Here is a 72089-nt window from a genome sequence, read left to right on the forward strand (position 1 = left end):
TAAAAAAAAAAAAAGTATTGTTGCCTCACAGTGGCAACGGTGCCTTAGTCTTGTTACCCTCAAATGCATAAAATATGAGACTGCAGAAAATGGTCAAAGAGTCACTGCGAAAGACAACAGCAGTCGAGTTGCTCTAAGAAAGATATAACACAACAAAGGTTGATAATCTAGCTATTTTTTTGACATCATGTTGGAAGTTGCATCTTTTGTCAATTGACAGTTATCATAATAAAAGAAAATAAAATAAAAAATTTCTCCCACTTAAAGTTGGACTTTGCTATTAAGTTTGAGAGCAGGTCTATTACATGTCACCATGAGCTGAGCTTGTTCTTAGGCCTAAAGAGTTTTTTCTTTAAAATTTCAACTATCCACTAATTTATATCAACTCCATTAATATGGGAGGAATGAGAAAATGAGTTTAAATTAATGAAAAATGGAATGGACAAAACTTTGGTATCACAAATTTTCTGCAACCATCCATTTTTTAATTGGGAGCAAGAATGGATAGATTATAAGTAATAGCATTAATAATTGAGTGGCATCCAAAATTGAGTGGAATAATCATTCAATTCCAACTTGAGACTAAGCATTCCCTATTTTCCCTTTTATTTCTCCTTTTTCTTTACTGGCACTACTATATGAAAATTATAATAAAATTTTACAAAAAATTTGATAAAAAAATATACAGATTAATACTAGTAAAAAAAATTAGTTGCTCAAAAGTAAAAGTTTTTTAATTATTAATATTAAAAATAATTTTTTGACTTTGTCTTATTGGTCCTAAACTCATAATTATTAGAACTATTATGAAAAATATCAACCATTTTATTATGAATATTATTTATTTTGGTTCTCGACTAAAAATTAATGGTTAAAAAATTATTTAGTTAAAATATTTTTTTTTTCTTGATTAATGTAATTTGTCAAAAAGAAAAAGACATCTAGTTAAAATATATTTATAAATTAAGTTAACTAATGAATTTGTTTGATTAAAAATAGTATTATATATGACATAGATAGTTTAAACATTTAATTTAAGATTAACAGTATATTTATCCAAATAAAAAAGAAGAAAAAAAACAAAAACAATTTGTTCCCTTCCATTCCAATCCACTCCACGGCAAATCAAATACAAAGGGCATGTTTGGCATTTTTTTGTATAAGGAAATCGTATTGTATTAAATAAGTAGAATATTTGGATTTGATTTTGTATTGTATTAATTATTACAATCACAAATTTAATACAATAGTAATTGTATTATTCAATACATCATAAATAGTATGTGTTAGCGTGTATTGTAATATTTTTTTAAAAATTAGGTTGTATTGTGGTAAGGTCTGGGTTAGGATCAGGACAAAGATCAGGGTCGGGGCCAGGGTCGGAGGAGGGGGCTAGGGTTGGGTTTGGGGTCGAGGTAGGCGAGCGGACTCGGGTCAGGGGTTGGTGTTGGGGCCAAGGTCGGGTCAGAGGTCAAGGTAGGTGTCGAGGTCGATGCTGGGATCCAATGACGGGGTTGGGGGTCGGGATCGGGGTCAGGGTCAAGGGCAAGGTTGGGGCCGGAGTAGTATCGCATATGATATCGTTTGAAATACAACACAATTGTGTAGCAAACATAATATAATTTAATATAATATTTTAATACAAGTAAATACCAAATATATTATATAAAAATAATACTATATAGTACAATAAAGCATACCGAACGTGCCCAAAAAGAGTTTTTCAACCATTCATTTAATAAAACAAACAACATTGTCAATTTATTATTATCTTTCTATTTCATTACTATTATTATTCCTAGGGCTGTACGCGGTGCGGGTGGTGCGGTTTTTGACCATTTTTTCAAACCAACCCGCGCATGCGGTTTTTCTAATTTTCCAAACCGCACCCGCACCGCGAAACTAAAAAATCGCAGAAATCGCACCGCAAAAATATGGTGCGGTGTGGTGCGGTTTGGGTGGTTTGGACTACTGCCAAATAATTAAACTATCATAAATAATCATATTAATATTTCAGCAACACCTAAAGCTTGAAAATAAAAAATAAGAAAACTTTCAACAATACAATAATCTTAATAATGGCTCAACAAAACACCTAAGAAAATACAACAAACTTGAGACTAATAAAGTTACAACAACAACAACTATAAGTCAATAATCTTAATAAAGTTTCAGCAACAAACCTAAAACAACATAGAACAAACTTGAGACTAATTAAATTCCAACATCAATATGAAAGATACAACTAAAATACTTTCAGCAATAGAATTAGTGGGCTTTGGGTTGGGCTTTAACATATTAGACTTAAATAAATATAAAAAATAGTATTTTTATAATATGCGGTGCGGTGCGGTTTGAACCGCATTTTAATAATTCAAAACCGCAAACCGCACCGCACCGCGCGGTTTAGTGAAAATTCAAACTGCGACTGCACCGCGAAGAATTTCAAACCACATTTTTTTTGCGGTGTGGTGCGGTGCGGGCGGTTTGATGAACAGCCCTAATTATTCCTATTCTCACTTCTCTATTCCCCTTACCTAGGCCTCTAACCAAAATGCTACCTAAAATATTTACCACCACCGCAAATGAAGATATATATATATAAATTCAATTAGTCCTAAAACAATTATATACATGTATCTAATGAACTTATTAAAAAAAATGATGATTTTAAACATAACCAAGATGCCAATGATTAAAAATAATGTGTGAAACATATCATTTTATAATACTAAATCCATTTGAAATGACTTTTCAAATGTTAAACAAAATGAAGGATTTTTCTAATTTTTTTTCAACTTTCTAATGGAGTATTACTAAGAGCGAATGAATATTAATAATATAATCTCATTAGCTGGCAATAATATTAATCAACACTTTTGTCACTTTCTGTGCATCAAATTTTGTTGTAATGTATTCTTTTCCGAGGCAATTTAATACAAAAAGTCTAAGACTTGATGTTACTAAAGTTTCTCAATCAAGTGATAACATAAATAATCCCCATATAAGTCCTACTTTTCAAGTATATACATTTGTCATGTGAATTTTGTACCTGTATTATTTATGTAATTTTTGGAGCAAGGGAACATATAATAATTGAGCAAAGAATCTGGCATTTTCAAGCCAAACACTTACATACGAAACAAATAAGCCAATAATAATCGTAAAATAGAACATGGGTTTGTTTACAAAGGAAGAAGCAAGTATTTCTCTCGAGTAAAAAGTCTTTTCTAAGATTCTTCATTTCCATAATCACATGTCCCTTTTTTTATAGACAAAAAAAATAAATAAATCCCATGAGGTAGAGCTCACTCATCCACTTTTTTTGTGTTGAAAAAGATTGGTACATTAATGTTCTAGACAGTTGTTCAGTTTTAGTCGGTGGTACACTTCTATATGGATGATGATCTAAGTTTAAAACCCTACTAAGTTTGTGATTAAAATGCTATAATGAACAATTATCATAAGTACATATATGATATAATTGGAGTTAAGTGAGTGTAAATAATAATAATAAAGTTAATGAACTAAATTTTCCATGTATTATTTATTAGATGTGGGTTATCAATTATCTCTTCCAAAACTTCAATATGTATAATATATTTATTGCTATTCAATATAAATCTATCTCTTCTATATAAAAAGTGTTTAGATAAAGGAAATTTTTTGTTTAAATGTTTTTTATTTTTTTCCGTTAACAGAATATTTTTAAGAATATTCTTATATTTCACTGTAGGTTATAAACATGATTTAAAGTTAAATAAAATTAAATAAATGAATAATTAAACAAATTAAAATATGATATTCCTAATCTTACCAAATAAAATAGCACACACAATTTAAATTATATATAATAGAGTAATCAAAATAAATAAATATAAGTAGATGAATATTTTATTACTAGATACAAAAAACGTGCATATTTGCACGCTTGTTTAGTTTTATTTATAGAATTTATTAAATTTATATTAATATTATATAAATTTTGAAATAAATATCGTATTTTAATTAAATAATTTATTTATTTTATTTAAGTTTATGTTTGTTCTAGTTTATGAATTTGGGAGTAACAACAACAGATTATATATTATATGTATAATATAATATTAAATATTATACGCGAGTTTTAAATTTAAGTTTCTTTCAAGTTTTTTTTTTTTAAATAATTTGGTGCTAATTTATAGTAATTATATTATATGTTTAATATGATATTATTCTAATAAGTGAGTTTAATTTTAATTAAATATTTATTTAAGTTATAAAACATATAATTATATTATTTTTAAATAATTATCATTGTAAAACATCTCAAAAATACTATATTTTAATTTATTTAATTATTTATTATTTAAAAATAATTATTATTGTAAAATATCTGAAAAATATCATATTTTTTATTTGTTTAATTATTAATTATTTTTAAACAATTATCATTGTAAAATATCTAAAAATATATTTTTTTTTAATTATTTATTTAATTTTATTTAAGTTTAAGTATTTAAAAACTACTGTTAAATATAATAATATTCTGTTAAATATAAGAATATTCCGTTAAAGTTAACTTTAAAAAAATAAAAAAAAATTTAAAACCAAAAAAGTTTGTTATCTACACACTTATTATATAAATAGATATATTTATGTATAAAGAAAAAACAAATATGTGCCAAATTATGATATTATCATTCGACCATGTACACATCGTATCATATACTTCTGTAGATCATCATTTACGTATAATTATTTTATTTTGTTTGATGAAAAAATTTTCCTGGATTGAACAAGCAAATGTTATTGATATATATCGATAATATTAATTGTTTGTATACGTATCATCACATATATTTCTGATAAGATTATATGTGTATTTATAGTCTCTATAAACTAACTAGCATAAAACTATGAAAGAGTAAAATTGAGAGAGTGACAAATAATTACTCATATTCATAAACCTTTTTTATATTTATATGGAACAAAGTGAATAGTTCCAATAATCATCGATCTCAACTACCATAATTTAGAGTAGAAGGACATTGGTGTATTAATGTGAGTGTCAGCTTTAATAAATTATCATCGAAAACCAATATCGAAGACTCTTTAGAGAGGAAATAAAAGCCAAGTACCCCACATTTTTTGGTCATTTGGTTTGGTTTCCTTACCATATTGACATTAATTTTCAAGGTTTGGACAGGCCAAGTAGAAAGTCCATAGAATAATGCAAAAGTTGAATAAAGAGGAGTCTCATTAATTTATATACATGCATCCATCTTATAAATTTTGTTTTGTAAAAAAATTAATATATATGATTCAAAGCTAGACAAGAAAGGAGTTACTGATCAAGTACTCTGCCTTGGTGACCACAACTCTAACAGTCAAAGCCCTAAAACGACCATATTTAAAGTCGATATATCGTTGAACATGAGCCATGAAATTGTTTGAGAGTATTTTCAAAGCCCTCTCTCTCTCTCTCTCTCTATTGATCTTTAAAAATAAAAAAGAAATCGATTGGCAAAGTATTCAATCTTCCAAGTTGTTATTTGCTATCTTTAATGGTTTTTATGAAATAATAAAAAAAATGAGTTCGTGAGCTTAAAGATTGATATTCTATATTTATTTATTATTTTTATCAAAATATTTGATAACAAGTTGCATATGAAATTAGGTAATTAGTTTTGACGCTGGTCATATTAAGAATATAAAAAAAAAAATCAAGATTATGATCTTGATGATGGCTGACAAGGCATGATCAATAATTGATCAGGTCTGACTTGTTATCACCACTTCGGTTGAATTTATGATAATAATTGACAAAGTCAAGTGTAATCATGTTACTTTTTAAGATACTTCTCCTTTAGATTTTATACCACATGACACATTTGTGATAGTCAGAATCACGTGATCCGTAGGGGAAAGATCGGGTAAAAGATGTGCAATCTCACATTATCTGGAGAATGTCAAGTGTGATGATTCTAAGACTGTGTAGGTATGAGAATACACCGTTGAAGATGACTTAAATAGATTGATGGGTACTACGTATGTCAACAAGATGCATTTTCTTTTCAGTAGCCTATCACTTGAGAACTCCAAAGTTAACCGTGCTTGACCTGAAGTAGTCTCATGATGGGTGGCCTCCTGGAAAGTTTTCCCAGGAAGCATGCGAGTGAGGACAAAGCACGCTGGAAAGACTCGTATTGGTTTGTAGGACTAGTTGTCATTTTAGAAAGCAGTCATAATGACGTGGAACGTTACACCATTTACATGAGAAACTACAAGTATATACATTTATAGATTTATACAATTTTGAACCTCATTCTTTTTAATAATAGTTTGACACTCAATTTCAAACAATTACAAAAAGAATCCTTTGTTTTGTAATGTGAAAAGAAAATGGTACTGTTAGCTTAATAGTTTGAACTTTTCTCTCCACATCCACAAACTTAGTGTTTCACAGAAGATCAACAATGAAAATCCAAACTACTTTTTACTTTACTTTTTACTAAATTTGAGTTGAGATTGTGGTAATCAATTTCTTTTCTTAATTATAAAATAAAAATTCTCATTTGTAATTATTATCCTCATAATTTTAGTTTGATGACGTGGCAATCAGAAATGATAAGTGACAATGCATGGTTAGTAAAATAGCACAATAATAGTCAATAAATGTGTTGGCTCTTCGGAGTTGTGATAAAGTGATCTGACCGATCTGATAGAATTTCTGTCCGACCGGTGAAGATTTTTGACTGACCAATCAAGTGTTTTGCTAGACCAGAGATGTGTCATGCTAGACTAGAGATGTGTCATGTTAGACCAGAGATGTGTCATGCTAGACCAGAGATGTGTCATGTTAGACCAGAGATGTGCCATGCTAGACCAGAGATGTGCCATGTTAGACCGGTGGAGTGCATGGCCGACCGGTGAGGTGTTTAGCCGACCAGTGGAGTGCATGGTCGACCGGTGAAGTATTTGGCCGACCGGTGGAGTGCATGACCGACTGGTGAGGTGTTTGGCTGACCGGTGGAGTGCATGGCCGACCAGTGAGGTGTTTGGCCGACCGATGGAGTGCATGGCCGACCGGTGGAGTGCATGGCTGACCAGTTAGGTGTTTGCCCGACCGGTGGAGTGCATGGTCGACCAGTAAGGTGTTTGCCCGACCGGTGGAGTGCAGGCCGATCAGTGAGGTGTTTGGCCGACCGGTGGAGTGCATGGCCGACCAGTGAAGTATTTGGCCGACCGGTGGAGTGCATGGCCGACTAGTAAAGTATTTGGTCGACCGGTGGAGTGCATGGCCGACCAGTCAGCTGTTTTGGCCGACCAGTCGAGTGTTTTGGCCGACCAGTCTTTCTTCAAGGAGTGAAGTTGGCCGACTAGACAGATCGTCGTTATGCAAGCGAAGTTCCAGTAACAGCTTCGGCTAGAATTAGTCATACCTACGCAGGAATCTCTCAGTTTATCCCAAAGAAGTCTCATATTGTTGTATTTTAAATGTTATTATTAATTAAATATTGTGAGAGTAACAGAAATGACCCGGTCAAAGAAAATAACTGATGTACGATTCATGAGCCTATAAATAAATGGCTCATGGCATCATTTTGGGGGATATGATCTTTTTAGACTGAGAAAAACTCTCTAGTTTGGCGACTTTGGGACTGTTACTTGGGGTATTCTTGGGGCATTATCTGAGAGAGTTTAGAGAGAGAAACTATGTATTTTTCTACTTACACTTAAGAAACTCAGTTGGCTCAAGTTTATCTGATCTTAAGTGTATGATATATATTACAACTACAAGTGGATTAGGCTATTACTAATAAATTGGGACTGAACCACTATAAAATTATGAGTGTCGTATTTTTCTCTTGAAGGTTTATTGTAGTTTTGACGTCTACTCGTTGTTGGCCAAAATCGTGGTCAACAGTAATTATTTGTTGAGTTGATATTAATAAAAATTAGAGAAAATCGAAAATTCAAAATAGTATAAACTCTAAAGTTATAGATTTTTCTTGCCAATAAGATCACTCGTATCAATATCTCTACTCTTTTCTTCAAAATATATCCCTAAAATTCTACTAATTCTACATTACATTATACTATACACCATATTCTTTATTTATTTTTTCTTAAAATTATTTAAATATTATATTTTTTAAAATTTTTTACTCATAAAAAAAAAAAAGGTTAAAAGTGTATAATGAAAGAGAGGAGAGATAGTGAGAAATTAATTAAAAGAGATAATGACAAATTTGAAGAAGCTACATGTAAATGTAGAGATGCACTGTTGTTGTTAAAAATATATATTTTTTACCTCATATGGAATGGTTATTTTGGACCCTTCTCTATATTACATATAACTATTTTACATCATCTGATGGGATGCTCTATGGGGTTCTTTTGTCTGGTCAAAAATTGGGACTTGAGTAGACTGTTAGTCTTGTGGGTCAAACTTCTTTATTAGATTTAGACTATTAGCTTAGTTGGAAAAAAGTAAACAAGTTATGGAGACCATTTCTTCTATGACATAAGGATTTTTAAGGGGAAATTCTTAGAAGTTAAAAGATCAAAAGTAGTTTTTTATTCCATAGAAAGTAATCATAAGGAACTATTGGTAGTTTTAATTCTTCTAAGCAAAGAGAGTTGAAAGTTCATCATTAGATCCTATAAGAAGATTAACAAGAATATGCTTTTGACTTTTTGACTCAATAATGTCACCCAAATCTCCATCTTTGAATTAGAGAAAAAAAAAACAAGTTTTATTGTCAATTGATATGAGTTTTTGCATGGACTAAATCATACCAAAATCATCTAAAAAACATGCTAATCAACAATCTTATTGATTGATTTGAGTAGAAGGGTGTATTGTAATCTTATCAGTACTCATAGGAAACAAACATATTTTGTGTCATTAGGAAGAAGTGACTTAAATTGATTTGAGCAAAGAGACACAGAGATAGGCTGGCATAATGGGGGCCTCACAACTGATTAAGAAACTCAAATAAATAAATAAAAAAAAACAGGACAAAATCATAAAGAAACCAAACAGGGAAAAGGAAAACTCAGAAACCAAATGTCACCTCTAATTGTCCATAATGGTATTAATAAGGATGAGGTTCCATGTGAGTTTATCTTCTTCCTTTTTTCTCTTTGCAAAGACTCGATTGGGCCTACCATAACTTGCTTTCCTGGAAAGAAAAAGGTGAAAAAGAAAAGAAAAGAAAGAAGAAAAGTTATACAGAAAGAAAATAACAGGTCATATACAAAGAAAGAAAGAAAGAAGGAAATGGAGGAAGAGAAGAAGATGATGATGATGGTGCCTACTACCAGTACTAGCCCAGAAAGCCCCAAAGACGAAGCCACTAGCCCAAGCTGGAAACTTTATGAAAACCCATTTTATAATTCTCATTCCCATCATCATAATCATCACCATCATCGTGATCGTGATCAAACGCTGCAAAAACAGCACCAATGCCAGAGCAATAGTAATAGTGCAAACAAGAACCTTCAGTGCCTTCACCTTCCTCTCTCGGCGAGAAAGTTAGCTGCTTCTTTCTGGGATCTGACCTTCTTCAGGCCTGTAATGGAGTCCGAGCTCGACCAGGCCCGAGCCCAGATCGCCGATTTGAAAACTGAGCTCGAGTACGAACGCAAGGCACGTAAGAAGCTGGAGTCGATGAACAAGAGGCTGGTCAAAGAGTTGACCGAGGAGCGTAAGGGAAGAGAGGCCTTGGAGAAAATGTGTGAAGAGATGGCCAAAGAGATTTCCTTCGAGAAATCGGAGATTGTTAGGATGAGGAAGGAGATTGACGAGGAGAGGAAGATGATGAGAATCTCTGAGGTTTTGAGGGAAGAGAGAGTTCAGATGAAGTTGGCCGAGGCCAAGATTTTTCTCGAAGAGAAGCTTTTGGAGTTTGAAAGCTCTAAGCCAATCCCACCTGAGATTCCCACTAAGGCTGCTGTTAGTTTCTCGGGAAAATTTAGACAGTTGGTATTGGGTGAGAGGGAAAAATCAGTTACCAATAGTGATAAACTCAATCGGGTCGATTCAGTGGCCTCTTCAAAATCATTCTTTGGTCATGAAAAGTCATCGGCTTGTACCAACCAAGACATTGATTTTGTATCAGATATATCATCAAGGTCAGTATTGAGTGAGAATATGAATAGTTCTGCTGGTTTTTCATCATCGTCTTTACCAATTTTCCAACGAAAATCAGCCTCACCAGAAGCTGAAAATCCTCATATAAGGAGAGGCATTAAAGGGTTCGTCGAGTTCCCAAGAGTGGTTCGAGCAATTGGATCGAAACATAGGCATTGGGGTACCAAGTTGGAGTGTCAAAAAGCTCAGCTAAGGATTCTGCTTAAGCAAAAGAGTCCTATTGGGTCTAATAGTCTTGTTATGAGTTAAAACATTTTGATCAATTTCTTCTTCTTTCTTCGTACAAGGCTTGATTTTTCTTTTTTGATCAAATCTGTAATCTTTTCTTGATAATCTTTTTTGGATTCTTAATTTCTTTAGCAGGGTGACAAGTGTATGTGTACTAAATCTGCATATTGTTCTTGAGAAACCACTAGAACTATGGAGTACATATGGTTGAAGTTTGTGTTGTATAAAAGTTTTTATGATTTGGTGTAGTCATTATTAATTTATATTTAAAAAGTTGACATTCTAATATATATTCTATTGAGATTAAAATTATTAAAGTTTTGTGTAGTGTAAGTCACTGAACATGTGCATATTCATGATGTTTTTGGAAAGGAAAAACTAAAGAGTGTAGTGGCAAGCATTTAGTGCATTAAATTTTACTGTCCAAAAAAAAAGTTATTAAGTCCCTATTAAATAAAATTTATATCCTATACTAATAGGAATGGCAATAGATAAGATTATGTTTATTCTACAATCCTATTTTATAAAAATAAAAACTCTAAACAATGCAAGAGAACACTATAGTAACAAGTAATATATAGTGAAAAGTATTGTTCCCATAGAAAACTTATCGCTTTGTTTTGTGTTTTGTGTAGTTGAGTTGTCTTGAAAAGTGTAGAGGGACTTAAAATTGATGTTATATTAAACTCTTGTGTACAAAAGAATTTACTTTACCCTTAAAATACATGTTGGACTTACAAAAATTATTAACTTTACTCCTTAAAATTTAAACCAAAAAAAAGATTTAGATTCTTATTCTCATATTTATTTTACCGCATACCAAACACCCCTAAATATTGTTAATTGTCTTCTTGTTCTTATCCAAGTAATCAAAGAAAAATAAGTGAATTAAAATTTAAAGGAACTTAAACTAAACAATTAATAAGATTTAAGAGAAACCAATTTTTATTGAGCATTTTATTTAAACATAATTATTCTCGTTTAATCTCATTTCCCAATGCTCATGCATTGGCAACTTATGTTAGTTTTATAGGAGAGGGTATTTGGGTAGATTCCAGCCCCGTTTCTTATATTATCCCGCAAGAGTTGATTCTTCTCGATAATAAAAGCATTATTCCTAAAAAAAAATCTACATTATCATATTATTTTATCTATAAAATATTAATATAAAAAGTAAAAAAAAAAAGTTATTACGTCGTCGCTACAATATGGCACTATATATGGTGGAACATGCTATCTCCAACCAACGGTATATACCACAGCATTCATCATATTTGCTGTTTTTTACTCCTCCAACCCACAGCAAAGATCACTGCATATATGCTGAATTGTTACAGTATCCCAACATATATGCTGGGTACTGTAGCTACGGCATATATATATATATTTTTAATAATCTTATATATATTATTTAAGTTTAAAATTAATAATCTAATAATAAAAAGTATTTAATTATGTAAAAGAATAATAATATAATAATGAATAATATATTTTTTGGTGTAACTTTTAGTGTTGTGATTAGAATAGGAAAAAATAAGATGCTGAAATTTTATCATATTTGGTGATAGTGCAACGACAAATATAGTGTTATGGTTGGAGATGGCCTAACATTTCAGTAAAATAATAGAATATTTGCAGTCCGGTTGAGTGTGATATAGCGTTAAATCAAGACCGAAATAGTGAAATGGTTATGTGTTGAAGTTGTTCTAAAGTCATTCAAAGATCAAAACACACCCCAAGTGCATATGCCTAGTTGCCTACTTGGTTGAATGTTCTTGACCATGCTGCCATAACCTAAGCTAAGAGAAGATCTTTCTATCTCATCTCAAGTCGATCTTAACAGTTAGCGTGTTATTTTCTATTGAATATGATGGACCACAAAATGGTCCAATAAATTCTGTCTAGTTTAGTAATATGCCTACTTGCCCTATCACTCTATATATATTTAACCTCCTTTGTAGGAAATCTCCCAAAAAAAAAATTCTGAAACTTCTCTATCTTTGAACCCTGAAAAAATCTATGACATAAAACAAAATCTTTGTGAGATTTACCAACAATAAATGTTGGTTTAAAATTTGTCACATGTGTATGAGAAATTGGAGTAAAATTCAGAAGAAAAAGTGCTCTAGTAATAGTAAATCATGCATAGATATTTATTATCTTCAGAAGCATAAGGGTTTTCCTTTTGTAGCTCAGATTACTCATTTGACATTGCAAAAAGGGAAGAAACTACAATTATTTACATAATAAGATATTTTGCAAATTATAAATAGTGTTTTATTGCATTATATTTTCTTTATAAAAATAAAAGCATCTCAAATATTTGATGCATTGCTAAAATATAGCTACTTCAACAAAATATAAGATCAACAATAAATACTTAATTATTATTTTTTTTGTTACTAATGATTATTATATTATTATTTTTAGTATCTAATTTATTATTGGCATTAAATTAAATGTAGAAATTTTTTTATATTTTCAACAAAATATCAAATGATCATTAATTAAAAATTCAATTTTGCATCAATTATATATATATATATATGTATTGGAGCATAATTGTAAAAATTAGGCTAAATATAATATTTATTAAATTTTTGTAGCACAATATTTGCAATATCTTATTTAAAAATATGATTAAAAGAATGAACCAAAAACACAATCATACCTTATGGTAAGAGCTTTCATGGCATAACACCCTGGCATCTATTCTATACACAAAATGATGCTACTTTTTGGTTTTGAATAATTCCTTTTCTGTATATTGGCACCTCAAGTGATATAAAGATACCCCAATTAAAAATTTAATAAATAAAATTTAAATTTAAATAATATTTGGGGTTTTCAACTTTTTCTAATGTGCCGTTTAAGTCTCCAAACTAATAAGTTTTGCATTGTTTTTGTTTGACAAGTAACCTATAATATCCCCCCCCCCCCCCCCCCCCCCCCCCCCAAAAAAAAAAAACATACAAAATCATTAACAACAACAACAACACTCGTCAACATTAAACACATTACAAATATTTATCGTAGAATACATGGAAAATACTATTTTGGCCTCTGTATTTATTCCGAATGTGCGATCGACCCCTATATTTTATTAAATGACAATTTAGATCCCGTATTTTACAAAATAGATCAAAATAGTACCATAAACCCAATTTTTATTAAAATATTTTCAGTTATAAGATCAATTATTGGGTTATTGGAGATGCGATGAGTTCACAAAAGCAGAGAAGGTGGTCGAGGAGCTAAGAATGAAATATTATATTTGAAAATATTTTGATCAAAATCGGGTCAATGGTATTAGTTTGATCCGTTTTGTAAAACAGATGGTCTGAATTGTCATTTAATAAAACATAAGGGTCAATCAAATATTCAAGAAAAACACAGAGGTCGAATTGGTATTTTCTCTAGAATATATATTAAGGTATATCAAATGGAGTTTTAGATTTGGAACCTCCTCTTGGAAGATCATTATGGGAGATGACTTTAGAATATTGGTTATCACTTTTTTGAATTTGATAGTAGTAACTGGTTATTATTTCATCAAAATCTATATATGACATAATAACTGGTTACTCTTGTTTTTTTTACAAGTTTTTATCTTGGTAACTAGTTAGTATTACATATGCCAAAATCTTTAAAAGAAAAAAAATTATACAGTACGGTTATCAGTTTATAGAGTAGTAATGGTTACTAATCTACCAAAAAGTTCGAAAACTCTATGCATTACCTAGTTACTTTTTTTCTTTACTTAGTTTTCATAGAGGTAATCAGTTACTAGTCTGTCTCCAAAAAAAAAAAGACTGGTTCGGTTTTGAAAAAGGTAACCAGATCTACCAAAATTTGAAAGAAAAAAAAATACAGTAACCAGTTAGAATTTATTTATTTTAGACAACGTATAAATTACAAAATCTTAGTTTATTCCATTAGAGTCATTTTCTAATATAAAATACTACACATATAGTAGCAACAATATTTATATATAATGTAAATATAAAATATTTATATCCATTATCTAAATTTATATAATTTTATGTGTAAAATGTTATATTAGAAAATGGCTCGTCCAAAGATTACAACTTTGACCTAATCAATTTCTTCAACAAACCTTCTTGGAACTGTAGAACCTGCACATTATATAAATATTTATACATATATATATATACATATACATATACATATATGTATACAACATAATCAAAGTAACCCCCTTTTGCAATAATAATAATTATTATTATGCACTAGTATTTTTTGTTGTAGAAGTAGTGTAAGGCAACTACAACTTTACTATTACTCTTGTTCAATAACCTTATGACGATGGATTACTTCATATGGAAAAAAAAGTAAGTCACATTAAGACTTTTAACAGCTAATGACAATTCTCAAGGTGGGATTTATATGTTTATAAAAATATAATCTTATAAAATAATGAACTAGTAAAAAGTAATAGGATAATTCTAAAAAACAGAGGAGATTGCGATTTGTGACTTGGAGATTCTTCTCTCCAGCATTAGCTGGCGCCATGGCAGGGAGAGGGAGACCTCGGAAGGGAGTGAAGAACACTAGCAGGAAAGGAAAAGGGCCTCGTTCTTCTGATCCAGTGAAGAAGACGAAGGCAGTGGCGGAAATACTGGGTTATGATAAAATGGAATTTTCGGATGAAGCTAAAGAAGATGAGGAAGGAATAGCTGAGGGACCGTGTGAAGCACCTCTTGCTAGCAGAGGAGAGGAAAACGTGGAGGATCTAGAATTGCAAAAGAAGAGGCAAGAGATTCGCAAAGAATTCTCAGCTTGTATGTCGCTGGTGCAACAGAGGAAAGATGCGATGACTGGTAAGAATTGCTCTCCAATTCCGGTGAAATTTAATGGGCCTGTTATGGGGGAATTAGGAAGTGCTAGTGGGATACAAGTAAGAATTGAAAAGAAGGACATAGAAGATGAAGTTAATTACTGGGCATCCTCATTGGTTTGTTATGTGCTGGGGGCCAATCCTCCATTATCTGTAATGGATGGATTTTGCAGGAGAATTTGGAAGAACGGGGGAATAGATAAGATTGGAATGATACAACATGGTGTGTTTCTTATTAGATTCAATACGGAAGAACAGAGAGATGGCGTATTGCATGGGGGATACTTATTTTTTGATAAGAAACCTGTAATAATGAGACCTTGGTCAGCACAGGAGAACTATCTTCGTGAGGAATTGAAGACTATTCCTATATGGGTGCAAGTCTATGATCTACACCTAAAATATTGGGGTACAAAATCAATGGCTAAGATCTGAAGTACACTTGGGGACTTATTACAGCTAGATTTGGCAACAAGGAATAGAGAAAAGCTTCTCTATGCTAGAGTGTTACTGGAAGTTAAAATGGATCAGGACTTCCCTGATCAAATTGAGTTCCTGAATGAGAATGATGAAGTCATAAAGATCAACCTCTATTATGAGTGGAAACCAAGTCAGTGCATGAAGTGTAAAGGCTTTGGTCATATCCAAGAGGATTGCAAAAAAGAAGATAAACAGAAACAAAAGTGGATGCCTAGAGTTCAAGTTCCTCCAGCTATGAAGAAGCATACAGAGAAGCCAGTTCATAATGAAATAGTTCAAAGCAAGGAGACAACTCAAACCCGACAAGGAGTACCTGGTGCTAAGCAGGCAGATTCGGTAGCTTCTACACCTGTGAAGAATGCTTTTCAAGTGCTAGAGGGGTTAACAGAAGGAGAAATTCAGGTGGGACAAGTGTTGTGTGATTTAGGGGTCAATACGAGTGGAGGGGGAGTTCCTCCAGCCCCTAATGGATAGAGTAATAACATGGAATGTCAGGGGGATCAACAACCGCTTGAAGCAACAAGATGTTAGAAGATTCATTCAAAGTAAAAATGCGGGTTTGGTTGGTCTCCTTGAGACAAAGGTTAAGTCTCCTAGCTTAGGGGACTTATACCTAAATGTATTTTCGGGTTAGTGTATTACAACAAACTTATTCTATCATCCAAATGGTAGAATAATTTTAGCTTGGAAAGCTAATTGTTTTAAAGTGAATATAGTTAAAGTAGCAAGTCAAATGATCCATTGTGGTGTTACTACAGTGGGTGGAGAAAGCTTTTGGGTAACGTTTCTTTATGCTTTTAATGATGCGTTGAGACGAGAGACCCTTGGATTATTTCAGGGGATTTTAATGCTGTTAGTAGTCCAGAAGAGAGAATAAGTTTCAAAGGAGCTACCAAAGATTTCAAAATTTTGAAAAATCTTACTGAAGAGTGTGAGCTTGAAGATGTAAAATACAATGGTAAGTTCCATACGTGGAACAATAAACAAGATGGAGTTGATAGAGTATATGCAAAGTTGGATAGAGTTCTTGCAAACCAAAGCTGGGTGGACAAGTACAGTAGTGCAGAAGTCACCTATTTTCTAGAAGGGGAATATGACCATTGTCCAGGAGTGCTTACTGTTTACCCCATGGCTCAAAGTGGGAAGAAACCTTTTAGGTTCTATAATTTGTGGTGCAATCATGAAGATTTTTTCAGGAGGATTGAGGATTGTTGGAAGGAAAAGGTTGAGGGGACTCCAATGTTCTCAGTGGTACAGAAGCTGAAAAAAGTTAAGAAGATGCTGAAGGAATTTAATAAAGGTGAATTTGGAGACATTTCAGTTGAAAATTTCAAAACGCTCCAGGATCTTCAGAGATGCCAGCAAGAATTGAGTTCGGATCCACTTAATCTAGAGCTGATTGCAAAGGAGACAAAAGTGCGTCAGCGACACAAGATTGCAGCTCAGAATTATGTGTCCTTGCTTTCTCAAAAAGCAAAAGTGGACTAGGCCAAAGATGGGGATGACAATACAAGCTTATTTCACAGAAGCTTGAAGAGGAAAAGAGATCAATGTAGAGTGTATGCCATAAGGAATGCTCAAGGGGAATGGGTAGATGATGTTGAAAAGGTAACGAAAGCTTTTGTGGATTTTTACTTGGAGCTATTAGGAGATGAATTAAAAGGGAGAAGGAAGGTAAATGCCAAGATTGTGAAGGAAGGGCCCATTGTTTCAGAGATTCAAAAGATGTTCCTCTTAAGACCGTACACTGTCAAGGAAGTTAAGCTTGCGATATTTTCCATTCCAGATTCAAAAGCACCAGGGCCTGATGGCTTTAACAGTGTTTTCTTCAAGAAATCATGGCATATTGTAGGAAATGAAGTCGCTGAAGCAGTTATCTCATTCCTCCAATCAGGTGAAATACTGAGAGAAATAAATAGCACCACACTGACTTTAGTTCCAAAAGTTCAGTGCCCAGAATCAGTGGCAGACTTTCGGCCCATTGCCTGCTGCAACGTGCTATACAAAGTGGCAAAAAAAGTGATTTGTGCAAGGTTGAGAACAATTCTTCCTCATCTTATCTCTCAGAACCAGGGAGGGTTTGTCCATGGGAGGCATATTGCTCATAATATAATGGTGTGCCAAGATTTGGTCCGCCATTATGGGAGAAGTAATTGTAAACCTGCTTGCATGATCAAACTGGATTTGAAGAAGGCTTATGATACTGTTAGCTGGAGTTTTTTGGCAGAAATGATGGAGGCACTTCAATTCCCACCTCAGTTTATAAAACTGATTATGGTTTGTATCAGTACCCCTAAATTCTCTATATTCTTTAATGGTACATTACATGGTTACTTCTCCTCAAAAAGAGGCCTGCGCCAAGGAGATCCTATGTCACCGCTGTTGTTTGTGTTGGGAATGGAATATCTATCCCGAGTCCTCAAGAAAGGGGCTGCTATGGATACATTTAAATTCCACCATAGATGTAAGCCATTAAAGCTTACACATTTATGCTTTGCTGATGATCTATTATTGTTTTGCAATGGAGATGTTCAATCTATTATGGTGCTGTTAAGGTGCTTTAAGAGATTCTCTTTAACATTGGGGCTTCAAGCTAATGCAAGCAAATCGGCAATATATTGTACAAGGATGGAGACTCATGATGTTCAGCAGATACTTGATACTTCTGGTTTTGTTCAATCAAAGTTGCCACTTAAATACTTAGGCATCCCAATTTGTGCCAAACGAATCTATAGTGTGGAATGTGAAATCTTAATAGAGAAAATGGTTGCAAGAATTCGGGTTTGGGGCTCTAGGCATATTTCATATGCGGGGAGGGCTACTCTAGTAAACTCGGTTCTCGTAGCTATTCACTCATATTGGGCTCAAATAATGGTGTTGCCGAAGAAGATTTTAAAAGCCATTGATAAGATCTGTAGAGATTTTTTATGGCATGGTTCAGCGGGTTACAAGTCACCTGGTTTAGTAGCTTGGAAGGAAGTTTGTCAACCGAAAAAGTTAGGAGGTTTGGGTTTTCGGTGTTTAGAGGAATGGAACATAGCAGCCATGGGTAAGTATGTTTGGGCCTTGGCTCAAAAGCAGGACAACTTGTGGGTGAAATGGATTCATGAAGTCTATTTCAAAGGTTCGAATTGGAGGGAGTATAAGATCCACCAAGATTCGAGTTGGTATCGGGTGAAAGTGATAAAGGTGAGGGATCAAATGCTGAATTGCTACACACAAAATCAGCTGGAAACAATGAAATACTCAGTTAGAGATGTCTGTAACAAGATGTTTTTGAAGACAGGAAAGCAAGTCTGGTATGCCAATAAAATATGGGGGAGATATAGCATTCCCAAGCATCGAATAGTGGCTTGGATTGCAGCTTGGAATAGACTTAAAACATGGGATAGAGTCTTCGGTTTGGGAGATGTAGTTTGCTATCTCTGTGGAAATGAGCAAGAAACTCATGACCATTTGTTTTTTCGGTGCACTTTCAGTAAACAATGTATGGAGCAGCTGATGCTTTGGATCGGTATAGGGTCAAATCAATATCGATTCAAAGGGATCTTGAACTGGATAAGAAGGTGCAATCACAGCCAGCTGCAGAAGGACATATACATCCTATTTTTTAATGCGTGTGTGTATATGGTGTGGAAGAATAGAAACAATGTTTGTTGGCACAGTAAAGATGAGTGTATAAAGAGTTTTGTGATGAGAGTAAAGCAGGTTGTAAGTATTAGAATTAAAGTTTTGAACATTAAAAAAATTGGTGAGAAAGATAGAGCCTCGTTTCAACATTTAGTTGGAACTGCGAGTTGATTTTGTTTCAGGGAATTTTTTCCTTGTTTAGTCTTCATTGTACAGTGTTGAAGTTGGAATATACAAGCTCTTATTTACCAAAAAAAAAAAAAGTAATAGGATATTGTTGTATATGTAATGCTTTTTGGCTAAACAAGAATAGACTTCCTTACTATTCAGAATGAAATATTCTCACGTTTATAATTTAATATTGTTGTCTAAGCAAAGAGCATGCACAGATAATTTAGAAAATTAGACAATAAAAAATTAAAATTTTAAGGATAAAACATTAAAAGCCCAATTTCATCCCACCAAAAGAGAGTACACCTAAAAAAAATAAAAAATAATTAGTATCAAATATTAAATAATGATAATAGCAATATTAAAGATAAGTAAGACTTATCTGTGAAATTATATTCAAAATATAATAATAATCACAATAAACAATATCTAAAATAAAACCAACAATAAAAAATTTAAAAATCAAAGGAAAAAAATATAATTGAATAATATAAAAACAATTATCAAATTAAAACGATTAAAAACAATAATAAAACATATAAAATGATAACTAAAGTTTCTAGAGATACAGGACATATTTTCATATATTTACGAATACATATATGAGAATTTTTTTATAGGGATTTCATTTTAAGTCTTACCGGTAGGGATCTAAGTGTTTACAACCTGTGAACAATTTTCGGCGCGATTTTTTTATGACCGTGTATATTGTAGCTATTTAGAGCATCCTGCAAATTTTCAGAAAATTCCAAATAGTTTACAGTACCGAAAACTAGGTTCAACAAAAAAAAAAATTAGTCACGCGTGCAACAACATGTTTGACCCAAGTTTTCAGTACTGTAAACTATTCGGAATTTTCTGAAAATCGCATTGATGCTCTAAATAGCTACAATATACACGGTCATAAAAAAAAGTCGCGCCGAAAACTGTTCACTGGTCGAGAAACACTAAAAGCCCTACGATAGAGCTCTTTTTGAAGGAACTACCAAAAATTTCCTAAATATATACATATATATATATATATGGGAAACCAAATATTTAATTAAAAATTTCAATCTTATATAATTTGACACATTTGTGTGAAGAAAAATATTGCCACATTTGGTATAAATTCCACTAATCTTAATCCAAAATCAGGGGCCAAACATACTCAACAGCACTAGATACATTTGGCCAGAATCTAATTAAATTTACAATAAACATACTTTCATATTCTTTATTTGCTAGTTGGGTTCTTCCCATTATAAATAGTAATCTAGTAACTTAAATTAGCCTTATTAATTTCTAAAGAAAAACATTTTCACATTTTAATTAATTATTGAAATGAACTTTGTGAGAAGCAACGAACCAAGACTTACTACTACGAGTTTCAAAAAAAAAACAAAGAAGCTAAAGAGTATATATATAAAAGAGACAATTATCATGTATTCTTTAGTGTTCTCGATTTGTGAATAGTTTTCGGCACAACTTTTTTTTATGACTGTGTATATTGTAGTTATTTAGAGTATCCTGCAAATTTTCAGAAAATTCCGAATAGTTTATAGTACCAAAAACTAAGTTCAAACATGTTGCTTTCCACGCGCATAAAAAAATTAGTCATGCGTGCAAGAACATGTTTGAACTTAGTTTTCGGTACTATAAACTATTCGGAAATTTCTGAAAATTTGCAAGATGCTCTAAATAGCTACAATATACACGATCATAAAAAAATCGCACCGAAAACTGTTCACGGGTTTAAAATACTAAGAGCTCCACCGGTAGGGCTTAAAGTAAAACCCCACTAGGAGAATTGTTATATATATAAATATAGGAAATTTCTTTGGTAGGGCTCTCAGTGTTTCTCGACCAGTGAACAGTTTTCGGCGCGACTTTTTTTTTGTGATCGTGTATATTGTAGCTATTTAGAGCATCAGTGCGATTTTCAGAAAATTCCGAATAGTTTACAGTACCGAAAACTTTGTTCAAACATGTTGTTGCACGCGTGAATAATTTTTTTTATGCGCGTGGAAATCAACATGTTTGAACCTAGTTTTCGGTACTGTAAACTATTCGGAATTTTCTGAAACTTTGCAGGAAACTCTAAAAAGCTACAATATACACGGTCATAAAAAAATCGCACCGAAAACTGTTCACGGGTTTAGAACACTGAGAGCCTAACGGTAGGGCTTAAAGTAAAACCCAACTAGGAGAATTGTTATATATATATAAATATATATATATATATATATGTGTGTATGACAGTCACTATAGCATAGCTGTAAAGGGTCACAAGTAATAATCCCATCTTCTTTCATATTCTACCAGCTATTTGTGCCATTTTTGCTATAGTTGTTCAAAATTGTACCAAAATGAATATCTCTTTTTTTAGTCCTTTAGATATTGAATGAATGAATAAGACATGGAGTGTAAGTGAAACTTATTATAGGACACCTTTATGGTACACCACCACTACCACCACCACCATCTCCACCACCATCTAATCTCAAAAGCATTTCTTTGTAGCATAATACACCTTATAATTGCAACATATATCTGAAAATGTACTTTCAAATATTACTTTTGGTCGAGTTGACACATGGTGATACCCATAATAATCTTGCCTTCTCCAACATCTTCTCAAAGAAGGAATTTAGGGTTAGGGCATTTGTGAAAGCGGCTACGGCTACGGTATTCTCATTTTTTTTTTTGGAGGTATCCGCTTTTTTTCTTTCTATTTTTGGTATATAGGTCAGTTGTAATCTAAATTTTTTATATGGTGGTGTATATTGTAGTTATTTAGGGTTTCCTATAAATTTTAAATAATTTAGGATACTAAAAATAAAGTTTCAAATATCTTATTTTACATGCGTATAAAAAAAATAAACACGTGTGCAAAAGACTATTTAAATTTGAATTTTGACACTTTAAATTATTCATAATTTTTTAAAAAATTTGCAGAATATCCTAAATAGCTACAATATACGTTACCATATAAAAAATTTTGGGTTACAACTGATTCATATATCAGAAATAGAAAAATGATGTACTGATGCGTCCATAAAAAAGAACATACCTTAATTGCTCCCTATATAAGTATATTTATATATTTTTTTAAAAAAAATTGAGTTTCGAATTTCGAATTAAACAGATTGGATCAGTTTTAGCCACCCAAAGTTAATTTTGTTATTTTTTGGATCCAACAAACTCGATCCATCGAACTTGATAGATTTTCATATTTTTCAAGCTTCATATTCACCCCTACTCCTCTCTATCTCCTCTTTATAAATCAATTGAGTTTAAACTCGTAAACATTTCCATTTTCATCTACCAAATAAAATCACCAACTTTTTCTTAAAGAGGTTAAAGTAGTAGGATGTGTGTGGGGCTAAACTACTATTTGTATTTTAACTAACTATATATGTTAGATTCAAATGGATGGGGATTGTGTGGTAAGAAACAAAACCCTTGAAACACTTTTAATTTTTATCAATTAAGTCTTTATTATAAGGTATCTGTATATCTCTCATTACTAACTTAATTGAATTATAATTAATGAATACAACTAAATTAATTAAGAAATTATAGTGTTTCATTAGTTTTTATTTTATTTTTTTTATTGTCTCAATATGATTTCTATTCTATGGTCCCATTCTTTAGTGAGTAGTGTAAGTTTCAATTTACCTCCCATGCTCAGCTGGCAACCACTGATCTATTATGGGAAAATGTATGGCCATGCCTAGATTAACTCCAATACATTTCCACTAGTCAACATCATACACATAAAATTAGTTATATACTCATATATATATATATTTATATACACTCATAAAATAATATACATATTCATGCTAGGGATCCACTTAGAAAACAGATCACGATAATCCAATTATTAGCAACTCATCATTCTTATTACGCTATCAAAACATTCTTTCTAACATAAGAAAAAACCAATATGTATAGTAGTTTTAGGCTCATAGTTTCTTGAATTACATGCTTTTTTATTATTCAACTATAAAATATGGTACAAGGGCAACTCCAACCGTGAACACTAAAATAATGTTGAACCAACATCAAAATGAGGTAATTTTAATACCATATTTTTTTCAATCCAATCATAACACTAAAAATTACACCAAAAAATACATTCAAAATTATTATATTCTTCACAGAGTACACATTATATTATCTTACAAATTAAATAATTTACATATATTTATAGGAAACGACTACAACGCATCTCTTTTTTTTTGCAACACCGGTGCAACCTTTTTCTATTTCGGCACCTGGATATATATAATCCCAAATTTTTTTATATGACGGTGTATATTGTAGGTATTTAGAATATCCTGCAAATTTTCAAGAAATTCTGAATAGTTTACGAAGCCGAAAACAGAGTTCAAACTATCAAATTTTACACGCATGCAATAGATAGTTTAGACCCTATTTCAGTACCATAATTTATTCAAAATTTCTTGAAAATTTGTAGGATGTTCTAGATAGCTATAATGTACCCCATCATATAAAAATTTGGGATTATAACTATTCAGGTGTCGAAACAGAAAAATGATGCACCGGTATTGTAAAAAAAAAAAGATGTGTTGTAGTCGCTCCCTATATTTATATATATAAAATATTAATATAAAACACAAAAACCAAAAAAAAAAATTGTTGTGGTCAATAGTGCCACATCAATAATGTCGTGACACTGTTCATGAACATCATTTTGGAGTCCCATTTAGAGTCTCATTAGAGTGATATATAGTGTAGGATCAACACCAAATTTGTATTTTGCAGTCCCATTGGAGTTGGCCTAAGTTTTTATGTGTAATTTTAAACTAATTGTTAAAAATATTACATAAAAAATTTAATTATTAATGATTAGAAACTTAATTGTTGTATTTCATAATTAGAGATTAGTTTGTTAAACCTAATATAATTCAAGTAACTTTTATACTAAACCATCCCTAAAAAATGAGCACTTAGTATCCAACACCATCTAATATTGGTTGATGCTCTTTAACACTAAATCTCATATATATAATATTTTAAATTAAAATATACGAGACTCAATATTAAATTAAATTAAACGAATAACAGTTTGTTGTGTTGTGTAAGAGCATCTTTAATGGAGTCTTAAAAAATTTATGCAATGCTATATTTACCAAATCTTACCAAAAATATAACTCCAATGGTATTCCAAAAATTGTGTCAAATTTTGCTGATGTTAAAAGTTGTGCCAAATTTGACCCATCAATACATGTTACTTTTTTATTTAATATATTGCAACTAATTAATGACCAACTATATATTATATTTTTTTTATTTTTTTAATGTCAAATTTTTTGGAGTACATAATTTCAATAATAAAAAATTAATTTTTATATGTTCTCAATAAATATTAAATAAATTATTGACTTTTTTATGTTAATTTACATTTTATACATTGGAGTACAATTACACAATTACAAATATTAGGTCAATATAACATTAAATTATATTTTGTATTAAATTTAGGGTTTATGCATTTTTAGACATTACCTGTTTAGACCCTGTGTTTTGACAAATTATTTTTTGGACCCTGCGTTTTCTAAAATAGTTCAAATAGACCCCTAAACCTGATTTTGATCAAAGTTTTTTTTTTAACTAAAATCACAAATAATCCGTCAAACTAATAACTCAAAACAAAAATACAGTAATTCTGTCTAATAACTGTATTGTTATATTCAATTTTTTGTTCATCAAAATTAGGTTTATGGGCCTATTTGAATCATTTTACAAAACACGAAGTCCAAAATGTAATTTGTCAAAACACAAAATCCAAACAAATAATGAGTCAAAAACACAGAATCTAAAAATATATAAGCACTTAAATTTATCACAAAATTTACATATTGCACTAGGAACACGGGAAGGAGGTGGTTATTCAATTACATTCTCCAAAAATGAAAGCAAGCTAAATTCAGCAAAGGGTGGGGTCCAAATCTCATTAAACTTAATAGAAAAACATATCTATTGAGGACCAAAATCCTAATCAACAAAATCTGGTTCATCATCATCATCACAATCTAGAGAGTGTTTGTTTCGTTTCACACTCTCTCTCTCTCTCTCTCTCTCTCTTAATAAGAGAGGAGCTTTGGTAAGAAAACCTGGTCCCCCACATCTTTACACACGAAACCAAAGTGGGGCCCAAATTACGGTTCCCAATGCAACGCACAGCATTTGTTTTCTAAACGGAGAGTGTCGGTCAATTTAGTCAAACGTAGCCGAGGCTACGTAAGACTGTGCCTACTGTCTCAACTCACAACCAATCACACACTCTCTTTGTGTCGAAAACACTAGAAGTCAAACCGGGCATCGGTTAGTTTTGACAAAACCCTTCTAACACTGTTGAGATTTTCTTTGACGTCAAAAAATTCTTTAGGAAAAAGAAAACGTTAAACTTAATGGACGAGAGAGAAAGAAAAGATAAAAGAATAGAGAGAGAGTGGACCTAAGGTTTGAGACTAATACTGGTTTTGTCTGTATTCCTTAGGAGGAACGAATGTTGGAAGCTTAGGAAGCAAAAAGCAAAACGCATGGTTGAAAATGGCGGCACCGCTTCATCTTATACCTCAAAAACCCCACTTGGTTCATCGACCTCAAACGGTAGTATTTAGAGAGAGAGAGAGAAAGAGAGAGCTTAAAGGTTCAAACTTTGGGCAAGTTCTTTAGGAGTGAGAAAGAAGTGAGCTTTGTTAAGAGTGTAGAATAGCTCGCGTGGGTTGTAATCAAGGGTTGTGTTGTTTTTATTTTTCTCTCTTTTTCTTTTTCCTTTTTGCTCTTTTGGAGTTCTTGGGTCGGATTGAATAGTGGGAAAGGTCTCAACTTTAAATTTTAATTTTTGATTTTGATTTTTTTGGTTTGGTGGGTTTGATTTAATGGGGACAAGAATTGGATTTGTGGCTTCGGAGAAGGGAGCAGAAAAAGAGTGTGATGTTGGGTTGGGTTTGAGGATGCAAACAAACGACACCAAATCATTAAGTAGTAGGAAGATGATGATGATGATGATGAGTCATCATCACCATCATGATAGTAATGAAGATGATGATGATGATGATGTTGTTGTTGACGATGAGCCTCCTCTTTACAACAATAGAGCTTTTGGTGAAGAGGGTTGTGCCCTTGGTGGCGCAGCTGGTAGAGGTGGTGGTGGTACCACTGCCGATGGCCGAAACGACGGTGGACCCAGCTTGTTTTGCAACACAAGCAACCATATCAACCACAACAACAATAGCAACCAAGTTGTTTCCATGGCCAATATATTCAACCTGGTTGGTTCAGATTCTGGCTCACTTCTCCCCAAGACTCTGCTCATCCCTAACTCTGAAACCTTCTACAACCCCTCTGGTAAAGTTATCAACTCGTTTGTTCATCTGGGGTGATGCTTTATTGTTTCTATTGAGATTGAAATGTGGGATAATTTTATTTACAGGAGGAATAATGGTGAATGCAAATGTTAGAGTTCCTTTTACAGCTGATCAAAGGCAAGAGCTTGAAAGACAGACCATGATTTACAAGTACATGATGGCTTCTGTTCCTGTTCCACATCAATTACTCACACCCTTTATCAAGAGCCCATCAAATTTTGCTTATTTGCACTCTAATCGTAAATTTTCTTCTGTTATACAGTACTTTTGTTTGTTCATCTTTTCTTTTCTGCTTCAACCGAAAACCCATTTCTGTTCACCACTTGTTTGAAAAAACGACTAGTTATTTGAAACTAACATTGTTAAACGACCTGGGTTTGTTTTTCTTTGTTTTCTTGTGTTTGTTTCGAGGGGTTAAAGGTGCTTTGGAGCTTGGGATGTCAAATAGCTCGGATCAAGAGCCATGGAGATGTAGAAGAACAGATGGGAAAAAATGGAGGTGCTCAAGAAACGTTATCCCTGATCAAAAATACTGTGAACGACACTCTCACAAGAGTCGTCCCCGTTCAAGAAAGCATGTGGAACTTCAATCCCACTTCTTCAACAACAATACCACCACAACCACCACCACCACCGCCACCACCAACAGCAACAACACTAGAAATCCATATTCAAAGCCTGACTTTCTAGACCACCAGAGGAAAAACCACCAGTCTCCATTTTCCAATTCTGTGGTCTCTAGTACTGCTACCACTACCTCATCACATGACCAACCTAGGTGTGTGAAATAACATTTCTTTGTTCTTTTCAGTAACACCCACATTTAATTCCAATATTCCATTTATTTGTGCTTGTTCTATCTACTGTCTCAATGCTGATGTGGGTCTTTTTTGTTTCCCCTATCATTTTCACCGTTGTTATTTGTCTGTAAATTAACGTGGCTTTCTTTTCTTTTTGTTTCTTTTGTCCTTTGACCCGTGAAGGAATATGGAGTGGTTCATGAATTCAAACCAAGAGTGGCAGCATATGATTCACGCCAAACAAAATGTTGATATGCCAAAGCAAACAAACGAGAGAGAAAGAGCCCTTGAGTTGTATAATAGCCAAGGTTTGCAGCAATCTCAGGGGCTAAATGACCAGTTTAGCTTATTGCTTGACCACAAGTTGACCCCTTTGGGAGGAGGAGTTATGGATTCTGATCAGACAAATAAAACGAGGCATTTCATTGACGCTTGGTCAACGGCTGAGAGAGACCATTTGAGTGAGATTTGTCACAGCAACAGATATTCTAACTCTTCAAACGACAAGCTGCCATTTTCTTCATCACTTGCTCTATCAATTCATGGTGGGAATAATCAAAGTAGTGAAGTGAGCCAAAATGCCCAAATGGGTTTTGGTTCTTTTTTGGGTTCAGGGAGAGAAAGCGAAGGAGATGTTTCTAAGTCGTCCCAGTGGATGATGATGAACAACCCAGTTTCATGGAGTGGTTCACTACCACCTGGTGGACCTTTAGCTGAAGCCTTGTGCCTTGGGATGTCTGGCTCTACACGACCACCGCTCTCTAGAGGCTCATCTTGAGCAGAAAAGAATGGAACTTTTGACTTCATTAGGAGGCAAAAGAATCAAAATCCCAATGTTCCTTTTTGATTCGTCTTCTTGCTTTTTTTTTATTTTATTTGTTTTCTGCATATAATCGGATGTTGCAGCCGTTTGCTCTCTTCATTTGCTTTTGTTTTTGTCACCATTTTATGTGGATTTTCAGCCTTTTCTGTTTTTGATCGGGAAAAGAAACTACTGTCGATTTTCAGTCTAAGTTCGTCTAGCTTAAATTATCTAAAGAATGTTACTGATGCACACTGACTTTTACTTTTGCAGGCGCACAATTTTCTTTTTCTTTTAAAATAGTGCTTGTTAGTTTAAAATGTCTTCTATACATTCCAAAAGTCAGTGTGTATATATATAGAAGGTAATATAATGGTACGGTAGTATATATATTATAACAAACACAATCACAGATTCACAGGCTAATTTCTTTATGCATAGTCAAGCAATGTTGGAAATGCCTCTTCTATTCTCAGCTTTCACTTTCAGCTGAAACCCTTGAATTAATGCAGAAAAAATTCAATCCAAAAGAGTTTAACTACTTCATAAAGAAGCAAAGCTAAGAGTAAATGCAAAGCTTAATTAAACACTTCTTTCAAATAGCACTGTTGTAGTAGTTATTATTCTATTTTATGACACCTACTACTACTGCCTACCCTACATTAGCACATTGATGAGAAATAACGTAAACCAAGAATTATGTATATTAAAATACAAGCGTAGTCCAAAAAAGGGTCACCATTTTTAGCTCAAATGAAACATGAAAAATCACTAGTTTTCAGTCTTAAAAAAGGTTCAAAAACAAGTTTGAGAATCATACGATGATAATATTGATTATAACGCTCCTTTTTTCTTCATTTTAACCATCTAAGATCAGTGGTCGAACATGGAGAAAGATCTCTACCAATAAGGCTCTCGGTGTAACAAGAAGACAAGCTCTCCATTCCATAAAACCCGTTCTGCACACTCTTGAAGCTGGGGCTCCTCAACTGCTGGCTAGTAGTTGTAGTACTACAAAAACTGCCACACCCGCCATTTCCAGCGGCGTCGTTTTGCAGCTCGAGAACTGGGTAATAGAGTCGTTTCTTGGCTGAACCACAGCCAGTGCCGCCTCCTCCACGTTGGTCTCTCTCAGGCGTGGAGGGCCTCTGTCTAGGTGCGCTGAGTGGGCGAGCACGAGCCTTGGCAGACTCGGTGGCCGCCATGTAATTTGGAACACTCCCAAAACGACACGTGGGGCCACTACCAATGTTCGGTGTGTGCGCCGCAGAGTAGCACTTCTCTTCTTTTGAGCACCTTGGGCTTGCCGAACGCAGTTTGAGTTTGAGGGGCTTTGGTTTCGAGGGAGAGGGAGTGGCTGGTGAGGAATATTGGCTGAAAGGGACTGTGTATTGGGCTCTGTGGATCGGAGATGATGATGAACTAATGTTTGGGCCGACATGTGGGCCTGGTTGTTGGGCTTTATGGGGTTGTTGATGATGAAGATGTTGCTTTCGAAAGTTTGGGACAGAGCAGGAAGAGAGTGACCCTGAAGTAGCAGAAGTGTCCACTTCAACTGTCCTTATAATATTAGTGTCCCTTCTCTGTTCACTTGTGTTTTCCCATTGTTTTGTGGCCATCCAACGGTCAAGCCATTTACTCCTCTCTTCTAGCTCCTCTTCGTTCCCAGCAGATGGGTTCTTCCCACTTCTCCATATCTGTAACAAAACAAAATATAAATAAGAGTAACAATACATACCGTACATCATTTCATAACTGATAACTAATATATTCTTTGTCTAGAATCCAATCCGAAACAAAACTACAATGCTTGGCCAAACATGGCTGAAGTGATCGTCATAGCAGAGACCTTATGAGAGAAAGCATAGGCAAGAGCCTTTTCACGTTTCAAAGAAGCTTCCTTTCGATTTTGTAGCTTGGCTTCAATATCCTCGTTCGTTTGAGGACAGTAATCCCAGTCATATTCTGCACCACGACTAGTCTCTCTTGACTGTGTTACGTAATAAGCATTATACACACATATATAGAGAGAGTTAATACACATTCGATCCATCAAGTTAAGAAGGGAAATAGTTTTATTATTTTCAAAGATAGTCTGATTTGCTTACTAGTGATAATCTATTTCGAATATCCTGAAGGTACGTCGAATCCCATAAGCTGCAGCTAATTTCATCGAACATTGACTTCCTACGACGACTACTACTACTACTACTCCCTTCGAGTGAGAGCCTCGCTCGTTGATGCCGTACCTGATCTTGAACTCGAACCAGTGCTTGCATGCATTTCAGTGTCAACTTAGCTTGTTTTCTCACGTTCTGTCCTCTAACCAAGGCTTGAAGCTTCACAAGCCCTTTAAGTGCACGTAGTGCTCTCCTTGCCTTAAAAAAAACAAAACAAAACCAAAAATCAAATACAATCACTTTTATAGATATATGTATATATCAGTTGGTAACTTACCAAGTAACCTCTGAAAGCTGTTTGAATGACTACAGCAGCGTAATAGTGTTCATTAATGGAACTCGAATGCCTAGTGAGCCTGACAATCTCCACCGCCGCTTGGGCCGTGGCCGCCACAGCCTCAGCAGCAGCAGCCGTGGCTGCAGCCACAGCCATTGCATGACTTTTTTCCGCAGCAACCATGACAGGGTTTAAATTTTTGTTTGACTTTGGCTCACGAGGCTCATCAATATGATGAAGAGCTGGCTTCCGGAAAAGCCATCTTCTTTTATCTCTCTTCTGTTTAAGAAAAAGAAAAATGAGACCTTTTTTTTTATATATAAACATATAAATTTGTATGATGTAATGTAGTATATATTGTTATACCTTTTCTTCTTCTTCTTTTTCTTCTTCAATTTCACGATTCTCGTCTCTTCTTCTGCAACTCTTTTTCCCATTATCATCTTTAGTTGGAGATCTGAAGACCCTTTTAACGACAGTCAACCAAGAAGTGGTAGTACCGGTCTTCTTCGCCATGATTAAAGAAACTAACTTTTTACAGTAGTTTACTTAATGGAAAAGAAGAAACAAGGAGAGAAGAAGTGATACTTTGATAGACTTATGTTAGTCCTTCACCATGATATAACTGATACTGATAATAATGAAAGAAAAAAAAAAGCCAGTAGTTGTTCCTTACAAAGACTCTAACTTTAACTTTTGTAATTAATTTCGTTGTTTGTTTTGATTGAGAGAGAATTGAACAGTGCCCGGTTGCTCCAATATAACTGCGGAGCCTTATATATATTTTTTTCTGGTATGAAAAACAACTAATGGGATTGTGTCAGATCCATTGAGAAAAACTATGTGAATAATGTTGCAATAATAGACACAACAAGGACAGAGAGAGAGAGAGAGAGAGAGAGAGAGAGATTTTAATGAATATCACAAGAATCCAAAGAAACAGTAAAACGTATGGCCAGGTCTTTTGGATTAATCTGGGTTTTATTTTCTCTTTAATTACACTACTGACCAGTTCTACTGGTTTCACGTGTTATGAACAGCAAAGGACGAGAGAGAGAGAAAGAGACAGAGCTTTATATGCATGCCTTGGTATAGTAACAGTATATATATATATATATGTGTGTGTGTGTGTCTGAGAGAAATGTAATGACAGAAAGAGATTAAAGTTTAAGCAAAACATGTATAAATATGAGTTGTTTATACGTATAAAATTCTATCTAAGACCTCGAAGACCACAAATGTTAACACAACCCAGCTAGTTGAGTGTGGAATCCCATTTTTGGGTAAGAGGAACTTAACAGAGTTGGGCTTCATTTTCCTATATGGTAGATTGGTCAAACCTATTTTGATTCTCTTCTCTTTTTTAACTTTTCGATAATGGTTACAACACCAAACATTAAAGCTAAAATGAAACAAATGTTTGTGTTTTTTTCTTTAATACATTATCCTGGACCTGAAACACAAGCTCCTCTTGAGCTAGTTATTAAGTTACTACTTTGGACCAAACCCTCATTCCAACTATTGAGCTGGCCCCTTTGTTTTGACATAACACAGTTACATAATAATACAAAAATATCACCATTTTCGCTAAACTATGTGTGGTTCAAATTATTTGGGTTTATAATGTTTTGTTTTATATTTGTACTCTATATTTTGATAAATTATCTTTTATCCTTTATATTTTGTAAATAGTTCGATTAGACCCCCTAAATCTGATTTCGGTCAATTTTTTTTGAACTAAAATCACAAATAATTAACTACACTAACAATTCATAATAAAAATACAATTATTCTGTCTAAAAACTGTGTTGTCATAATCAATTTTTCTTTTATCAAAATTAAGTTTAGGGTATATTTGAACTATTTTACAAAATATGAGATCTAAAAAATAATTTATCAAAATACACGATTCAAACAGATATTAGGATATCACAAAAGGTCAAAAAAAATATAAACCCAAAATATTAATCACAAGACTCATTAAATATGTGAATGATTAGTGACTAAACTATACATTAGTTACAACTTGTAATAACTTTTTTGTAGTCGTGTGTACACAAAAAGATAATATCAAAAAGTGGTAAGAAAACAAAATTGCATCATGACTTAGATTATTGAGAGTTGCTAAAGAGCATTACTGGTGCCCAACAACACAAGTAGGTGACATACTGCTATTAGTGAAATTCAATATCAGATCTCACTTATTTGAATTTAATAAGTATTATAGAGTATCGCTAATCAATCATGAGTTGACAATTCATGTGGCATTGAGCACCTTAAAATGTCAAATAACAACAATCTATATTATTACAATATGCTAAGCTTTATATAATAAATGAGGATGTGCTACCTTTGTCAAGGTGTCACTATCATCTACATATGATCCCCATGAGATTCATGAATTTTTTCAAAAATAACAGTCTATCATTAAGCTCAAAATATAAATTTCCCATTCCTGCCTTCAATGCTTTTTTTTAAAAAAAAATATTTTTTTGAGGGAATTATAATTGTTGTTTAATTAATCGATTCAAAACCATTACAAGCCAAAGAAAAAAAAAACAGTTAGCATTTAAAGTAACGCGTTCGCTATTTTATTATGATGAAGTTGAAGCCTAGCCTAAATAATTAATAATTAAATGGTTTTGGAAATAATGCATGAAATTTAGAATAATTATCAAGAATTGTAAAAAATATATATATATTAATGCCAATTCATTTAATGTCTTTTTTACTCTCACAAATCTCTTTCTCTTTCTCTCTCATAGATATCTATGTCTCACAAAAAGAATAGTTTTTGTTATTGAAATTGTATGGTAATAGATCTCTACACAACTTGTATATGATAAAATTCTTTTATTTTTTTTGTCTTCTTATTGTCTTGTATTATAATATTATTGACCCCAGCATCCGTGACTTGACATATTCTTGTCTTTTCTAATTATTATTAATAATTTTAAAATTGATAACTATAGCTAAATTGGTAGCCATCGGTGACTAATTAGTTACTCAATAAAATAATATTGGCAACTATCATTAAGTATATATATCTTTATAACACATTAAAATCCACTAGTATAATTGGTAACTTCTTGTAAGGGGAACTCAAGAAAATGACCTCTAAATATCCTATTATATATGATAATCATATACTAATTTAGGTGACGTTTGGTTGGAGATGAATAGGATTATAATAGAATAGAAATTAATATGAATAAAAAAAATTGAGAAAAAAATTATTAATTTTTTTTCAATCTTACATTAGAATGGTTTTTCTTGCCATTTTCAAATGAAATAGTCATTCCACCAAACAAATGAATTAAATGAAAATTGATTCATTTCCATTTCATTACCCCCAACCAAACATCACTTTAATGTATTTTACAAAAATAATCTCTAATCCACCTAAAATGACATAAATACCCTCAACTCTTTTGGAACCATGATCTCTCTATTGTCTCCGGTCTCTTATCTTCCCTTCTCTTCTCCTTAAAAAATTATGTACTTAAAATACAAAAATACAAAACACCCTCCTCTATACTTATACATGAGGGTTTGTTTGTATTTATTTTCATATGATTTTTTTTTTGAGAAGAGACTAGATGAGAGGGCTAGAAATGGTAATTGCAAATGATTTGTGGGCATTTAGGTCATTTTAGATAGGTTAAGAGTTAGTTTTGTAAAAAATATTAAAATGGGTTTATGGTTACAATAATAGGGAATTTGGAGTTTCCCATAATTAGTAAAACGAGGCATGAGCATCAATAAATAATTGTGTACCTTCATAATGAGTTACTAATTTGTTAACAGTTGATAACATAAAAACTAAATTAATAACTATTGGTAATTTATTAATAAATCATAGTAACTAAATTAGATTTGTTAGTTATCATTTCAAAATTATGTTGATAGCTCATTGAAACCATCGATTACATAATTGGTAACAATTGATAACTCTGTCACCAACTCATTATTAGTAACTCAAATGGTAAATATTTGAAAACTTTTTGTCAATATCTTATCAAAACTATTAGTAACTAAGTGAATAACGATCAATAACCAATTGAATTAAAATAAACTATCGAGTGAGTTATCAATAATAACCATTAATGGAAAAGGTATGTTTTATTTTAGCTATGACGTTTTTGTGTTTGTTTGAAATAAGTCAAACTATATCCAATCATACACATATACAGAAGACTTTATTATTTTTATAGCTATTAAATAAAAATTACTATATCATCCAAAAACACACATATATATATATATATAAAAGAGTAATGATAGATGTTTTTTTAATTTGCAAAATATTTATAGTTGATATTATTTACACATGGTCAGGCCGGCCTCCCACCTGTGCCTAGGGTCCTCATATATAATGAGACTCAATTTAAAAAATATATAATTTTATATATAAATTTTGTATAGGTCCCCTATCACTCAGTGTGGTGTGTAATTTGAGTATGTAAATTAAAAGTGTATCTATCATATATATATATATATATATATATATATATATTACTTTATTATCATAATAGCTATTAAATGAAAATTAATTTCTATGTCATTAAAAAAAAAAAAACATACACATATAGAAAGCTATATTATTATTATAGCTATTGAATAAAAATTACTATACACATTAAATACTCCAAAGAAGTATCCACTCACACTCTTGTAATAAATATGATAGGTTTACTAAACTCTAATCAAAATTGGAATAAATTAATACAAATAAAATATAAAAGAATGAGAATTATTATTTGTATTATGTTATTTGCTAAAATTGTCTTGAAAGGACATTAGAAGTATTTTATCTTATTTACATGATCGAAAAACATATTATAAATATTTTTTATTTTTAAATAAAAAAGAGATATCATTTTATATTTTGCATTTCGAATTATAATATGACATTGTATTAATGATTATGATATTAATTGTAATGTGACATTATTATCCTATATTGAATAATTCACTCTAACATTATAATGGTCTTGATTCGATACAAGTATGGTTAAGTATATTTTAATTGTTTATAATGGGTTTTAACTAGGTCTATTCTAGCACTTGTTCTACTTAAAATTCTTGCCTATATACAGTCTGTACTTATTGGGATATTCTCATATAAAGAGTTTTAACCTGATAAAATCTAAACTTTACTTGACCCAATATATAAAAAGACCATTCCAATAATTCAATCTAGAATGCACCTAAACTTTATGAGTAATGATATCTGCATTCAAAATATACACTCAAACATTACACACAGTGGTGTGTCAGTTTTGCATAACCAATTGCATTTATTAAAACTGTGAACCGCAATTTTAAAAAAAGTGATATGTTATTGTGTGTAATGTTTGAGTACATGTTTTTTGTGCATATATCATTACTCAAACTTTATTAGGTGCAAATTAGTATATGACATAATCACAGTAGCAACACAACATCAATGGACACCAATTGAACATGAAAGAAAGAACTTTTATTGATGATGTTCTAACTCGGATTACAAGAGGATATTTACAAGTCTTGAAAAATAAAAAAATCTAAAGAACTAGTTAGAATTCTGTACAAGACAATTAATGAATGAAATGACTAACTAGCTTATTTATACATTTCGGACAAAAACCAGAAAACTAAAAATAGTTAATGGAATTTACTGTCAACTAACATCAAGGATGATGTGGCATGAGTTAGATCACTTCTCAACAAAATCCTCCTTGATCTTGATCATGCCACTGATGTGAATCAACACAGATGTTGATTTGCCATTTTGATTTGAAGGAGTTTTAACCACAACCCTTAGGAGTAGGAGTTCTAGGCAGTGCTTAAATTTCACTTGAGTCACTGTCTTGGTAAACATGTTTGCAGGGTTGTGGTTTGTGTGAATTTTCTTGACTTGAACATCTTGTCTTGAGATCACATCCCTAATGAAATGCATCTTGATGTCAATATGTTTTGACCTCTCATGAAACATGGGGTTTTTCATTAGGTGCAGGCACTACTACAAAAAAGACTTTTTAGGACTCGCGGGGCGCGAGTCCTAAAAGAATATTTTTAGGACTCGCATTGTAAGTCCTAAAAACAATGCGAGTCCTAAAAGAATGTTTTTTTAGGACTAGCATTGCGAGTCCTGAAAAGTTTTATTTTTCTTTTTAAAAAATTGATTGGTGGGTTTTGAATCCGGCGGCGAGGCTCCGGCGATGGTGGCGGCGCCAGCATTAAAAGGTGGTGGTTCAGAAAAAAAACTATTGGGTTTTAAAGCCCAAGAAGCAAGGAGTATGGTGGTGGTGGTGGTTCAGCACGTGGTGGCTCGAGGTGGCCGGAATATGCTCGGAAAGTTTGGGAGAAACCCATGAACAGCCGAAATTCAAGTGCTCCGTTGAGGGCCTTAGGCCGCGCGTGAGGTCGCCATCTCCAGGGGTCGGGGGTTTCGGGGGGCAGCGCTTCCACTGGTCTGGCACGTGGCGGTGGCCGGGAGAGGGGACGGCCGCATTCGGCGTTGGCAGTTTGGGAGAGAGGGAGAGAGAGAAGGAACTTTGGGGAGAGAGTGAGAGGGAACCGAGGAGAGAGAGTGAAAATGGGTTGTGTGATTTTTTTGCTTTTTTTTTAATATATAATAATAAAAATTTTGTTAAAAAAATTGGAGGGAATTCGAAATTTTTTAAAATTTAAAATTTTATGATACACATAAGTTTTTAGGACTCGCAATACGAGTCCGAAAAATATTCTTTTAGGACTCACGTTGCGAGTCCTAAAAAGTCCAGGAGGTGTTTGTTTAAAAAAAAACTCAAACTTTTAGGACACACATAATTTTTAGGACTCGCTCCGCGAGTCCTAAAACAAATTCTTTAAGGACTTGCAACGCGAGTCTTAAAAAGGTCCAAGAGACTTTTTATGACTCGCAGTTATGTGAGTGTCCTAAAAATGTGTTTTTGTAGTAGTGAGGGCACTTTGATTGTCACAAAAGAGAGTGACATCCTCTTACTTGAACCCCATCTCATTTGCCAAACCTTTTAGCCAAACAGCTTCCTTGATTGCCTCAGTAGCTGCCATGTACTCAGCTTCAGTTGAGGATAATGCCACTACTTTTTGTAGATTTTATTTCCAGCTTACACATCCTCCTTGCATTGTAGACACATACCCTGTCAAGGATCTTCTGGTGTCTACGCAGCCTGCATAGTCTGAGTCCACATAGCCAACTACCTCTAATTGTGACTTGTACTTGGAGCTATAGGTTAGGCCTAGATCAAGTGTCCCTGCAATGTATCTCATTATCCACTTAAGAGCACACCAGTGCTCTTCTCCAGGATCTGCAATGAACCTGCTCACAATGCTCATTGCATATGCTATGTCTCGCCTTGTGCAGACCATAGCATACATCAAACTTCCAACCCAACTGGCATAGAGTATTGAATCCATAGCTGCTCTATCTTGTTCTGTCTTTGGAGACTGATCTCTGGATAGCTTGAAGTGAGCAGCTAAGGGAGTTGACACTGGTTTTGACTTGTCCATGTTAAACTTCTGCAGAACCTTTCTAAGGTAGCTTTCCTGAGTCAACATTAGTGTTTCTGGCCTGCTTCTTTTAATCTCAATGCCTAGGATTTTCTTAGCTTCACCTAGGTCTTTCATCTCGAATTCTGACTTCAATAACAACTTCATGTCACTAATCTCACTCTTGCTTTTCCCTATTGACAGTATGTCATCTACATAGAGAAGAAGATAGAGTGTGTTGTTGAAGTAAACACATGGGTCATAGGCACTTTTGATGAAGCCACTTCTCATCATAAACTCATCAAATCTCAAGTTCCATTGTCTAGGAGCCTACTTCAAGCCATAGAGAGATTTTTGTAAGAGGCAGACCTTGTCCTTGTCATCTTCAAAGCCTTCTGGCATTCTCATGTAAATTGTCTCATCTAATTTTCCATGGAGAAATGCACTTTTGACATCCATTTGCTCAATCTCTAGATCTTCAGTAGCTGCTTTGGACATGATGGCTCTAATTGAGGCTTGTTTCACAACTGGTGAGAAGATTTCATTGAAATCTACTCCTTCTCTTTGGGTGAATCCTTTGGCCACAAGTCTGGCCTTGAATCTTCTGTACTCATCACCTGGTAGACCTTCCTTTACTCTAAATATCCATTTACAGCTTACAAGTTTGCACCCTTCTGGTTTTCTCACAACAATCCAGCTCTTGTTCTTTAAGAGTGATTGTTTCTCTTCATCAATGGCCTGTAGCCACTTTGCTCTATCCTCGCTGTTTATAGCTTCCTCATAAGTAGCTGTTTTTGAGTTTTCAACATCACTAGCAATGGTTAGAGGATAAGCAATGTAATCAGCAAAACCAAACCTGGCTGGTGCTCTTGTTTCTCTTCTAATTCTGTCTCTGGCGAGTTGGTAATTGTCAAGAGAGCCTCCTTCTGCCTGATCATCTCCACCAATTGGTTCTAAATTGCATTCCTGAGCTGGTCTTCCCTCATCTGATCTCATCTCCACTTGAACCCGTCTTGCCTCTAAACCAGGTTCAGGTCTATTTTCTTGCTTCATAGCCATCACCTTCTCATTGAAGATCACATCCCTGCTGACTATGCACTTTTTGAACCCATCTTCTAAGCACCATAGCTTGTATCCTTTAACACCATCAGGTTACCCCAGAACATGCATTTAATTGCTCTAGGCTGCAACTTGTCTTGTCTGACATGAGCATAGGTAGTGCAGCCAAATACTCTTAAGTTATCCATCTTAGGTGCTTGACCTGTCGACATCTCTTGAGGGGTTTTAAACCATATTGCTGCAGATGGACTTCTGTTAACCAAGTAGCAGGCTGTTTTAACAGCTTCTCCCCAGAATTTTCTCTCCAAACCAGCACCCTTAACATACATCTGACCTTCTCTATTAGAGTTCTATTCATCCTAAGCTAATCCATTCTGTTGAGGGGTTCTTGGTGCTGATTTGTGCATTCCAATTCCAACTTCCTTGCAATAGTTTGAGAATTCATTTGAACAAAATTCTAATCCATTGTCCGTCCTCAGCTTCTTAATTCTCTTTCCAGTTTAGTTTTCAACCAAAGTCTTCCAATCCTTAAAAGTCTTGAAAGCCTTATCTTTAGATTTGAGCAAGTGCACCCATACCTTCCTTGAGTAATCATCAACAATACTCAGGAAGTAATTTGCTCCACCCAAACTGGTCACCTTGGAAGGACCCCACAAATCTGAGTGTATATATCCCAGAGGTTCTTTAGAAGTGTGCATACCAGTGTTGAACTTCAATCTGCAGCTTTTGCCATACACACATTCCTCCCAAAATCCTAGTTCACCACTGAGTTTTCCTTTGAGAATTCCCTGTCTTTAAAGTTCAGTTAGATCCCTCTAACTTACATGACCAAGTCTTAGGTGCCATAGCTTGGTTTCATCAAATTCTAGATCTGATGTAACAATGTTAACACAGCCAGTCACTGTTTCACCATTCAAGAAATAAAAACCATTCCTAAATTCTCCTTTCATAACTACTATAGAACCTTTCAACACCTTTAGGGACTTATCATCAATTCTAATAGTGCAACCTTTCTCAGTTAAGACACCAACTGACAATAAGTTCCTTTTGAGATCAGGGACATACCTCACATTCTGCACTATTCTTTTAACTCCATCATGCAGCTTGAAGATGATTGAACCCATTCCATGAATTGCACAAGCTTTGTTGTCACCAAGAAGTACAGTACCACCCTTCTTTTCTTCAAGATCATAGAACAACTCCTCGTTGGGGCACATATGGAATGAACATCCAGAATAAAGAACCCATTCATGACCTGAATCCACATTTGGGGCCACTAACACATCTGCAGATTCATAGCCATCTGTTACTACATCAACTTCTCCTCTTTCTTTACTTTTGTTGTTTTCCCTCTTGAGTTTGGCTTTCAAAGCCAAGCATTCATCTTCGAAGTGTCCCTCTTTCTTACAATAGTAACACTTCTTATATGTATGCCCCTGGAATCACCTTTTGGATTCGACTTTGGCTTCTGATTCCCCTTGGAATTTCCCTTCTAGTTCTTGTTTTCTCTGTTCAGTGATTTTCCTCTAGCAAATAACCCTTCACCATTGTCATCTTGCTTGTCCTCTGTTCTCTTCTGTATCTCCTTAAAACTCAAGGTAGCCTTCACCTCGGACATGGTCAGGGTTTCCTTGCCATAAAGCATCGTGTCAACAAAATGCTCATAAGATCTTGGCAAGGAACTCAACAAAATAATGGCCTGATCTTCTTCCTCCATTTTCACACGAATGTTGCAGAGATCGAGAGTGATCTTATTGAAATCATCTAAGTGTTTCCTCAGATCTTTACTCTCATCCATCCTGAGAGTATACATCTTCTTCTTCAAGTATAGCTTATTTGCCAGTGACTTCTTCATGTATATGGAACCGAGTTTGTTCCATAATCCCAATGCCTTGTTTTCACTTGAGACTTCTCTCAAGACTTCATCACCTAAACTGAGAAGGATAGCACTATGTGCTTTGGTTTCAATTTTTCTCAGTTTCTTCTTGTCTTCTCCAATTTCCTTAATGGCTTCTTCGTCAATGGCTTCTGAAATTCCATTGTGTACCAGTAAAGCCTTCATCTTGATTCTCCATAACCCGAAATCATTGGCTCCATTGAACTTCTCAATCTCAAATTTTGTAGCAGACATCTTCTTGGTGATTCTTGAACCTTCAACCTTGAATCTTGATTAAGCTAACCTGGCTTTAATACCACTTGTTATGATTGGATCAACCATAACAATCAAGATAGGTTAGCTCTAATGAGCTATGTTCATTCACAGTAGCAACACAACAGCAATGGACACTAATTGAACATGAAAGAAAGAACTTTTATTGATGATGTTCTTACTCGGATTACAAGAGGATATTTACAAGTCTTGAAAAATAAAACAATCTAAAGAACTAGTTAGAATTCTGTACAAGACAATTAATGAATGAAATGACTACTTATCCTATTTATACATTTCGGACAAAAACCAGAAAACTAAAAATAGTTAACAGAATTTACTGTTAACTAACAACAAGGGTGATGTGGCATGAGTTAGATCACTTCTCAACAGTCTCCACATAACTTACACAATCTTTTTCTTTTATTACTTTCTCTAATTCATGATACATTTATTTTTGTGTTATACCACACTTGTTTGGGAGATTATGGGCTTTTAAAACCTTTATTCTTCATATAAAGTGCTAAACTGTACTAGTCTTGATACACTAAGCTCGATATAAGTCTTAGACAGTGATAGGCTATACGACTAGTCCCATTTTTAATACAATAGTTTACTGGACCCAACAAAAAAAACTAAGTCTGATCAAGATATAAAGACAGGATTGGGTTCTATCATGTCTTTTAGAGAAAATGTCAAAGTAGAAAACTCAATTGTCTAATCGAGCTTGACTAAGTTTAATCGAGTTTTGTTGAAACAATGTCAATTAGAAAACTCGATTAGCTCTAGTAAAGTCTTTACTAAGTCTAGTCTAAAAGCTGGTACATATATCTTTTTTTTTTTGAGTTTTATACTCTAATAAAAATCAAATTTCTTTATAATCTTATTTATTATCAATAAAAAAAAAAAAAATCAATTTTGGCTTGGTCAATCACTTTGCTCACATATTTTATTTTCATGATTATTTGTTTAATATAAACTTCTATTAAATCTCGAGCATATAACTAATCGTATTTATAGTGACGTAAGTTAGTCCTAAGATTAGTCAATGCACATGATTTACACTGGCTTGTCAATCTACAATATAATCTACTTACATTGTAGTGTTATGTTCTTTCCAGAACATTAGCAAAGTAAATAAAATCGGATGTATTTGTTACATCGGACTGGACCGATATTGACAGTAGATAGGATAAGTAAACATACTGTTATTATCTATTCTAGTCATGTCATATAGTTGACCATAAGGCAATTCAAACTCAATTTGAGTGGTTAGAATTCTAATTGATTGTACTATTTGAGTTCTTTGACTTGTTCGTTACCAGCTTATCATACGGACTAGCCCATACTTACATCTTGGGAACTTGGTAGTATAATTGAGTGGGAGTGTCAATCATAAATATGAACATCTATAACTTCTAATGAAGAAGTAAAACGATGGTTTTCTTTTAGTTTGGTTCAAGGTGCTAAATGATAGAGATCTCATTTCATTAATTAATATTAGTTTACTGAAATATCATTTACAAGGAACTAAGTGTTTTAAAGATAAAATACAATGAAGACTAAAATGGTATTTTAGTCTCATCATATCATTGTACACTGTCTATAGAGGATTGAGTGACAATTATGGTTGTAACAATGGATAATTAATAATGTATTTATATTGGTTATAGAGCGTTCTATGAATTCAAGAGTGCAATTCTGAGTCTTTAGTGGAGTCACGAATAATTAATAAGTTGGTAAATTTATTTGTTAAATTTATGATAAATTATTGGAGCTTGATTTCATAGGCCCATGATCCCCATTGTACCTTGGATAAAATCATCTAGATAGTCTCAATTAATTGATTTAATTATCAAAGTTGATGAGGTCAATTTTGAATAGTTTTATAGAGTTATACAATTTAGAGAAGAAAAGAGATTTTAGGGCGGATTTATTAATTAAGACAAATTGTTATCTAAATTAATAAATAAGTTTAAATCAAGGTTGAAATTATAAATAATTAATTTGATAAAGGATTTAAATAATTATTTAATTAATTAAATCAATAAAAAAATGATACACGTCTTGATTTTAAGTCTAACAAGCTTATAATTAAATGAGATATTTCACGGGGCTAAAGCCCATGAGAATTTCGACCTAATAGCTAATAAATGAACTAATTGAGCATATAAAAAGAATGCTAAGTGAGAGTTGAAACTAGAGATTTTTGAAAGACTATTTGACAGATGATCAGAAGATCTATTATTGACGCTTTAAGGTTTTAGACTCTCCCTAGCATAAGTCATTTCTATTATTCTCTTTGTATCTATCTTATATATGTGTTGAGAATTGTCCACTCTAGTCTAGGTGATTCTAAATCTTGATGCTTTAAGGTTTTAGACTCTCTCTAGCATAAGTCATTTCTATTCTTCATTTTGTATCTATCTTATGTGTTGAGAATTACTCACTCTAGTTTAGGTGATTCTAAGAATACATTGGAAGACTGTGAAAAATTTTGATGATCGGTTCAGCTTCTTGGCGATACCCTACTACAGAAATGCTTAAATTGTTAGAGAAACTGAAGGAATGATTAAAACATTCCTATGCGAATAATGTAAGTAATATTATCATTATGTTGTATAAGTTTTCCCAACACTTCTTTCTTCCATCCATAAATTTTACCTAAAAAATTAAGTAAACTTCTAAATAACATAAAATATTAATAAAATTTCAAAGTTTATCTTTCAAATGATATTTGAGATTTTAAAGAACAATAAGCACATTCTAAATAGGCTGCTGAGCTTTATATCATTAAAAACCTGTAAAATTGCCTAAACGTGATCAAACTAAACAATGTGGGACAATTTTAATTGAAGATGAGAGAAGTTTTACTTTTTGGTGATTTTTTTTAAAAATAACATATATGTTATCCCAAAAATTTGAAAAGGATGATGTGGCAATAAAATTGACACATGGCATGAATTAGTTGGGTGATCTGGCTCAGCAGTAGCCCAATACATCAGTTAAGAAGTTGGACTGCTTGAGAGTCGCATAGTCAAGTCAAACACACCCGAGGAGAATATTTGGGCTAAGGTGTGCTTGGCTCAGACCCCAGTTCGAAGACCCAATTGTTTGGTTCAAACCCAAGTCCAAGGAGCTTAAAGGAGGGGTTTGGACTTTGGCTCGAGGGATAAAAGCAAGAGGTCCGATCGGACCTTAGCTTGAGGAGCCTCTCAAGTATTTGGCTCGGATGTGTCCGAGGTAAGAAGGCAGCTTCTTTTGGCTCGGACATGTCCGAGGTAAGAAGGCTCGGACGTCTCAAATATTTGCCTCGAATGTGTCCGAGGTAAGCCTCCCAAGGTTTTCTAAGTGTGTGGCTCAGACGTGTCCGAGGTGAGTTTCCTAGGTGGTTGGCTCGGATCCATCCGAGGTAAGAAGCTAAGGAAAAGAAGACCCATGCAAGCCAAGAATTGAGACTTAGATTTTGGCCAAGGAAAGGCTACACAATGTCCGATCTGACATGGTTGAAGACGCCACAGGGAGAGATGCCTCGGACTTGTCCGAGGTGAGATGCCAAGGAGGGTGGCTCGGACCACCTTGGTCCGAGGAGAAGGCCACAAGGTCCGATCAGACCTTGATTGGAGGAGGTAGGCTCGGACCTACCCGAGGTGAAAGGCCAAGGGAGTTGGCTCAGACCACCTTGGTCCGAGGAGAGCCAAGCATGCATCACCTTGAGCCAAGGAAAGCTTGAAGAAGTAGTCAACATGCATGTGAGACTACGTCAAAATCCCCGGAACGACTTTAGCAAGAATCGGTCTGGGCACTCGGGAATCTCTCATTCCTCACTCAAATTGAGGAATATGTTGTATTTTATATATTTTTTGTAATTGAAATATAAGATGAATAATAAAATATCCCTATCTAAAGGGGATATCAGTTGAGTATCTCAGGCCTATAAATAGAGGGTTGGTGGGATCGTAAAGGGAATTTTCGGCAAGTTGAGAGTTAATCTGTGTTCTAGAGAGAGAAAGTGTGTTTTTCTTGAGAGAACCCCTTTTTTTGTATTCTGGAATATTTACACGAAGAAACTCAGTTGACACTGGTTCATCTGATCTTGAGTGTGAATACAGTAATAAAATCTCTAAGTGGATTAGGCTATTACCGACTATCGGGGCTGAACCACTATAAAATCTCGTGTTATTTACTTTTTGTTCATAAACTGTCTGTGTTGTTTTATTTCTCTTGAAGGCTATATCGTTTTTGACGTTATCACGTCGTTGGCTAAAAACACAGTCAACAATATATATTTTAATTTTTCAAATATAAACATTTTTTATCAAGAATATTCTAGAAATGTTAAAAATTTTAGCAAAAATGAAAGTAAAAAAAAATCTTTTTAAAAGATTATGTAACTAATAAAATTCTCGCTCATATAAGGTCAGAGAATGAGACCTCATGTTATATCTAGTTTGTATAACTATATTGGTTGAACAACTCAGTTGAAATCCAAGGGCCTTGACCTAACTATTATTTATGGAATCAATTCCATTCGGTTCTTCTATTCTTGTATCTTTCAATAATGTTTGTGTTGTACTATACCAGAAGACTGATTTCTGATTCTGAATGTGATATGACTGACTGTTGATGAAGTAATGAAAATGCCCTAAGGCCATAAAGGTTTCGGTTTTACTATTAAAAGGCATGATGCTCACGTTGCTGTATAGGCTTAAATCCAATACCAACACATGCCTTGTTGTAACAAATAAGCATACAATAAAGGTTGAGTGTGATTTTTGGATGTGTTCAAATGGTGCACATAAATAAAAAAATAAATATGCTTTGGGTGAATAATACCTCAAAATATTTGAGGGTTCAATCCGAAAAGAAGAAATAAAATTAGGGTTTATATATTTTTTTTAGCTTTGTGTTTTTTCTGATTATTTGTTTTGACTTTCTATTTTAAAAAATTTATTTTGGGCCATATATTTTATAAAATGGTTCAAATAGACTCTTAAACTCAATTTTGATGAATAAAAAATTGAATATAACAACACAGTTTTTAAGCGGAATGATTTTATTTTTGTTCTGAATTGTTAGTTTGTTAAATTATTTGTGATTTCAGTTGAAAAAACTTTGACTAAAATCGGGTTTAGGGTTCTATTTGAACTATTTTACAAAACATAGGGTCTAAAAAGTAATTTATCAAAATACAGGGTCCAAAAAATATTTTTTTAAAATACAAGGTCCAAACAAGTAATGTGACAAAATACATAGTCTAAAAATGTATAAACCCTTAAAATTAAAATATACTTTACTATTATAATAATAGGATTTTTCGGCGCGATTTTTTTTATAATCGTGTTTATTCTAGTTATTTAGAACATTTTGTAAATTTTCGGAAAATTCTGAATAATTTACAGTGTCGAAAATAATGTTCAAACAGATCGTTGCATGCGAACTAATTTTTTTTATGCGCAGGGAAAACAACATGTTTGAACCTAGTTTTCGATACTGTAAATTATTTAGAATTTTCTGAAAATTTGCAGGATATTCTAAATAAATACAATATACATAGTCATAAAAAAAATAGCGCTGAAAATTATTCACGATAGGAGAACTTCTAGCCCCAACCATAGAAACACCCTATAATAATAATGATAATAAATTTTTGTTTTTTTAATTATTTGTTAGTAATTCCTGAGTAAAAATAAATTTCTTTTAAATAAACATATTGTAACTTGAAATTAAAATTCAGAAATGAATAATTGATAATTGGCACATTGACACATATATATATATATATATATATATAGCTCAACAAGAACTTTAAATAGTTAACCTGAATGGTAAATAACACAATGAGTCCCACGTGAGACAGAAAAAGTAGGTAGAAAAAAAAAATATTTTTAATATATGAATTCTGCAGAAAACATAAAATCATCAATAACTTTGAGAGTGTTTTTGGAATGGGTTTTTATAAACAATGGTGTGATTGGTATTAGATTTAGATTTAATTTTATGTTTTCAAAAACTCAAATTGAGTGGACCCACTAAAATATATGATTGGTATGGTGTTTTTGAAAATTGTATCCTAATTAGAATTTTAATATTGTGTTATAATTTAGAAAACGAGAAAAACTTGTTTTCTTAGTTTTATAAAATTATTTTCTAAAATCCCACATATTTTAGTTTCTGTTATATTTTTAAATTTAATACCAATCACAGATTTAATTTTTTAAAACTCAAAAACAGTTTACTGACATTGAACCAATCACATTTTCAAGAACATGTTTTTAGTCACTAAATTCAGATTTTCATTTCAGAATCCACTTTTCAAAAATACAGTTTTCCAATAGCGAACCAGTCACACCCAACCACTCAAAATTTCTCTGTGATTCTCTCAATTTTTAAATTGTAAAAACATAAAATTTGATTTAAATACTAAATCAATTAGGTTTTAAGATAACTCTTCCAATTCTACAAGTAAATTCTTGTCAATTTTATGTCCGAGTCACATGACTCATTAATTGCATGTTAAATATCAATCTGTTATCGTAAAATCTATTATTTTAATCCCAGTTTTTTGTTACATTATTTGTTTGGATCTTGAAATTTGACAAATTTTATTTTGTATATTGTGTTTTGTAAAATAAATCCTAAACGGAATTTTGATAAAAAAAAAATTGAATATAACAACATATTTATTAAACAAAATAAATCTATTTTTGTTTTAAATGGTTAATTTAATGAATTATTTGTAATTTTAATTCATACAAATTTGAACAAAATAGAATTAAGGATTCTATTTAAACTATTTTGTAAATCATGGCTCCAAAAAGTTTTGTCATAACACAGTATTCATGCAATTAATTGGACAAATCACAATGTACAAAACTTATAAACCCAATTTTTATTGCATAAGTAGCAACATTAGCAGGCAATCAATAACAATTGTGTATTGTCGTTTTACTCAAAACAATAGGATCTGCAGTAAGCAGCTATCACCATCTCAATGTGTACTACTCTACAGGGCTTTACTATTCACCAAAAGATGAAAAAGAAAAAGGAAAAAGCTCAGGACACTGATAACTACAAATCATTACCAATAGATTTTACATAAAGAATGAATAATTTGGTATCTGAAGTGCCAAAACAGAATTATGTGATTCTTTTTCTTCATAAAACACCAACCTAAAGAAGTTCAACACATTGGTAATCAACTCAGATGTGTTCAAAATCAATTGGCAGTTGCTACAATGTGATGAAAATTTGTCTCATTAATCAAAGTAGGGCTTCTCTTCTTTCCCATCAAGTAAATTTACCAGCTTGAAAGATAGTATCTCAAATCCACAACAAAAGATCATCATCGTCATCAGCACCAAGAGCTGTGCTTCCTTTTTAACCATTATATTATTGAACATATTACAAGATTCTCATGATATAAATACAGACAAAAAAGCAGAGGGAAGCTTTTTCCATTTCAGCATAATGTGAGAAAAAAGGAAGAAAAAAAACTCGTTGAGGAAATTCATCATATACCTTACTATCATAGATAAAAGAAGACATATACTTAGCTTAAACCAGAGGCGTTTCGAAGTATATCAGCTACAAATCGGGCAAAGGACCAAACCATTCTCATTACAATCTGGGCACCTCACAACTACAGAAGAAGACCCCTGTTTCGATTGACCCATTTCTTCTTTGACCACCATAACCATTTTACAGCTCCCATTACACTGAAAGCAAGGCAAAAATCTCACATTTCCACAACCTTCACAAACCTCCCCAGCTCTTCTTTTGGGTAACCCTTCAAACAGCTCCAGTAACAAGCCCTCTTCTGCGATTTTCAAAATCTCTTCGGCTCCACCGACGTACCTCCCTCTGACAAAAACTTGGGGAAGAATCACAGCTTCTTTTCCCTTCTCTGTCATCAAATCCTTCAGCTCATCTCTGAACCCACGATCCATCGAAACGTCTCGCTCGGAGATTATAACTCCGGTGGCTTCAATCGCTGCCCTCACGGCATTGCAGGCCTCGAAAGTCCTCCGAACGCCTCGAAGCGTGGTAGTGTAAATGACGACTCTGTCCTCGCCATTCGGTGGGCAAACCCTTTCGTACCGATCCAAAAGACTCTTCTTTTCCACTGAAACGGGTCTCGAAATCTGGGAAGCAGCAGTTTCTTCGAATCGGGCCTTGAGAATGGCGGATCCGAAGAGCCGGTTGGAGCGGTTCGGGTTCGAATTCTCCTTATCGGAGAAGAGCTTCGTCGGTGGCGGAAGCGGGGAGAATCGGAAACTGTCGGCGTCGAGACCCGCCATGAGCTCCCAAGAGTTGATGACTTCGGGGTCGGCTCGGATGGGACTCGGGTCGGACCAGAGAGACTTGGGCTCCGGAGGAAGTGGGCTGGGGTGGGTGGAGCCCATTTTGAAACGAATCGGCGGGGTCGTCGGAGCAGTGAAATTCCGAGAAGGTGGTGGCGGTGGGGGGTCGAGAGTGAGAAGGCCATAGGTTGAGGAGGTAAGGGAAACGATGTGGTGACTGAGTGCGGAGCTTCCGAGTTGAGTGAACTCGTCTTCATGGTTCAACAGATTAGAAGAAACACAACCCATTTTTGAACGAATGAGTTCGAGTTTAGTTTGAGAAGAGACAGAGAGTGAGTTAATGAGTGAGTGAGATTCAAAGTGAAGACAAAAAGGTCAATTACATGAGATGACTTTTTTTAGATTTTGAAACCTTTATTTCAATAATAATAATTATTAATTTTAATTCTTGAATTTATTATAATTAATTTATTTATTTGAACGCATGAAAATTATTATTATTATTTTTTAAATTAGTAAATAAATAAATAACTGTTGTTGGGGGGAGTGGGGTCTGGTGAGTCAAAAGGAAAACGGGCTTTGAGCGCTAAAATTCAATTCAAATTTGTTGAGTAGTGCACGTGGCATCGAATGAATTGATTAGTAAACATTAATTGTGGGACCCATTACCAATTTCCTACACATTTTTTTAATTAATTAAGGGTAAATACTTATTTAGTATAGTGTGTTTTATTGAAAAGTAATGATATCTGCACTCAAAATTTACAGTTAAATTATACACTGAAGTGATAGTTTAGTTTAGTCAATCACATTTACTAAAACTGGGTTTCACTATTTTAATGTTTAGGTGCATATTTTTGGTACACATATCATTACTCTTGATTGAAATACAAATTTAGTAGTTTATGTTTTTAATAATACTCATTTAGTATTCTTTAATTTGATTTTGTATGTATTTGGTATCCTAAATTTGAATTTGATCAATAAAATTTTATCAATATAACTAAATTGTCCTCAATTATATGAGTTTCGAATTAAAATTTGATTACTTTATTACATATAACTTATAGTAGTTTGATTATATTCATAAAATTTTATTGATCAAATTTGAGCCTAGGGGTATCAAATATATACAATTACAAATTATTAGGTATCATATGAACATTATTAAAAACATAGAATACCAAATATGTATTTCGATAAAACACATAGTGCCAAATTGTTATTTATCTATTAATTAATTAGGCTCACAACACCTTTTTTTAACTTTAGGTTAATGTAATAATATCTTTTGCTATAAAGTTCCATTTTATTTTTTCAAAATTTTGATTTATATTGAATTTTTAAGCTATTCCATATTTTTTATGGGAATAGCTTTTTTGATTAAATATGTGAAATTTAAAAATTTTATATTTGAATTTTGGTGGGAAAATATATCATATATTTTATTGAAATGTAGTTATAATTGTTCTTTTTTTGTGCAAAAGATTAATTCCTTTTTTATAATAATCATGAAGTATAGACCATATTATAAGAAAGGAATATCTTTCAAATATGTAACTTGTTTCTATCATAAGTACATAAGTTTATACATTTTTAGGCATTGTGTTTTGCTTCATTACTTGTTTGGACCTTGTGTTTTGTAAAATAGTTCAAATAGGCCCCTAAACCTGATTTTGATGAACAAAAAATTGAATATAACAACACAGTTATTAGGCAGAATGACTGTATTTTTGTTTTGAGTTGTTAGTTTGATGAATTATTTGTGATTTTAGTTAAAAAAAACTTTGATCAAAAACGATTTTAGGGATCTATTTGAACTATTTTAGAAAACACAGTGTCCAAAAAGTAATTTATCAAAACACATGGTTCAAACAGGTAATGAGGCAAAACAAAGGATCTAAAAAGACATAAAACCTAAGAACATACACGTGAACAAGAGCAACACCTTGAAAAATAACTAACAAATCTTAATAATAAATCACATTAAGAAAAAATAAACCAAAAAAAGAAAAAGATCAATAATCATGATACAATGTCATGTTTTAAAAAATTTAGGTAGCTAATGACCGATTTACACTCCATCTTAAAATCAATATAATAGAACTTGAACAATGTTTATTAATTTCTTAACTCTTAAATGACTCGTCTTTGCAGTACCATTCAAAACGAACACTTATGTACATTTGGGGTTGTACATATGTGACACATTAAAAATTGAATAAAGTCTCAAATTCATGACAATAATAATATTAATAATAACAAGGTACAATGACAACTAAAGAGCAAAAGCTTACATTATTGCTTCAGTCATTTCTAACACGAGTAACGATATTTGTACTTATGTAATTAAATATTACATACAATGATGACGCGGTACTGATTTTTAAAATAGTTAGTTCTAATTTTGATAAATATGATTGGTTAGGTTAAACTTTCACGTCACTGTGTGTAACATTTATGTGCATATTTTGAGTGTACATGTCATTACTTGTCAAACATATAGTACCATCAATAAATATTATACATAACTAACTATAAGAGTACTCTCAATGGATGAGGTAAAATGCATTATTTTCTAAAATATAAATAAAAAATGGTGAAAGTAGCATTCTAATGAGTGAGGTAAAATTGAGCTAGTTTATATTTTTTTTAGGGTTTATACTTTTTTGGACCTTATATTTTGTGCTATTACCTATTTGGACCGTGTATTTTGACAAATTACTTTTTGGATTCTATATTTTGTAAATTGGTTCAAATAGACCCTTAAACTCAATTTTGATGAAGAAAAAATTGAATATAACAACATAGTTTTTATGTAGAATGATTTTATTTTTGTTCTGGATTGTTAGTTTGGTAAATTATTTGTGATTTCAGTTGAAAAGCTTTGATCAAAATTGGGTTTAGAGTTCTATTTGAACCATTTTACGAAACATAGGGTCCAAAAAGTAATTTGTCAAAACACAAGGTCCAAACAGGTAATGTGACAAAACACATGATCCAAAAATGTATTTATAGCGCTTCTCTACATGTGGATAAACACTATTCATTAAGCTACAAATATTTTATAAACTTTTGTATATATATATACACACGTGTGATACTATTATATTCAATTATTTTATTTTTGAAAATGTATTTAAGAATATAATATTTAAATGATGTAGAGAAAAAATAGAGAAACTGAGGTAAAATAATATATATGTTTTGGTGAGGTATTTTAAAATAGACTATTTAGGATTTTTACCTTGAACTATGACCTATACATTATTGTGCTCATGATTTTTTTAGGCCGTTAAAAATTCCCTCCAAACTATTCACAGTGTTCTAATATGAGACTTCCGTCTAATTTCGACTGATTTAAATAACGGAATGATGATGTGGCCATTTACTCACTGATGTGTATTGACCACATCAACATTCTATTAGCCACATTAGACGGAATCAGACGGAAGTATCACATTACAATACTGTGAATAGTTCGGGAGTAATTTTTAACGGCTCAAAAAAATTCTGGGGTATGATAATGTATATGTCATAAAAGTAATGATATGTGTACCCAAAATATACACACAAACATTACACACGGTATTGTAGTTTAGCCTAGCCAATCACATTTATTAAAATTGAGACCCACTGTTTTAAAAACCAGTAACACGTCAATGTGTGTAATGTTTAAGTGCATATTTTGGGTACAGATATCATTACTCATGTCATAATTCAAAGGTAAAAATCATAGCCTTTAAAATATAGCTTTATATACATTATCAAAAATTTATTTTTCTTCAGCAAACTTTATGGCACTTGATTAGTTTCTCCACCAAACTTCATGGAACGGTATAACCTACACATTATATTTACATATACAGCGAAATCAAGTAACTTTTTTGTAACTAAATTTAGCCTAATGTTGTTGTGTTTTATATATATGTGGAGATAAGTGACGAGTTGTGTGTTTAATTAGCAACCAATTAGCCTAATGCCCTTCTTTCTTCCATTTTCTTTACTAAAAATATAGAAAGATAAATCAGATTGTATAATGTGGTGTTATGGCTTTAATTTAATAAATATACCCTTTTTAAGAAGGACCCAAGTAATAAGTGTACTAACCCAAGCAAAATAATTCAAAAAATGCAGAATATTCAAAACTCATCATAGGCCAAAGCCAAAAATGCAGAACTTTTTGACTTGGTTAACTACCTGACTCTGAAACGACACCGTTTATCATATTTAGTAATAAAAATAAAATAATATATTAAGGTACCATAAATTAAATTGAAGAAGATACATAGGTTTGCTTGTATATTTTATTTATTTTTCTTTTCAATAGTCTATCTTTGGTTTTGTTCTATGTACTTTGAAATATATATATATATATTTATAATTAGAGCCTCAAAAAGGACCCACAAATCATTGAAAAAGCCAAATTAATACAACCACCCAGAAGAAACACAACATGACCGACTAAAGGAAAAGATAGGATTAAAAGCCAGCTAACAACAAAACTAGCCGCTTAAGCTAACAACACAGACGAGGACAAATAAAACTACTACAAATAGTTATCGAAAACAAACACTACATCAGCCATTGTCTAAGGAAGTGTAATCTGAGAGCACCTCTTGAGGAACTATATGCACAGGAATCTGACCTTCATGACCTTCACGACCTAGCATTAGAGCCCATCTAGCTATGTTATGACTTGCAAAGTTACACTGTCTAGAAATCCACTCAACTTCCCAAAGATTAAGCTGTTTCATCCTCCTATGGAACTATAACGCCCTACATCATTATGACTGTTTCTTGGAATGATGACTGGCTCTACAAACCAACACGAGTTTTTCTAGCGTGTTTTGTCCTCACTCATACGCTTCCTATGAGAACTTCTCAGGAGGTCACCCATCATGAGACTACTCCAGGTCAAACACGCTTAACTTTGGAGTTCTCAAGTGATGGACTATCGAAAAGAATTTTTATCTTGTTGACATAGGTAGTACCCATCAATCAATTTAAGTCATCTTCAACTGTGTAGTCCCATACCTACACAGTCTTAGAATCATCACACTTGACTATCCCCAGGCGATGTGGGATTGCACAGCTTTAACCCGGTCTTTCCCCCTGCGGATCACGGGATTCTGATTGTCACAATCACCCAATCTTAGGGGTCCGACGTCCCCGTCGGCCACACTTCCAGCTGGGTCAAGGCTCTGATACCATTTGTAACGCCCCCACGTCACTATGATTGCTTCCTATAATGACGACTGGCCCTGCAAACCAACACAAGTATTTCCAGCGTGCTTTGTCCTCACTCGCACGCTTCTTGGGAAAACTTCCCAAGAGGTCACCCATCATGAGATTACTCTAGGTCAAACATCCTTAACTTTTGGAGTTCTCAAGTGATGGGCAATTGAAAAGAAGATACATCTTGTTGGCATAGGCAGTACCCATCATTTCATTTAATCCCTCTTCAACTGTGTAGTCTCATACCTACACAGTCTTAGAAACACCACACTTGACCTTCCCCAGACGATGTGGGATTGCACAGTTTTTTACCTGGTCTTTCTCCTTATGGATCACGGGATTCTGACTATAACAATCACCCACCCTTAGGGATCCGACATCCCCGTCAGCCACACTTCCGGGTAGGTTAAGGCTCTGATACCATTTGTAACGCCCCACATCACTATGGCTGCTTCCTGGAATGATGACTGACCCTGCAAACTAATACGAGTTTTTCCAGCGTGTCTTGTCCTCACCGAGCCTCTCTCTCTAAAAGGCTAAAGATCTTATTTGAAAAGAATTTTAGTATTTTGGGTCCAAGTGTAATGTAAAAAAAAAAAAAAAAGGTTCAGCCTTTTAACCGAGCCTCTCTCTCTCTCTCCTCATAATTTTTTTTCTTATCTCTCTCTCTCTCTCTCTCTCGCGTGCGTGCGTCTGCCCGACCACCGAACATCCACCGGCGATCACCACTTATAACCATGCGCCGGACCGTTGGATTCAGAGGCCTCCGAACTATCGACCACACGGGAATCTAGAGATCACTCGCCGATTAAACACCTCAACTGGTCGATTTAAGTTCGGCCACCCCGCGACTTCAAAGTTGCGATTCGGCCACCTCAGACATCCGTTTGCCGATCCGTCACCACTATCGTGTTCCTCGTGTTGTGGGCTTCAAAACCCAATAACTTGTTCCTACATCTACCATAGTTGGGTGATGGGCCCACCACGATCCACCGCGATCCACCGTAGACCAACGATCGAAACTTAGTGTTCGAGGTTTCGAAGTACGTTTTGAGTCTCAGAAAATCATCGTTTGACTTATTGTGGAACCCGATCATTGTGGTATAAATTCTTTGACCTATATTGTTATTGATTAGAGTAATTGTTATTATGTGTATTTATAGTATATAATTATATATTCTTGATATATTGAATATTTTTCTGTAATTATATTGGCTGTCTGGGATTATATGTATTTTTTATACATGATTTGATTTTGGAATTGTCCACTTTTGTAACGACCTCCTTTCTTAACATACATATATTGTGTAAAAACAAATTTTAACCTGAGTACGACAATATTGAAATTCTGAATTTACAAAAAATTTATTAAACAATACATAAACTAATGTTCATAACTTCAAACCATACAATATCCACAAATTAAATAAAAACTTTATCTTACATACAAATCTTAATACTTGTATAAATAATTTCCGTGGCGTTACTACACCTTAATGTAGAATTAGAAATGTATCCAATCGATAAATTGAAAAGCTTTATGTAATTTACAAAGTTCATGAAATAATAAAAGTTTTATGTAAATTATAAAGTTCACAAAATACTTTTTATGAAATATAAATATAAAATCAAGTTTCTCGTTTATTTATAAAATATCATAGCAGAACTCCACTCCCTTCAGGTCAGCCCCATATGTACAGTCATGTTGGCTCCACGTATACTCATCAACAATTTATATTCGGGGCCTCTTACCTACAATACAAAACATTATCTGATGAGCTAAGGCTCAGTAAGCAGAATAACTACCTCATATGCATTAAAATAAACGTGCAACATGCTATATATTTTCTTTCTTTCTTTCACTTTCCTTTCTTTTGGGCCCTAGAGGATGCTGCTGCTGGCATTACATAGGGAATCACATTCCCACCTGAACATAAACATGATAATAGGGAATTTCTCCCTCATAAACATTCATTATATAGGGAAATACATCTCCCTCCTTACATTTTTGGGACGTAGGTCTCCTAAGCAGCATTTCTACTTTAACGCTTTCAATAACTTGTTTGTGAACATTAAGCGTGCTTCTGCATAAAAAATATAACATTCTTAAAAATAACTTATGCATAACAACATAACATGATAACATATAAAGCATATAAATGCACATAAGACACATAAATGACTTGTATTGTTAATGATGATTCTACTTACCTTGCGTCTTGATAAAACAACCGAAATTGTTAGCTTCCTGATAAAAACACAAACTATTAACTTACATAAAATCTACATGATGTAATTTTAGTTTATAATTGTTGTTATTCTATTTTTTCTTTTCTTCTTATTTTATTGCTTATTTTATGTCTAGGCATATGGTCATACTATAATTGTCCATGGCAAGATCCCGATCTAAAAGTCATGGTCATGGTCATACGGAAATGTCCAGGTCATAGTATCAGTCCATAATAATAGGGAATAAGGTCATATAATAAAAGTCCAAATAGTCCAAAGTGTGACCATAGCCTATATAAGTTTAGTATTATAACGATACATAAAAAAATAGTTTATATTTCAATTTTTTTGGCATTGTAAATTATGACGACATGGTAAAATAATCTATATATAAATTTTAGCATTATAATGGCATAGTAAAGTAATCTATATAAATTTTGGCATTATAATGGCATGGTAACATAATTCATATATAAATTTTGGCATTATAGTAAAATAATCTATATATAACTTTTGGCATTATAACGGCATAGTAAAATAATCTATACATATATAATAACTAAATAACTTAAATGAAAGGCTCGGAAAATAACTTACCTAAAATGTTTTCGTAGGCTATCGTTTCGGACAGAACTTCGCCTAGATCTTCAAGGTTTAGAATTTTAGAAGAGTGTTAAGAAGATTTTTGGGTAGAGTAAGAGAAAGAAAATGAGGTTTTTTTTGTGATTCAAGAAGAGTTTTGGAAGGGCTATTTATAGGAAAATTTTGGGTTATTATGCTAATAAAATATTTAAAATATCAAGCATAGTGGAATAATAAAATATTCAAAATATAAGCATGGTGGTTTGCTAAAGTCATCATTGTATCACTACTGCATCATCATGTGGGAACCATGGGGTGGACCTCGCTGTGGGACCCATGCAGACCCTATTGTGGGACCCACTATGAATAGTACCCGATGAATAGTAAAAAATAAAATTTCTCAATCTTCTTATATTACCTAGTCCAACATTTTTTACTCACAAACTTTTCTGAAAAAGTTTCTCTAACATCCATAAATTAATTATTCTCATGTGTTAGTTACTTCAACAGCTTATAATTGTTAAAATCTCACAATAGAAATACAATTATATCCTCAACGGTCAAGTTATTGTTTCCAACGGTCGGATCACTATTCACCAACGGTCATAACGGCTAGTTTTTGTCCTATAAATACTTGTTCTTTCAATCATTTACTTGCAAACTTCTTCATCTCTTAACCTTCTAGATAACATTCATCATCAAATCATGAATTTCTCTTTATTTTTCATAACTTTAGTGATTGTTTGCTTGTATTTAACATCATTCTATGGGTATTATACTAATGAAATGCCCATGAATATTATAGTTGCGTATTCATTAGTTATTCTTCCACTTTACTTAATAGCTCTAGCCTTCGATTAGCATTGTAATGCACTCAAAAGTATGAATAAAAATATATTATCTTATCTTTCATAATTGTTATAATGTATTTGTAAAAAGAAATGGGAGTTACAACTTTATAGCCGTTGTGCTGTCCAATTTTTTAGAAAATATTAAATATTAAATAAATTATAAAAATACATATTTAATTGATTTTCCATTAATATGGAAATTATTATGATTAATTAATTTTAATTATTATATTATTGTTTTGTTAAGTAAATCAAGAATACAGATTTATGTATATAAATATATATATATGAAAAGTGTGATTTATAGTAAACCTATTATTTAACTATTATTATTGTATATTAATATTTTTGTTAATATTTGAATATTAAAATAATATCAAATATTAGTTTCTTACAGTTATTGATATTTGTAAGACCAGTGAATTTTGGAGAAAGTAAATTTATTATATCAATGGAATTGATATTATGACTAATTAATAATAATATAAATATTTATATTTATATTATTATCATTATATTGATTATTACAATTTTATGTTAAAAATATGATTTCTTTTATAAAATGACTATTTGAATATATACATTCATATACATATTGTTATTGAATTATTTTGTTATTAATATTGAAATAAGTTTATTTATAGACGATAATTATTATTGTTGTTAGGATTATTATTATTATTATCATTAGAGTACATTATCTTATGAGCAAGGTTTAAAACATAGTTTTATATGAAGAGTTATTTGCATTACGTTGATAATAATTATTATTATCATTTATATAGTTTCTGGTATTGTTAATATACACTATCAATAGTGTATATTTACGATTTTGATAGAATTTAATATATGATGTGCCTTGAATAGGATTTGTATGGATTTGATTGATTGACTCTTGGTGAGCAGTTTTAAAATAAGCTAAGGACCTAAGGTAAGTAAATCTCACATTTTGTGCTTAAGTGTAAGATGCATGACTACATTGATGTGTGTATATCTGATGAGTTAAGTATGGAATGATGATGATGCATGTGATAAGTATGTGAAGAATGGTTATATGAATATCATAATGGTGTTGTGTGATATGTAATTGAGGAATTTCGTGATATGTGAAAGTTGTCTTACTTGGTTAAGATTGATATGAATTATGTGCAAGTATGTGATCTTATGTTGATGAATATGTGGATTACTTTTATGTTCATGATTTTGTTATATGTTATGATATATGAAGCGTTTAAGTTTTTAGGCTGGAAACCTTAAACCTGAGCTATAGCTCTACGTTAAGGTATAACAACGCCACCAACTCAAAGCTTCATGTATTATGACTAAAGATGTTTTGAGTTATATGAGATGTGATACAATGCCTTGATTGAATACCATCAAACATGAATCATGAACATGAACATTGGCATTTCAGCATCTACATGCATGCATGGCATGTATAGTTAAGTGACACATTATTATGTGATATAAGACCATGCATATGAATATGAGAAAAGTTATGAAATACCTTGAAAAAGTCTTATGTAAAGTTGAACATTTTAATGACATAAGTCTTAAGCAAAGTGATAATAAGATGTTAAAAAGGGTGCCACTGTTTCGATAAAGCAATTAAGTAAGTTCAGTAAAGAAGACGGAGGTCTATAAGGCTTATAGTGGCTGCCCACTGGTATGGGCTAGGTCAGAGTTGACCATTTAGATATGTTTGCCATGTTTCCGTCTTTCTCCTCCATATGTTTAATAAGTATGGCAGCTATGACAACGATGAAATGAGTGTTATGATGAGCCTAGCTGCGATGATGGCTAGCCGGAGGAGAACCCATGAGATTCTATATGATATGTGTAACAAGCCCTGCAGGCATTAGCCGAATCAAATAATGTGCACAAGTGATATTAGGCCCATAAAAATGTGAAACTAAAAGAAATAGCATAAAAGTAAAGTTTGGAAGTGCATGAGCAATAAATGAAATACATAAATATATAAGTCAGCATATTAGTATATGTGCACTACAAACTCACGACATTCATGTGTATGTGTATGCATGAGATTTGCTTACTGAGCGTTAGCTCATTATGTTATTTTCCAACATTTTTCTAAGTGTGGCTTTAGCTGTTGAGCAACTTGTGGAGCACGGACTCAGTAGCAATGCAATAGTGGTTTAGAGTGTTCATATAGCTCCATTAAATTTAAAGTATTCACACGTGTAATAATTTATACTAATAAGTTTATATAAAAATTTTAAATTTTTCTGTATTTCTTCGTATCATTTTATTTAATTATTTTGGTCAAATGCCTAATATACTCGTAAACCCTAGAATTACGAGTATGTGGCGGACGTTCCCTACCTTATGAACGTTACAACTATAATATTAATTTTGCATTTCATAACATTTTTAAATTATAATTTATTAAACACGTCAATTTCAAGTTTTAGAAACAAAAATTATTATAGTTTTACCATGTTTGATAAAATAAATATAACATCTATTTTGATATTTTAATATTAAACAAAATCTTAATATACTAAACATTTTGATATAATTTTTCCAACTCACAATACTTTAAAATTTATAATTTACCAAATATTCAACAATTTTTCTCCGGCAACACAATTACGGATGTTTCATACTACACAGCTGTGCAAAATGACCCTATACTCGGTTCGGCTTTCTGAAATATTTATGTCATTTTTCCTATTAATATCATTTTTTTTTATTAATGTTGTTTTTACGTTTCACCTTGTCTTTAAGATTCTGTCGTTTGCTTGGCACTGTCGTTTTTATTGATTATTGTCGTTTTATTCGTTTGTGTCGTTTTTAAACATTATTGTCGTTTACTTGTTAGTGTCGTTTTTATGTATTATTGTAGTTTTTCTTGCAATGTCGTTGTTTTATAATATTGTCGTTTTCCCTCGATATTTTCCATTAATACTGTCATTTCGTCCCCTTATCTTGTGGGTAACTTAGAAAAACGAATCAGATTCTATACTTTTGTGGATTTTGTACTCTTTTTAAGGACCCAACACCAAGTATATATTATTTAAAAATCCAATTAAGAAATATGATTCTTAATTCAAGTTTGATCATTCTAAATTCAGGTAAATTGTTAAGACCCTCCCAACAAAAATGAGGGATGTGATCCATTCATTAAAAGACAAAAATAAAAGATATAAAAAATAAATGACCTGATATAAGAGTAATGAAGTTGTGTTATGAAATTTTTATTTAAAGTTACTACTTAATTGCAAATTTTAAATTAACTTAATAAAATTTATTTTCTTAAAAGAAAATCTTGAAAAAAGAGCTACATTTGAAATGGTTCCTATTTTTCTCATATATATACATATAAAAAATTCATTTTAATTTAATTTTTTTACTATAATTTTATGCATTTTGGGTATTAAATAATATTTTATTTGATTAAACCTTTAATAAGAGTTATGTTCTTCTGCTCATAGTACGAATTTTAAAATTAAAATTGTTATCTACTTAAAACATAGAAATATTATCAAAAAGTTGTATACAATAAAAATTACATAGGGTATCCATTTCTTATTTGTAGCCATATTTTGAATTTTTTTCTTTTTATACTTAGTAATTTTAGTTAATATTCCTGTTATACTCATTTCATGCTCAAAAAGTCACAACACAGTATACTTTTCAAATAGCACTATAAAAAATGTGATTATAAAAATATGTAATATTAAACTAAATGTATTTAGTGACTAATTTTAGTTCATTAATCTTAAAATTGGTACTTTTTCAAGTTATCTCAAAAGTTATAATAGGATATTAGTTTCTTAATTTCAAGCCCATTTGAACAAATGGGCCTAACTACTTATGCTTGATTTTAAAATTTTAAAATTGAAATTGGTATTTTCTTAAAACATAGAAATATTATCAAAAAGTTATATGTAGTAAAAATTACACAGAGTACCAATTTTAAGTGATCATCTCTCATTTGTAGCCATATTTTGAAATTTTTTCTTTTTATTTCTAGTATTTTAGTTACTATTACTGTTATACTAAATATATTTAGTGGCTAATTTTAGTTGATTACTTTTTCAAGTTATCTCAAATTTATAATAGGATATTAGTTTCTTAATTTCAAGCCCATTTGAACAAATGGGCCTAACTTCTTTTGCTTAATTTTAAATTTACATCCCCACACAAGGCAGTGATATTGACACCATATATGAAAATGAGACCACTATTTTTTTTTAGAGGAAACCACTATTACATGCTTACTAAATATGCATATAAGTGTTATGATGATGAATAATGATCATAGTTTAAATGTCAAATAAAAATGTATCTATGACTATCTAATCATCACCATTTTTTTATAAATAGAAAAGTGCATAATTTTGTTTGTCAAACAAACTATTAGCTAACCTATTTTCCCTATTTAGAACTACATTCCCTTGTGCAATTCAAAACTAGTTTTATCCTATGCTATTTTCATTCTCTAAATTTGTTGGATTTTTTGAACTATGTTGCAAAAACAAACTTGTATTTCTATAATTTCACTTTACGTGTTGCACTATCTAACTTTTATTTTTAATAATTATTTGTTTAGACTCTTTAATTCAATTTTTTTTTTTTTATGATTTCGTGTTTTATAAATTGGTTAAAAATTGTTTATTGGAATTGATTTTGGTTAAAATACAATAAAATATGATGTGTACTCATAGATGGTTACTACCTATAGATAGGTACTAACAATTATAATGATGTGACAATATAGGTTGCGTTTGGTAAAATTTTTGTTTTTGAATTTTTTAAACACAAAAATAGAAATATTATTTTTATTTTTGTTTTTTATTTTTAAAAAATAAAAATATGTTTGATAACTATTTTTGTTTTTTGTTTTTAAAAATAAAAAAATAATAAATGCGTGAGATAACTTTTATTTTTATGTTTTGTTTAGCAATATAAAATGAGGTGGTGATTTGAAGAAGAGAAGAAAAAAAAAAACTAAAAGTTGAAAACAAATTAAAAAAATTTTGAAAGTGAAAATTTTCTATTTTCAAAATTTAATAAATTTTGTTTAAAATTTAAAAAAAAATAATAAATAAAAATAGAGTTACCAAACACTATTTTATGTTTAATTGTCAAATTTTTAATTAATTAAATAAAAAATTATTTTTTTAATGGTTACCAAACAGCACCATAGTGATTTGGTATAGCAAGTCACATTAGAAATTGACATGAATTTGAAAAATAAAAAGTTTACAATATTATATTTTAGTAATAAATACACGTTTTTCATCAGGTAACCCTTCCAAAAATTTGAAAAAATCAAAATTTATTTTTAGCTAATTAAATAACAACTATAAATATGAATCATTGATATTATTAAAGTAATCATCAATGGATAGTAACTATTAAGAGTGCACCCACAAAAGAATTTGCTATTCTTGTAATAGCAATATGAATATCTGTCAGAGTTCCACTTATTTATCAAATAGATGACTTGGAGAGCAAAGATATCTGGACCAATAAGGACTAACTTTAACAAATTTATAAATACCGGGTCTAAAAAATATTTTTCAAAATAGAATCTCTAAATAGATATTTAATAAAAATAAAAGTTCAAAATAGTATTATCTAAAATAAATGAAAAAGCTGATTTTTTTTTTAATTCGTACAAATTAATGCATGAAAAATTTATGGTTGAGAAGAATAAAAGAAAAAAAAGGACAAAATTTAGAAACAAGATCATATGACTACATGAGTTTTGTTTACATAATCTAGCACAAATTTGTTAAAGTCAAGCATAGGCCGTACAAATTAAAGAACATGAATATGAGATTTATTTGTTGTTTAAAACACAAGAAAACAAATGTGATCTATTTAAGCTGTCAAATTATGTCTTTTTATAACTTTTCTTTGGTTGGCACTGTGAATTAATTTGGGTATTTAGTGTGTGGTGAATACTAATGGGCCCATTTCTAGGTCTGAAATGAATAGCTATTTGGGCCTACTAGATGCGACTAAATGGTCCGTTTCTATATGTGTGGGCCCATTCTAGAAAACCCATAAAACTTCTGGTAATGGGAAATGGAGTTCGTTGTCATAAAATAATTAAGGAATGGAATTTTGCTTAATTCAACGACAAAATTATGAAACACAACTCAACGTATTGAAAAATCTAAATTTGCAATTGAAACAATCATACCATTGACGATAGTCTTGAGAAATTTTTGTGATTTGTGAATGCATATATTTGTTTTTTTTTAAATAATTAAAAACATATCAAAAGACAATTATGTTGAAATGACTATTAAATAAAAAAAATATAGATATTACAGATGGCTTAGGCGACAGCTTCAGTCATATGACTCATATCAAATATTTGTTTCTTGTTCTGATATTTATTATACTTTCAAGTATATAATCATTTGGCTCTAGTATAAAGTTGGTATTATAATATGACAAAATATATTAATTGAGAAAAATAAAAAATAAAAATAATATACGTATGAGATTGTATGGTGGAGCACAAAAAAGTTATGGAGCATTATTCTTATGTTCATAGAGAAATTTGAATTTGAAACATTATGACAAATTTTTTGAGAGAATTAGGTTCACTCATTGATAAATTATTATAAAAGGAACAAAATTCTCACAAGATCATACTAATTTATAGTAAACAAACAAAAAAGCCAAAAATAACATGCAAACTATGAAGAATATTCTCATAAGATAATACAAATTTAAGTTTGAGAAAGAAAATCATGAAAATATTATTGTTTGAAGATAATGTCAGAAAATATAATGCATATGATGATTATGAATAATTCATTAGTTTTATTAAAGAATTATATATAATTGTACTGAGTTTAATATGATAAATATATCATATAAATTATTAACTTATATATTTTTTTGTTGGGTTTTGGCTAAGAGGTCTTTTCTTGCACATCTATGGCTCAGGTTCTGAGGCATCTTGATGGTTAGGAGTTGACTTTGGGCTAAGGCGGATCGAGCTAACTTCTATGGTTCCCTTAGCTTAAATGCTCTTAATTAAAAAAAAATATATATAAAAAAAATAAAAAAATGTATAATTTTATCAAAATTAAAAAAAAATTACGGGGCCTTAAATCTAATTTTTCCTAGAGCCCTAATAATGTTAGAGCCGACCCTGTTGATGGTGTTGGCCTTCTTGCTTCGATGACACTGGATACGAATGAATATCAAATCGAATTGGAAAATAGAAAAATTGTACAAGTTATACATTTCGTTACCATTTTGTGAAAAATTGTTGATTTTTGGGTAGTACTTGGGTTCCCTTGATCTTTAGCCTTTGTAGAGATCTGGATGAGTTTGCAATCCTTTTGATGAATTTCGGTGCTCGATTTTGAAGTTTAGTTTCTGTAGTGCTCGGTTAGCGCTGTCGTGTTCCCCTCAACGAGTCTGGTTGGGAATTTTTTGGATGGTTAGCGGCACTTAACTTTTGATTATGTTGTTCTTGTTTTGGTGATGGCTGGTGTTGTGTTATTTTTTTAGTGATTACTTGGTCTATATGTTTAATAATAATGTTAATCACTCTCATTGTTTTTTTTTTCTAAGAGTAGTTCGTCGATTACCAAAAATGCCTTGTTAAAAAATGTAGAATAGCTGAATTAAATTTTTTTCAAATTTGTGCATATGAAATAATAAACTATTTTTGTAATACATCTTTTTAGGTCAAAGTAATGTCCATATTAAATATTTTTAAAAATATATAAATGATACAATAGATTAAAAAGCAAATCTTCATCTACCTAATGAGTATTATAATCAGTAGTTTTCTTCCAGTAATATTAATGTAAACTCATTTAGAGTACAAATGCATCTTAAAGTCTAACCTTTGTTAATGATATATTGTAATAGAGAATCATATTGAATATTGTATCTTACATTTACTCTCATGCTTAATTACAGACATGTGGGTGGCCTTGAACATATATTCATATTACGGGTGAATATTTGACCCGCAAAACCCGAAAACTCGCACAATTTTCCCGACCTGCAACCCAAAAACTTGGTTTTTGACAAACGTCGTTAATTTCGGGTCTAAACCCGAGTATGTTCGGGATACACCCGAAACTGAACAAATAAAACAAATATTTTAATTTTAATTGAATATGATGACAAAATAACCCTAACCCCCTACCCTTTCAAATTTTTTTACCAATGCCCAATTTGTAAAAAATCAATTGAACCAAACTAATAACAAAGTTTAAAAAAAAAAGTGAAAAGTAAGAAATAAATAAAAAAAGTGTCAAAAATTGGTATTTTTGAATTTTTTTTTACCAATGCCCATTTTCGGCCCAAAACCCATTGTCAGCCTAAGCCCACCCGAAACCCAACCCCACCCGACCTAACCAAACTCGAAAGCCGAAATTACACAAAAAACCAAAAAATTTGGAGCGGGTTCGGTACCCTATTTTCCAACACGAAACCCACAAAATCCGAACCGATACACCCGAATATCCGACCCGTGTGCATCCTTAATTTAAATTAGGTGATATGTGGGGAAAAAATAAAAATAAATAAATACAAAAAAAACCACTAAACTATTAATTAGTGGGGCAAATTTTGATCTATAAGTAAGGCAAAGGCAGCATCCCCAACTGGTACATATATGGCTCCACCTTGTTTTATAGGTGTACATCACCCGTTGGACACCAAAAACCAATAATACAATCTTGGAAATTAGAGATAATAAAGTCTAATTTTAGATTTTTGGAATATGTAATTATGACTTTATTTGTTTTTGAATTGCTGCAATGATGATAAAATTTAATACGTGGCATATAATTATGAGAGATTTTCTGAAGAAAAAATATATTGCATATTTCAAAAATATTTTAACTCTAAAATTTGGATAAATTAAATAGGTTGGTTTGAAAATAGAATGTGATATATATGTTATGAAAACCCTCTCACCAAACTTGATTATACTTTCATACCTTAATATATGTATGTTTTTTTTTAAGTACAAATATTTAAAAAAAAAAAATCATGGTACGTATAGAATCAAATTAAATAAAGAGATCATAAGAAAAATTGAAAACGTGGGAGAAATTGATGAACATTATGTTTGCAATGGAATGAAAAAAAGTGATAATACAAAAGATACTAAGAAAATGTGATGAAATAAAAAATAATAGCGGAAAAAAATTAGAGAAAATTTGATATTTGAGAAAAATAAGTTGACAAAATTAAAAAGAATGATGATAAAAATGATGTGAGAAAAAGTAACAAAAAATATGCAAATTTATTTTTAAAGAAAACACAGAAATAACTTTTTTAAGCAGAAATATATGTATTTCTATTCAAGACATATTTACTTTTCCTTCCTATGTCACTATCAAGGGGTTCATCGACTAGAATTTGACGTGTATATTTATATATATTTTCAATTTAAGAGATTGATAATCATAGCATAGCTGATTATTAGATGTTAAACATGTGATTAGAAGTTAGCCCACAAAGGCATATATCAATGAAAAAGGTTAATTTGCACAAGATATTTTAGATCCTGTTTTTAAAGTTTTGTTTTCAAAAAAGAGAATTGAAAATATTTTTTGTTTTTTTCCTAAATAAGAAGGGTTTGATTAATGAATTATAATATAGTTTTTTTAATTTATACATTTTTTTAGAATTTAGATATAAAAAGCTAATAATTAGATTGAAAGATAAATTAAAGAGATGGAAGGGATGAGAGAGAAATTAATGAAATTGAGATATGTAAATATTATATTTTTAGTAGGAAATGTAAAAAGAAAAAAAATGAGGAGATAAATATTTTTAGAGAAAAAATTAAAGGGAAAAATGAGGAAAAGAAAGTGAAAAGACTGAAAATAATATATGAAAATGTAACTAGAGAAAGAATATTAATAGAAAAATAAAGAGAGAAATATTAAGGAGAATAAATAATCGATGTGAGAAAAAATGTTGTGAGAGAAAGTAACAGTTAAAAAATATAATAATTTATGGTTTTGAAGAAAACACATAAAATAGCTTTTTCTTTGTCAATCTACATATTATTATTATTATTTTAAATTATCTCAAAATGATGTTAAACACTAATTTTCTCTCCAATTTTTTTTTTTGGTTTTTAATAAAAAAAAACAATTTTTGAGGATACTATGCCAAACATTCCTTCCTGATGTTCTTCCACAGTTTTGGAGACTTATATGTGTGATTAATAATGCCTTAAATTAAAACATAAAGTAATATATGTACTGAATATATTTATATATATATAGTGGTCCAAACGCTCCCAACTTTATTTTGTTTTCAGTTTTCACCAATTCATGAATAAAATAAGGTATACATTATAACTGAACTGAGATGATAATGATATGTCTAATGAAATCATGATAATAATAACTCAGAATAATTTCCCTAAAAAGATAAATTAATTAGTATATAAAATATAAGATTCTGAGTTAGAGTAATATATACTTCTAACTCAAATTCTAACCTCTCGACCGTTCGTGAAATTCTGGGAATCTCCACACATGTGACCATTATTAATAAATTACTTATTATTCTCTCTCACTTTCTTGTCAATTTTAAAAGTAAAATTCTTCAAAAGTTTTACCAAGTTACTTTCCTTTTTCGTTTCAAAGCTTATTATTTATGTTCTTATAATTAGTCAACACTCCATAGAAATTTTTTGAGGCTTTCCTGGAAACATCGTTTGTAGAATCAGGATTGACACATATATATATATATATATGTGTGTGTGTGAGGATATAGTGAATGAAAAGAAATGGACTGATTGAAAAGAAATCTATATATGCAATAATAGTTTTTTGTTTGATCATGTATGTAAGTATATGCAATAATTTTTGTTGATTAATCATGTAATTAGAGTTGTTTTGTTTGGTTCTAAGTAAAAAATAATTCAATATATATATTCTCACATATCATTCTTTTATATAAACATAATTAAAAAAAGAATCAAATTTATTTACTATTTATTTTATTATATTAAATACTATATTGTTATGCGTCTAGAATTTTGTAGATGTAGAATTATTTATATATATAAATAAATTTTATTAATTAACAGTACATTTTCTAATCTAATATTATATATTTTGAGACTGTTGGGACATATTTTTTTTTAAAATTTTATTATGTATTATAAATGATGTGTACATTGTAGTACAGAATAAACCGACATAAGCTACCAAGAACACTCATGGAGAAAGAGTGACATCACACGTGAGCAGAAGCCACATCAGCACCACCACCTTTAGCGATCTAATACCACCATCATAGGGGACAAATACCTATGTCATATTTACGATTTTTTGGTATCGATCCAGTTTGAACTCCAACTTCTTAGTACAAAGTAAGAGGCTCGCACCGCTAGGCTAAAAACACAGCGGTAATTGTAATTGGGACATCATTGTGTTTTAATATATATATATATATTATTAGTTGAAGATACCAAGTTTTCTACGTAGTATATATATATATATATATATTAAATGATATGATTGGTGAGTATTGCTATTCATTGAGTCAAAATATGTACAAAGATACAAGCTGCCATTTAGGCTTGAATGTAGGAACGGTTGCTATGATTTTCTAATATTAGCAATATTCTAGGTAACTAAATAATACAAAGTCAATAACAAATAATTAATGGTATATCTACCATGTATATGATCTATATGTGTTCATATAAATTTACGTGGAAATTATTAGTTTACAGATTTTTAATTTATGGGAAACATTTGTTTCGTTGCATATATTGATAATTTTTTACACATATAATATATACTTTGTTCATCATTGAATTCAGTTCAAATTCAACGGTTTGAATTTGAATAATTTTATCTTTATCCTTTTAGTTTTAATAATGAGTAAAATGAAATAAAAGACAAGTTATTATGTTCGAGTGTTTTTTCATGAGCAGAGTGTTGTCTTCTCAGCGCACTAGCTAGCTAGCTAGGGTTTTGGTGTGGACGAAATTTTATCATAATTAAGCACATATATAAACAAATATTATTATGATTATTCATTACTTATATCATTGATTGCAAATTTTTACAAGTTAATAATAGGATTTATATATTTTTTTTTGACTCTGTGTTTTGTCCCATTATTTGTTTGGATCTTGTGTTTTGACAAATTACTTTTTTGATCCTATATTTTGTAAAATGGTTAAAATAGAACCATAAACTCAATTTTGATAAAGAAAACAACACAATTTTTAAGCAGAATTATTTTATTTTTGTTCTGAGTTGTTAGTTTGGTAAATTATTTGTGATTTTAGTTGAAAAATTATTGACCAAAATCGGATTTAGGGTTTTATTTTAACTATTTTATAAAACATAGGATCCAAAAAATAATTTCTCAAAATACAAAATCCAAATATATAATGGTATAAAATACAGAATTCAAAAATGCATAAACACTTAATAATAAACACGAGAACAATAATTAGTGCCCCAAAAACACGAATAATATTTGAGAATTGTGTTCTAGTCTTTATTATAATATTATAGAGTGTAGTAGCTTATAGAAATGAAACACCTTTTTCAAATAGTCAACGTCTTACCTAGAAAGAGAATTGGAATTGGCCCCCTCTGCACATTGTCCAATAATTATCGTCGATGAAATTGTTCTATCTCATAAGCTATAATTGGGTTCCAGTTTCTTGTGATAATTAGTGAGAGAGCTAATTATTCTAATCAGCTAATTGATTAATTAATAAGATTAGGATTACTTTTTATGGTGCGTTTTCGACTCGACGAAAACAACTTTATCAGATATTTGTATTTACACTTATACAATTGTTTATAGTATATTATAGATAATATGGCTTAATTAAATGGTTAACAACTACAATACTACAATATTCTCCTTAATATACTATGTATAATAATAATACGATGAAAATAGCAAAATTCAGGACCAATTAATAAAAGGGAAATCTACAAAAAATACACTAAAAGTAAAAAAAAATCTGAAAAATACAGTGCTTTACAAAAATATGAAATGACAGAAGTGTAAATACGGAGTGACAAAATCATAAATAAAAGCTGTAAAATATAATTTTTTGTGATCAACGTATACAAACTAGTAAATATGTGTTACAAACTTGTAAATGTCTGTTACATGTTTATAAATAATATTTACAAAATTAGTTATAGAATTGCAGATTTTTTTTTGTAGATAAAACTTACAAATAAATTCGTAGCTAATTTTTTTTTTTTTTT

At 31.8% G+C, this 72089-nt stretch overlaps 5 protein-coding genes across 6 annotated transcripts; 2 read left to right on the plus strand and 3 right to left on the minus strand.

Annotated features, from left to right (window-relative positions):
- Positions 1-8825: 8825 nt before the first annotated feature.
- LOC133778709 (stress response protein NST1) lies at positions 8826-10617 on the plus strand. Its single transcript, XM_062218716.1, has one exon. The coding sequence runs from the start codon at positions 9056-9058 to the stop codon at positions 10388-10390; it is 1335 nt and encodes a 444-aa protein (XP_062074700.1). The 5' UTR covers positions 8826-9055; the 3' UTR covers positions 10391-10617.
- A 15314-nt stretch (positions 10618-25931) lies between these two features.
- On the plus strand, positions 25932-28759 carry LOC133778711 (growth-regulating factor 8-like). Its single transcript, XM_062218719.1, has 4 exons — positions 25932-26873; positions 26959-27132; positions 27314-27671; positions 27877-28759. The coding sequence occupies exons 1-4, from the start codon at positions 26405-26407 to the stop codon at positions 28469-28471; spliced, it is 1596 nt and encodes a 531-aa protein (XP_062074703.1). The 5' UTR covers positions 25932-26404; the 3' UTR covers positions 28472-28759.
- Positions 28760-29176: 417 nt separating this feature from the next.
- Positions 29177-31737, minus strand: LOC133778710 (protein IQ-DOMAIN 17-like). Of its 2 annotated transcripts, none has more exons than XM_062218718.1 (5): positions 31319-31737; positions 30953-31228; positions 30604-30873; positions 30345-30485; positions 29177-30192 (listed from the first exon to the last, which is right to left on the minus strand). In XM_062218718.1, exons 1-5 carry the CDS (start codon positions 31466-31468, stop codon positions 29350-29352), a joined length of 1680 nt encoding a protein of 559 aa, XP_062074702.1. In that variant the 5' UTR covers positions 31469-31737; the 3' UTR covers positions 29177-29349. The 2 variants fall into 2 exon arrangements, with proteins under 2 accessions (XP_062074702.1, XP_062074701.1); XM_062218717.1 differs by having other exon boundaries at positions 30953-31231; positions 31319-31734.
- A 6316-nt stretch (positions 31738-38053) lies between these two features.
- On the minus strand, positions 38054-38737 carry LOC133780199 (retrovirus-related Pol polyprotein from transposon TNT 1-94). Its single transcript, XM_062220068.1, has one exon. It carries the CDS (start codon positions 38735-38737, stop codon positions 38054-38056), a length of 684 nt encoding a protein of 227 aa, XP_062076052.1.
- Positions 38738-48721: 9984 nt separating this feature from the next.
- On the minus strand, positions 48722-50316 carry LOC133778712 (uncharacterized protein At5g39865). The gene has a single exon (XM_062218720.1). It carries the CDS (start codon positions 50243-50245, stop codon positions 49238-49240), a length of 1008 nt encoding a protein of 335 aa, XP_062074704.1. The 5' UTR covers positions 50246-50316; the 3' UTR covers positions 48722-49237.
- Between the last annotated feature and the right edge of the window lie 21773 nt (positions 50317-72089).

Source organism: Humulus lupulus, chromosome 5 (assembly GCF_963169125.1).
Source record: "Humulus lupulus chromosome 5, drHumLupu1.1, whole genome shotgun sequence".
In the NCBI taxonomy this organism is placed as follows: Eukaryota; Viridiplantae; Streptophyta; class Magnoliopsida; order Rosales; family Cannabaceae; genus Humulus; species Humulus lupulus.

Excerpts from the sequence above, each read along its gene's own strand:
- LOC133778709 (XM_062218716.1), top strand. The coding sequence starts at position 9,056 with ATGTCACCTCTAATTGTCCATAATGGTATTAATAAGGATGAGGTTCCA.
- LOC133778711 (XM_062218719.1), top strand. The coding sequence starts at position 26,405 with ATGGGGACAAGAATTGGATTTGTGGCTTCGGAGAAGGGAGCAGAAAAA. Across the intron at positions 27,133-27,313 it reads TGCTTATTTGCACTCTAATC|GTGCTTTGGAGCTTGGGATG; the intron begins GTAAATTTTCTT and ends GAGGGGTTAAAG. Across the intron at positions 27,672-27,876 it reads TCATCACATGACCAACCTAG|GAATATGGAGTGGTTCATGA; the intron begins GTGTGTGAAATA and ends TGACCCGTGAAG.
- LOC133778710 (XM_062218717.1), bottom strand. The coding sequence starts at position 31,468 with ATGGCGAAGAAGACCGGTACTACCACTTCTTGGTTGACTGTCGTTAAA. Across the intron at positions 31,232-31,318 it reads AAAAAGAAGAAGAAGAAAAG|AAGAGAGATAAAAGAAGATG; the intron begins GTATAACAATAT and ends TTTCTTAAACAG. Across the intron at positions 30,193-30,344 it reads CCTATGCTTTCTCTCATAAG|ATATGGAGAAGTGGGAAGAA; the intron begins GTCTCTGCTATG and ends GTTTTGTTACAG.
- LOC133780199 (XM_062220068.1), bottom strand. The coding sequence starts at position 38,737 with ATGAGAAGTGGCTTCATCAAAAGTGCCTATGACCCATGTGTTTACTTC.
- LOC133778712 (XM_062218720.1), bottom strand. The coding sequence starts at position 50,245 with ATGGGTTGTGTTTCTTCTAATCTGTTGAACCATGAAGACGAGTTCACT.